The 71,293-nt window shown below is 43.3% G+C and overlaps 2 protein-coding genes across 2 annotated transcripts; both read left to right on the forward strand.

The window, feature by feature from the left end:
- The first annotated feature begins 4,167 nt into the window (after positions 1-4,167).
- On the forward strand, positions 4,168-12,869 carry SULT1C4 (sulfotransferase family 1C member 4). The gene is made up of 8 exons (XM_084277936.1): positions 4,168-4,239; positions 5,210-5,387; positions 7,063-7,200; positions 8,482-8,579; positions 8,893-9,019; positions 10,224-10,318; positions 11,590-11,770; positions 11,933-12,869. Exons 2-8 carry the CDS (start codon positions 5,216-5,218, stop codon positions 12,043-12,045), a joined length of 924 nt encoding a protein of 307 aa, XP_084134062.1. The 5' UTR covers positions 4,168-4,239; positions 5,210-5,215; the 3' UTR covers positions 12,046-12,869.
- A 6,801-nt stretch (positions 12,870-19,670) lies between these two features.
- Positions 19,671-46,786, forward strand: GCC2 (GRIP and coiled-coil domain containing 2; the record flags this gene model as incomplete). The annotated part of the gene is made up of 23 exons (XM_084270111.1): positions 19,671-19,772; positions 23,588-23,650; positions 24,246-24,330; positions 25,395-25,462; positions 26,273-26,377; positions 27,330-29,819; positions 30,509-30,578; positions 31,234-31,334; positions 31,451-31,549; positions 32,760-32,879; positions 34,254-34,418; positions 34,787-34,891; positions 35,404-35,566; positions 36,108-36,208; positions 36,340-36,417; positions 37,089-37,226; positions 38,180-38,301; positions 40,052-40,228; positions 41,649-41,866; positions 42,989-43,183; positions 43,956-44,095; positions 44,939-45,140; positions 46,277-46,786. The coding sequence occupies 23 exons, from the start codon at positions 19,671-19,673 to the stop codon at positions 46,345-46,347; spliced, it is 5,178 nt and encodes a 1,725-aa protein (XP_084126237.1). The 3' UTR covers positions 46,348-46,786.
- Positions 46,787-71,293: the final 24,507 nt, after the last annotated feature.

Raw genomic sequence — 71,293 nt, forward strand, 5'->3', positions numbered from 1 at the left:
GTCCCCACAGACCACTGAAAAGGGTCTGGCTGATTCCCCCTGTGTCCCACACTTCAGATATTTATAAACATTAATAAGATCCCCTCTCAGTCTTCTTTTCTCAAGGCTGAACAGTCCCAGTTCCCTCAACCTTTCCTCATAGGGGAGATGCTCCAGGCCCTTAATCATCTTTGTAGCCTTTCTCTGGACTCTCTCCAGGTGATCCCTGTCTTTTTTATACCAGGGATTCCAGAACTGGACACAATACTCCAGGTGGGGCTTGACCAGGGCAGAGTAGAGGGGGAGTATATGTATTCTATATAGTTTATATAAGTAGTTGTATTAAGGTCAAGAACAGGGTGGTACTGGTAGCACTGAAGCATAGTGGCAGTATGTATTAATGGGGTCCTGAATCCACCAAATACCTGAAGGTCCCCAGGACATAAACGCTTCTGTTTTCAGCTCCCAACAAAGATAAATGATTAAAAAACAGTAACAAATCTACACTACTGAAGAGAATTATGTTGGAAAGCAAACATGCCCTTATCCCTGAAACACTGATGACACTGTGCCAAAGGGAAGCTGTATCGTGATATGGACCAGAAAAGGATGCAAGCCAGGGCAGGCCAGTCCAGCAACTTGTTTACCTTGTGCAATAATTCTCTTGAACCTCTGTGTCACTGTTATAAACTGCTGTGTGCTGAAAAGCGAGTTTTACCTGAAACTAAAAGAGAGCCTCATTGAGAATTAACACACCATGATAAATGAAAACTTGTTAGCGTACCATGTGTAGATTTAAGGATGTGAAATGAAGATAAAAGTAAGATAAAGGTACCTTTACTCTCCCTTTGTGCTCCCTTTGCTGATCAGATGCAGATTTTACAACACCCTAGTGACTATGAAACCTAACTACCCCAACTCACAATGCTACACAGGAAGGATACTCCCAAGGACAGATAACCATATTCCTGACTTGCAGTTGCTTGTCTCCATGCTGTGAGCACCCACCAGTCTCTTTCCATTATTATTTCTTTTGAGTTGTTCGTAGCTTTCCATTCCAGGTAAAGATCTATGTGTTTTCAGCCAATAAAATAAAATAAAATAAAATAAGATAAAATAAAATAAGATAAAATAAAATAAAATAAAATAAAATAAAATAAAATAAAATAAAATAAAATAAAATACAATACAATAAAATAAAATAAAATAAAATCTGTGTGTTTTACATGAGGAAACACCTGCCAGCAGTATGCACTCAGGGAAAGGTGAATAGAAATCTGAAAGAATCTCTGCAGAGAGTCCCTGGTCTTGTTTTAGAGTTGCCCAGTAAACCATGATGCCAGCCCAAAAACCCAGTCCCTGAGCTGATCAGTTCACCTCTCACCTCCCTGTTTCACAACAGGAGAAATCCATTACCCGTTGCCTACTTTGAAAACAGTTTTAAAGCTGTGGGCAGTGTTTTTTGACCCCACTCCAGCTTATCTGGCAGAGTGCACGGTTCACAGGCTACTCAGATTCACAGCTGCAATAAAAGAGGGCCACTCGATAAGCAGCTCTTGGGTTTTTCTTTGTTGAGACTCACCAGCTGATGTGCTTCAGGGCCTGCTGCATTATCAGGAGGGTTGCGCAAGCGAATGGGAGGTGAATACCATTTCAAAACAGCAGATGAACTGCCAGGTGGAGGTGTGAGAAGGACAAACTAAATCAACACAGGCTTAAGACAGAGAAGAAAATGGCAAATGCTCCCATAACAGAACTTGAAAGTAATGGTCACATTAAAAAAACCCACAAAACTCAGAAACAGAAATATTTTACCTTAACCATGTATTGTCTGTTCTTAGTTATGGTGTTGCAAGCGTTCAGAAGAAAAACCTGGGGTCAGAGCCAGCAAAAGATCAAGTGGTTGGCTTGAAGCCAATCAAGCAGTCTTCTCAGTTTCTTGGTTTGTTTCCCAAGTCTTTGGAAACTTCCTGGAATCATACAAGGAATGCTGAATAAATTCACTGACTCCCACTGCCCTTCAACAGGGACCCACTACCTCTGCGCTGTGAGTTTTGTGAGGAAAGTCATTGCCTGTACATGGATCAAGGGGCAGAAGATGCTGATCACAGAATCGTAGTGGTCCAACCCCCCTGCCAAAGCAGGTTCCCTAGGACAGGTCACACAGGGAGGCGCCCAGATGGGTCTTGAATATCTCTAGAGAAGGAGACTCCACACCCCCCTGGGTAGTCTGTCCCAGGGCTCTGTCACCCTCACTGTGAAAAAGTTCTTCCGCACGTTGGTGCGGAACTTCCTGTGCTCCAACTTGCAGCCATTGCCCCCTGTCCTGTCCCCACAAACAAATGAAAGGAGGCTGGCTATTTCCCTCTGTCTCCCATACATTCTAACCCAGCGACCACTGTGCTTTGGGGAGTCAGAGATCCACATCACAGATAATCTGACCGGGTGCAGCCTGTGCTGTGCTGCACAGATCCCTCGGCTGCAGGATAAACTCAGCGTGTAACAGGAGCCTGCAGGCAGCTCCCACTCTGTACTGGTGGTCACGCCTCCTGCCTGGCCTTGTGTGTGTCTAAAAGGACAACAAGAACTTCTGTGAATATCATCCATGCACAGAGCTGTTTTCTTACATGAAAACTATAAAACAGCTCGAGTGGTACAATAGGAGGAGCTTCCCTCTGTGGACAGGTCCTGCTCAGCATGTCCTGGGAAGAACCCACCCAGGCTCCACCTGATGCTGCACAAACACCGGGTTCCCGGCATCTGAAGGGATGTAAGATTTACACGCTATCTATATTCATCTTTTCCTTTTGTCTTATTAAAGTGGTTATCTTACTAAGCAATTTCTTGTCTGGCCTTTCTCATTGCTATCCACAAGAGCCCCGGACTAGCTTACTTTCTCCTCAGCCCCACCTCCAGGGCAGAACATCCTCACTTTCCCACCAGTGCTTTAAAACATGAGTCTTTGCAACCTAAACATCTGTGCTCCTCCTACAGTCAATGGAGAGCTAATCCATACATTTCACAGACTGCAGAGCAAGCCACCTCCTGTTTGGTCAGCAGAAGCTCTCTAGACTCCACTGGCTATTTTGACTAGCCCATCATACGTGGGGAAGATTACTGCTATCCATCATGTGTATGCATGAAATGTCTTCTAAAAATGAGGTGACAGAAAGCCATTTGAAATGCAAACGTTTCCAGGCCATCCAAGGGATGACCAAATAGGACCTTGAGTATTCCTGGTGCTTGCATGCCTTCAGCAGAAGACAGAAACAATTCCTGATAGCAGTGCTGTTTCAAACTGCTTTTCCTTTATGAACAGCAACCCATTTGAGCTTGCTTTATTTCAGCTGCAGTGACCTACTTTTTTCTCAAGACCAGCTTTCCCTGATGCAACCAAATATTTCAGCATCACTGCAACAGCTGGGAACCAGATTTAAAGTGTCGCTGGCATCTTTTTAGCAGTCAGTGTTACTATCCTGTTTGTGTATGGTCCGGGGCATCCCATTATCTCGCCCACTATATCATCTTTAAAGACAGATAGGGACTTAAATCTTATCAAGAAACATTAACACACAGAGTGATCCCTAACCCTGTAATGCCAGGGTAATTACGAAGTGAACCTGAGTAGAAGGGGCTATAAAACATAAACAGTTGGGCTCAGCAACGAAACAGAACCTTAGACATCTATGGAGTGAGCATGGTGTGGGAAATGGTGAAAATGGAATCAAGTTACTTTTAATTCATTCAGTCCCATTGATCTTGGATATTAACAAATAATTACTATTATGCAGTTTAGATTAAACATTAATAAGGTAATTAATTATTCCAAGATTGTTGACAATGACAGAGACCAGTTAATCTTGCTGGAGCTACTGAGTGACATAAAACGCTGTTGCCAGTAAAGAATCATACTTCAGATGATAGATCATAAAATAGAACACAGAACAGCCTGGGTTGGAAGAGACCTTGAAGACCATCTAGTTCCAGCCTCCTCACCATGGGCAGGAACACCCTCCACTCGATGAGAATTCAAAGTGTTTTTCTTTCATGAGATTAAAAAGGTGTTCATAAACCAAGCCAGGAAAAGTGTTCAGCTATTGGCTGCTGCTGTACCTCCTCCTTTGCTCTCCTCATACTCATAGGAGGAATAGGAACTCCACACAAACTTGCACTCTGCTTCTGCCTGCAGATCTAAGTGGGTGCACAGACATCAATACAGACAAGGAGTGAAGACATTCAAGAAGCAGGAAAAATTCTCAGGCAAGTTTATTTTTTCTTTTTTAAAAAAAAATGTCTTGGGTCACTGCCCAGCCACCAACCCAACCTCTTGCTCTGCTCTACTGAATCTGTGTGAAATCTGGTGAGAGTAAACAAGGAAACGAAAGGAAAATTTAGGCAATGTTTGCTGTTGGGATTGAAATGTCTTTTCTCTTTTCTGGATGATATTTTAAATTGAGATTATTTGTGTAGCCTCCCTTTAAACAGAATTTTCCTCTGACCAGATTCTGGGGCTCTGAAGGTTGTGGCTAAGAAGGTGCCTCCTTGGGAGACATCCAGAAATCAGTAACTCGTTACTGTAAAACCGTACAATAGGCAGTAGACTTAACTTGATTGATTTAAATAATTAAACTCTAACGATCTTTCATTAATGATCTATCTAAGTTCAGGTTATTCACCTGCAACAAATTTCAATATACAGCAGAGGGCCCTAAGAGTGAAAAGCTCAGGAATGAAAGAGAGAAAAGTCTTGCCAATGTTGTTGTGAGTATTAGGGTGTTCACAGGCATTTCTGCTTATGCCCTTTAAGAAGGGTTGGGTCCTGTATGCCGACTTCAACGGGAGCTCTTGTGCCTTTGAGTCACACCTCTGATAACTTTCTCCTGCCTTTCAAAGGCAACATACTTAAGAGTCAGAATTCCACATTAATAAGTTTGGTAAAATGTTTAAAGATGGGAATAATGGTGCTTTTTTCCTCTTTATGTATCTGAGTAAACAGATGGATTTTTTTTTTTAAATGCTGAGAACCACCACCAGCAATATACCAAGCATCTCTGAAAATTAGATCCAGCTTCAAGGAGTCTATATATGGATACAGATAGGCCAAATTACAGCCAAAGAAATGAGAGGATGTGGAATTCAGTCAACAAAAGAGTTCTCAAGAATGGATGAGTAATTTTTGACTTTTTTCAGGGCAGCCATGTTAACTCCAAACCTTTCTCTCTTGATGCAGTGCTCAATGGCTCTGGAAAAAATGAAAGATTTGAGTCTGACACAGACAGTGCTCCGAGCTGAGCTATGTGAATTGGAAGGTATTCCCTTTACAAAAGATATATGCAGCACGTGGGACCAAGTGCGGAAATTCAAAGCCAGACCTGATGATCTGCTCATCGCAACCTATGCAAAAGCAGGTTGGTGTGGGTAGGAAACAGAAGAGAAAACTTGGGGATGGTATTGATTGTTGGAATTGAAAGTTATGCTTTTCTGTTGTGACTGATATTTGTCTAATCCCAAACCAGACATATTTCAAAGCTGTGAAGCTCTGTCAGCTATGACTAAAAACTTTGGACTTCTTTGGCAGAACTAACAAGCCATCTATTATAATTGATTTCAGATGGTCAAATTAGTTAACATTAGTTGAACAGTTGAACGTTTCCTTTGATTTGGACTATATGCACATATGTTAATGGCAACAACAGAATGGTAATGATACAACACAGCCTAGTGAAAGCTATCACGTCTAAGAAATAATATAAACAGACTGAACAACTACAGATTGTATTATGTATTTTAGGAATGACTTGATGTGTAAGCCAGTACTTATTTCTGGAAATGGGCTAATTGCTTTAATGCAATAACCAAATTCACTTAAAAATTTCAGGCAATAAAATAAAACACCCACCATTAATATTGGCATTTTATTCAGTGATTATTAATATCTGGCATTTTATTCAGTGATTGACCAATTAGCTCATTACTATTTCTCCTCCTGATCAGACCCTTTATACATACTACACAGGAAAACAATGAATAACAAGCACCAATATCAGTCCTGGCTGTATAAAAACATGTGCAGTTTAGGGGATTCAGGAAACAGGTTCATGAACATTTGATAATCCTAAAAATATAATGGCTTGAATTAGCAAAAACTTCAAAGGTTGGGTTGGGTTTTTTTTTTACTAGGGAAAAAAATATTACCAAAAATCCCCACCAAACCCCAAAACAAAAAGCTTTTTTTTTTTTTTAACTTTAAAGTTTTTTTTCTTTTATTTCCTGTATACTGTATAATGTTATTTTACCCAGTCTGGATTAGAATTCTCAGCCATTGAACTGAAAAGAACTACAAGTTAGGAATCCATTTGACATTACGTTGTATCTGCCAGAGATGCACAGTTCAAGAGTTTCCTGCCCACATTGCTTTCCACAAGTTATCCCTCAGCTTGTTCTCTAGCTGAGCGGCCACAGTACATTGGAGATGTGGTTAACTCAGTGATCATGGCTGCAAGGGAAGAAAGACCCAATACTGTAAGTCTTACAAGATGCTATGGTAGCTCAGGCAGATGAGATGTTATACTGAGCTTCATCAGAGCATTTCAAATGGAAATGTTGAAAACACCTCAATTTTTTCATTTTTTCAAACTGTGTGACAATTTTACTCACTCAAAGTTCAGATATTCATTTTTTCATTCAAATTCAGGGTGAAAACAAATGTTGAAATACCTGGATTATTATGAGGTATGAAAATTGGAAGGAAGAAATTCCATTCCTCTCTGCAATATTTGCAATCTCCAAATACTAGTGGGTTTATCCCAGAGCTTTTTTCATTGCTGATGTAGGGATGGAGGTTGTTTCTGCCAGCAAGAGGAAGCCTGTCTAAAATGGAATCCCTAAACTGTGCTTTGGGAACTACTTTTGTATCCCTAATTATGCTTTTTTTCTTCTATTATCCTCTCTTTTCACTTTGTCCATCATCTTCTGTACTGTTCCTTCCTCCTTTAATATGGAGTCCATCCTTTGGCTTTTAGTTCCCTGGCAGGAGACTCTTGGCTATCCCTGAGAGAAATGTCTAAACGCTGATGTTTTCAGGTACCACGTGGACACAGGAGATAGTGGATATGATTCAACAAGATGGAGATACTGAGAAGTGTAGACGCACCACTACTTACAGACGCCACCCTTTCCTTGAATGGTGTATCCAAGAGCCTCAAACTGAGAGTTACTCAGGTAAATATTATACAAATAGGTTTGCATTTTAGACAAAGTGAAGCAAAACAAACACCCAGTGCTGATGCCACAGTTTTCCTGGGAAATGTCCCACTTTGCCACAGAACTATGCACCGTGTTGGGTGTTAGGGGTAAATTACATTCCTTTAGTATAAATATCGAGTGCTATTCCAGCTGATGCAAGGCTGGCAGATGTGACTCAGGTGCAAACGAAGACCATGATGTCTTGGAGTGCCACCTGAAAGCTCTGTGTGGTACTCCATGGGACCTAAAAAAGCAGCAGTTACAGATAAAATGGCCATGCAGGGGCAGTTCAATCCCATTCTGAGATTAGGGGCTGTATGGAACAGAAACGTATGTCATGGATGTATTCCCAAAAGTGGATAATGTTTTCAGTGTTTTTGCTACTGGTTTGGGTAACTGCTGTTAAAATCCCTGGGTCTAGTTGTCTAAACAAGATATGGGTGTTTGGGTAACCAACAGGCCTGAATGTTCTGCAAAAAGTCTTCCCCAGCAAAGGCTGTTCCACACACATCCTTAAGCCAGACTCTCCTCACATTCAAAGCAAAAAAGCTTGAGTAACTCTGCAGCAAAAGTGCTACTTTTTATCTTGTAAACTAGACTGTGCTGACACAGAGAGACAAAGAAATGACAGAGGAAAAGACAGTATGATAAACAATGAGAGGAAAAAATAAAAGAGGTCTTGATAGATGTTTATATAAAAAGGAGGGGGGAGAGGGGACAGCACATCTCCCCTTATCACCCGATTTTCCCAAGTATTCCCACATATTCATAGCTGTTCATATTCATAGACTGTCCATCAGTCTCCTGGTTTACATGCTATCCAGAAAGTCTAGTCAGCCAGTCTATTGCTCTTCTGTCTGAGAAAGGAAAAAAAACTCAGTAATTCTTGCCTGCAAAGTGAAAGGAGATCACTAAATATGGTGAAGGAAAAACATTGGGTGGGTAAATATAAATTAGCATTCATCATTATCCCTTCGAATGCAGGCATTAGGCAAAGATCCAAGAAAACAAAAAGAAGATATGAATCAGTGTTCCCCTTTTCCTCCTCAAATAAATAAGTTAAACCTTCTCTAGAAACAATGAAGGTGCTTATGCAGTGTTGCATATGTTACATTGCTATGTAATTCGTTGATTTGGAGATGATCATAGCAAGGTGAACTGCTGAAAAGTCATAGTCAAAACCAAATATGAGAACAACAAAGAAGTGTTAGTGTAATTTAAAGAACAATTCACATCTCATAATGAAACATCCCACAGGCCTGAAGTTAGCTGAAGCTATGCCTTCACCACGAACAATAAAAACTCATCTCCCTGCACAGCTGGTGCCTCCCTCCTTCTGGGAACAAAACTGTAAGGTAAGGCTGAAGAGGTACAATTCTACTTTACTTGGAAATAAAGTGACAGAAACTAGGACAGAATGTGTTTTCCAGAATCTTTGTGATACCTAAATACAAAGGTATCCCCAGATATTTTTCTTTTAATGTGTAAGCCTGTGCAAAACTCAAGTCATGACTAAGTTAGCTGAGTTGCATTTCAGAAAATAGCAGCTTCAAAGCAAAATCTCTTAAGCCTCTGTGATCAGGCTCCAAGAGAAAACTCCAGAAGATTCTCAATATCTACATAAGCATGTGTAAGTTAATTTTTCTCTCTTTTTTCATATTGATATAGATAATCTATGTGGCAAGAAATGCAAAAGACAACCTGGTGTCATACTACCACTTCCACAGAATGAATAAAGCATTGCCTGACCCAGGAACCTGGGAGGAGTTCATTGAGAAATTCATGAATGGAAAAGGTGAAGAACTGCAATCAGTTCTATAAAAGATTTTGCTCATTTACAAAATGCATGACTTTGATTATCTATTTCAGCTGTGGTTTGAAATCCAGTGTTGGCAATCTATGGAAGGGTATCTACTGAAGGTGCTTCAGTAGTAATTTATATTCATTCATGCATTTTTGTTAGTACATAAAGGATTGATTCCATCTTGCCATTCCCATTTTGGAAAAAAAATGCTGCTCTGTTCTATTACCATTCAGAAACATACGTAACCATTTTCAGGCTGAATCTATTCTCCTAAGGTTAAAATAGGCCTATTTGGAAGCCAACTGAGAAGGACCAGTGATTTAATTGGTTTTACTCTAGCCTGATATATAAGAAACTAAGGTTTAATGTTGCGTAGAAATGTGTGGTGTGAATTTGAGTTAAGTCTTTTTACCTAAATTCATCTGTGTAAAAAACAAGCATGTGAACAAAACCAGTTATCTAGCTAAAGACAAGCAACCTCAGGAGCTGATTCTTCCCTTTCTAGAAGAGGTGATTGTATTCAGGGAAGAACACCTGCTCAGGTGGATGGCAGTCTGCATTTTCCATACCTCCTTAATATTTTTGCCAACACGCAGGCCTAAAAACACCACTGTCTGGACCAGCATGAGACTCTCATGTCTAAAGGATACTTTGTGTCTGGTGTTTGACCAGCTCAGCTTGGGTGCCATCTGTCCCACTGCAAACATCTATAACAGAGCTACCTCTGTCCAAGTTAATCATCTTGATACTTGCTGAAGAGAGACAGGCACTTTTGATAGTACAGAAAGTATTTAAACCAGTTAGAATCCTAGAATGATGCAAGTTGTAAGGGACCTTTGGTGTCCATGTGGTCCAAACCCCTGCTCAAAGCAGAGACAGTTAAGACCAGTGATGTCCAGCTGATTAGATAAATTACTCAAAATGCCTGGTTTTCTTGTGGATTTTTCATTCAGGGGTAAATATCTGCATTTGTTGCTCTCTGAAATTACACCACTCCTGCTCTAAGCATCCATATGCTTGAGGGATTAATAATATGAATGCTCTGATAAGCACAGAGCACAGCAGTCATGACCACAGGGACTCAAAGCCAGTTGGGAAGTGCCCAGATACTGGTTATGAAGGAAACACGAGTGCCACAGATACCTAAGGACAGTTCGGGTATTTATAGCTGTTGATGATGTTATTCCTTTTTTAGTGCTCTGGGGTTCCTGGTATGACCATGTAAAAGGATGGTGGAAGGCAAAAGACAAGCACCGCATTCTCTACCTCTTCTATGAAGATATGAAGGAGGTAAAAGGCTGAATCTATGTTTATAGAGCTCTGAAATCTGTCAGTCCAGTAGATAACTAACTACAACCAACAGTCTTCTGATGAGTGGACAGTGAGGTGGGTTGAGAACTGGCTGTTGGACCGAGCTCAGAGAGTTGTGATTCGAGGAGCAGAATCTGACTGGAGGCCTGTGACTAGCGGTGTTCCCCAGGGCTCGGTGTTGGGTCCAGTCCTGTTTAATATCTTCATTGACGACCTTGATGAGGGAATAGCATCCACCCTCAGCAAGTGCCGATGATACAAAGCTGGGAGGAGTGGCTGACACGCAGGAACACTGCGCTGCCATCCAGAGAGACCTGGACAGGCTGGAGCTGGGCAGGGAGAAACCAGAAGAGGTTCAACAAAAGCAAGTGTAGAGTCTTGCACCTGGGAAGGAACAACCATTTGTATCAGTACAGGCTGGGGGATGACCTGCTGGAGAAGAGCTCTGTGGAGAAGGACCTGGGGGTCCTGATTGATGACAGGTTGGCCATGGGCCAGCAGTGTGCCCTGGTGGCTAAGAGAGCCAATGGGATCCTGGGGTGCATCTGGAGGAGTATAGCCAGCAGGTCGAAGGAGTTGATCCTCCCCCTTTACTCTGCCCTGGTCAGGTCCCACCTGGAGTATTGTGTGCAGTTCTGGGCTCCCTGGTATAAAAAAGAGAGTCCAGAGGAGGGCTACAAAGATGATTAAGGGCCTGGAGCATCTCTCCTATGAGGAAAGGTTGAGAGAACTGGGACTGTTCAGCCTTGAGAAAAGAAGACTAAGGGGGGATGTTATAAATGTTTATAAATATCTTAAGTATGGGATGCAGGGGAAAATGGGCAGCCCCTTTTCAGTGGTCTGTGGGGACAGGACAAGGGGCAATGGCCTCAAGTTGGAGCACAGGAAGTTCCGCACCAACATGTGGAAGAACTTTTTCACAGTGAGGGTGACAGAGCCCTGGGACAGGCTGCCCAGGGGGGTGTGGAGTCTCCTTCTCTGGAGATACTCAAGACCCGTCTGGACGCCTATCTGTGCAATATGAGCTAGGGAGCTGCTTTGGCAGGGGTGTTGGACCCGATGATGTCTTGAGGTCCCTTCCAACCCCTACGATTCTGTGATTCTGTGATTCTATTATAGTGCCAGCTGTATCAGTGAATTTTCAGATAACCCGATCTTCTCACCCTGACAACGACTGCAACTTGAACACTACGTTTGATTTCTTTGCTTTTCTTGGCTCTGTATCTTATCACATGTTATTCTCTCTGCAGAATCCAAAGCAAGAAATTGAGAAGATTGCGAAGTTCCTGGAGAAGGAAGTGAATCAGGAACTTCTAAACAAGATCCTCCATAACACCTCATTTGAGATAATGAAAGCAAATCCCATGGCAAACTACACTAAAGAGTTTCAGGGAATAATGGATCATTCTGTTTCCCCATTCATGAGAAAAGGTACGGAGGTTTGTTACCGATGTCCACTCTGTCTTCCTGGTTGTCATGCTGTTTTGAAATCTGCCTTGGAAATACAAGAATCTAGTGAGTCATGGCTAATGGACTCCAGAAACTACTGGTAAATTAATCTTTTCTCTCTTTTTTTGCTTTACTGTTTCTTAGGGGTTGTTGGGGACTGGAAGAACTATTTCACTGTGGCACAGAATATGAAATTTGATGAAGATTATAAGAAGAAAATGGCTGATACTTCTCTTGTTTTTCGCACAGAATTGTGATTATTACCAATGGGAATTATTCTCTATGATCTTCAGCCTTTTCTGGTCTATATATTTTGCTTTTCCTTCACATAATGCCTGTGTTCCTAAGATTTCAATATCTCTCTTTCACACATCATTGATTTTTCATTATTGTGAGAGTGTCCAAACTATACAGACGTTTAGGTTGATCTCCCTAAAGAAAATAATCCCACTGGATACTTCTCATTCATCCCTCTCACAGTAGCTTTCAGCATTAACAAAAATATTTCAGATATGCTTTGTGGTTTTCTCTTTGTAAAGCTACAATTGATATTGCTGGCATTTTCAAATCAACTTCTGACAGAAATTAGGAACCAAGAAGGGGGGAAAAAAAGAGCACAATAGGTGTGGACATGTTATTCACATGTTGTACCAACTTTAATCAATAAATAACAATAAAAAAATTTAAAGGTGGTCAAGTACAAATAGAGCAACAGAAGTGCACAAAGTAGAATAATTTTCTTTTTCTCACATTTTAAGCTGGACAATATAAATGCCATTGAGATGAAAACAACATTCCCAAAACCACTGAACAGTCATTACATCCTTTGATAAAACTTGCTAAAGAGCAACATAGAAAAAGCTTTATTCACTGTTGCCTTTTGAAATGGATAGCATATTCTTCTGATAAAATTTGGAGAATTCTGAAAGTTGGTGTGTCCTATCAAGATTCAGTGCTGCATATAACATCTCTCTTTCCTCCACTGTTGTAAAAGATTTCATCAGCACATCACATAACTGCCGCCTCCTTTTCTTCACTCTTCTCTTGTTAACCAAACTTACAAGCATCCTGTTGAGGGCTCTTAGTTACAATAGGGCCAAGTCGGTATTATCAAAGACCAGTTCTACTTTAGCATTAGTACCAGCACTGTAGCCATGCACTGAGCTTGGGGGAAATTAACTGAAGCGATTCATAGCCCTCTTAATTATAGACAACCACTACCCATCCACTTCTTGTTTAAAAGTGCCACTGTTGAGCTTGGCATACAAAAGGCCCCAAACAGTTACCTGTTAACTAAGTTTGCACTCTGACTGACAGAGAGAAAACAACATAGGCTGCAGCAGCTGGAAGAAAATACTGTCCAAAGTCTTGTTTAGTTTAGTGTAACAGAGAAACTGCTGGAGGTATTTTCTCTTTCACCTGTGGAGAGTTCCGAGGATTTAGTAGTAGGAGCAGCTGTCAACATGCACAATCCATTTCAGGCCACCGGTTTAATCCAAGTATTTAAAATGAATGCAGCTTTCTGAGAGGCAGCAGTATCTTGAACCAAGTTTGGAAACAAGCAAAAAGGTTCCTGGTAAGTGGAGAAGTTACACTGTCAGTTCCTGGCCCATTGAATTCTCACCCAAAATGCAGGAAACAGTGGGACTAAAACCAGGCATTTGCTATGCTTACACAAATGTAGGCATTTGAAGAACTTTAGGTCAACAGAGATGCCTTCCCACAAATAAAGGATGTTTCAGTAAATTGACTACCTGAGAGAAGTGCTGCTGCAAGGCTAAATATCAGCCTGAGGAACTTTCTGCACCTGTTCAGCTTTTTGTTTTTATACTCGATTTGCTATCTTACTATCAGCAGTATGAGGAAAAGGCGTTGCCTGCTCTCTGACATATTTCCATTCTCTTGGGTCGCTCCATGAAACCACATGAGTCAGCTCACTTTGTCAATCTAACCCTTATTCGGTGCCATAAGAGCCATCAGTAAATGGAAAACACACTTAACTCGGTAGCTTAGCGACATTTTATGAGCAGTGCTGTACAAAAGGTCACACAGATTTCCTCCTTTAAATCCCTGAATTTATCTGAAGTGCAAAATGCTGACAGTGGCCTGGTCTGAAAGGGAGCTGTGCAACCACTGCAAGGATAGAGGCACCATATAATATGGGGCTGTCACCTTGGGAAAGTCACCTTTGCTCTCACTTCCTTAGGTAAACTCTTCCAGTTGCAATTCAGCGGCTCTGGAGAACAGATAAATAGTACCACAGGTCAGAGTGCAGTCCTAGAGAAAAAAAAAAAGGGTGAGGGAGGGGGAAGCACTGGATGTGTGCTTACATAAAAGCTATCTTTCCTTATCCTGCTGTTATTATTCTTACATATACTGAAAGACAGAAATGTTAACCTTTATAACAAAATATAACTGGCAGTGGGATAGAAAACTGCGTTATTTCTGCTTTTTATGCCCTCTCAAGCCACCATAGTTTAGACATTAACTTGTGGATTCAGTCATAATTTGCAAAATGTTTTTGATCACACCAGTATAAAATTACAGGGAACAGTGAATTGTTACCAGTGAGAATGGTTGGATCTGTAGTTACCAGGAAAGTTTGGGAAAGGGATAAGTAGGCTGTATGAATCCCCCAGTGGGTCTGGAGACCACCATGCTTTGGTGTCTATTGTAAGAGTATGCCCACAGAACTGTGCATGTGCTTCTGGGTGGAGGGTGCCTACATCTATAGCACCTTTAACTGACATACCATTAGGTTTGTCAGTTGCTATGCACAGAAGAGCTTTAAATGATGTGTTTGTATACAGAGCTTGTTTGCTAACACTGACATAAGTGGCAGGAGGTTAAATTTTCTTTTCCTTAAGATACTGTAAATCAAAGAGGACCCACAGAAGAAGGTTTTACATGTTCAGATGAATTATTTCAAATAAATTTAAACTACTGCCAAGCTTCTGGTGCAAATACCTCTGTTTACTATGGTGATAGAGCTCTATACAAAGCTTTATTAGACATACATCCTGAATAGACACCTGTGCTTTGCTTTCATCCAGTTACCTAGATGCGTGATTTTACTACCTTCTCACATAGGTACAACTGCTTCTCTGTCAGTTTAAAAAGGACTTGTCTCCATGGAATACAATCCCACAGCAGCTTCTCAGTGCTGCATGTCTCTTCTTTGGTAAGAAAACATACCTTGCAGAGTTTTAGTAGTGGAGAAGATTTGTTATTAGTCTCTCAAAAATGTTTGAAAATCTGTGTTGATTAATACATACTAACCATTCTCACAGTTCTGTTTGGTAGCTCTGCATTAACAACTACCAAAACAAATCCTCCCACGGGAATGACTGACAATTCCTGCTTTTTAACAGGAAGTGCTGCATTGATTTCCGGGTAGTCACAGTCACCCTTCAGTTTGACTGCTGACAGCAAGTAGGGGAGCAGCTTTACTCCCACACAGAATGCAACAGTTTATGAAATAGAATGGAAGAAGCACCAAGCTTCAAAAAGCTGAAGAACGGGACAGAGAAGGGAGCTGTTCCGTCTCCTTAGCTAGCACTCAAAGACAGAGGGAAACTCTTTTACTTTCCATTAATTTTACTGCAGAGGATCTGCTCCATGCTTGGGTCGAAAGTCACCATTTCTCCAGTTAGGAAACAGACCATGGACAGGATGCAATTTTTACTGAATTTGTCCTATCCATATAGGATATGGATAGCCTACCCTATACATACATTATACGGTTTTTATAATGATTTACGTCAACATGTCCACAAAGAACCTTATCTCTACAACAAGGTTAATGATTAATTCCAGAATCTGCCAGGGGTGCATTAACAGCACACTTTAAGCCTGGACTGAAGCTTCCATTGCCCTCATGTCCTCAGTGAGCAATGCAAGCCCTGTCTCAGTGCAGACAGAGGTGAGCCTAGAGGCACACTGAAAGAAAGTTAAGCCTTTCATACTCATAGGATGCAACCCAACTGTGTTGCCAGACGTAAAGCCACAGGCTTAGGCTGGGTAACAAGGCTCTGCCTGCCTTCCAGACCAAGCACAGACTTCGACACTGTGTAGGTGGACCAGGAATGTTGTCAAGCAGCAGCGTCCCATGGTTAATGTTGAAGCAGAAAATTAGTCATGGATTATTTTCTAGAAGGGCTTCAGCACAGCCTGCTGCAGAGACAGCTGGTATTTATCAGTAGTGTGAGCTCAGGCTGCCTTTAGGACTCTGTGAAGACTCAGTTGAACTACAGACATCTACCATGACCATGGAGAAATGGTTATGTCCAAAGCAAGTCATACTGGGTCCTGCTCTGGTACAGGCAATATAGATATAAGGTAGGTTCTTCATTTGGGGCATCTAAAAATGAAGGTAACTTTTTTGGGGTTTTTTTGTAATTGTGAAAATTGGGCCTCTTGATTAAAAGTAGCATTATCCCTCATTGATCTATAGTTGCTACAAGCTCTGTGTGCGCTTAAAAGGGCTTTCACATAATGTTAACCATGGAATAATCTTTTACAGCCAGACATAACCCTAAGAGCTCAAACAAAATGTTAGTTTCCTTGTTTCTGTTTCACACTAATCTTTCAACAAGCTTGGTGGGCTTCTCAGGTGAGTAATAGAATACAAACCGTCTCACCTTAAAGCTTCCTGTTGCAATTTAAGACCAGAATTAAGGACTATGCATACAATTTCTTTTCTTAATACCTAACCAAATCCTTCACACACAAAGCAGTATTGAGATGAATACAAAGGGTAGTACTGTCTTTGCATCTTATTTTACTCATAGAAACAATAGGATTAGCCTCCCCTTTTAAACTTTCTTAATTTTTTCACTGTACCTGCAAACCTTTACCTTCTCACTCTAGTGGGAACTTCCTAAACCTGAACCCAACACAACAAAATGGCTATAGTCAGCCAAAAAATGTATGGTTCATTTACATGGGGCAGGGAGGACACTTAAATTTTCCAAAGAAGAATAGTTAACATACTCTAAATTCATACTCTGCCTTCCTTCATACTAATTTGGAATGTAGAAAAGCCATAAAAGCAGTTCAAAGCAAGAATGCTGACTGGCCCAGCATGGTTCACAACCAAAAATGTTTATGATCTTCAGAACCTGTTGGAAAGGCAGATTCTACAGTGGCAAATATTTAAAGCATCAGCTCTTGTATGCTGGAAACACATTCCCCAGTTGCAAAATTACAGTAATTTTCTCATTCTGTGCTCTTCAGAAAATTCCTGCAGGTCAAATAATTCAAATGATAGTGAACGAGCATTTGTACCCTGCCTTGATGGAAGGGATAATCACAGCCCTGTGGGCCTCGGCTCTTCAACGAAAGTGGGATTTAAAGTTTGCTATGTATGCTCTGTCCTAACACATCTCATAAACATCTTGGTAATCTTGCTTTACGTTACCAATGCTCTTTAAAAAAGACTAATGAATTCTCCTTTACAAAGATAATAAATTTATAAAATACATATTGAGCATACAAATTATTCTTGTTTTTCTCACTTATCTTGTCCCAGATTAGCTCCATGCAATATATATCATTTTACCAGCTTCTTCCAGACAGGTAAGGTGTACTATTCATAAGCTGTTTAAGAAAATTATCTAAGAGTATTGCAGGTATGAATCACCATTTTTTTCCCCAACCAAATACAGAGCAACTTGTACTTTATTATACCAAGTTGAAACAATCAACACTCAAAATGCTGAATATTTTGTCTGCCAGTTATTCTAGAAACTATTCCCTAACCAGGATGTTTTGCAGTTGCTGTTGCAGTTCAGTGAAAAGACAGTAACAGACTCTCAAGACTAACTCATTTGTAAAATATATCTAAATTCTATTGCACAAAATGGAGAGGGGCAGGAGGGCAGAATTGTCTCTGTCAGCTACCTATCTCACCAAACAGGGAGCTCTATGGGGGACTGAGTGGTCCCTAGCCAGAATCAGTTAGTTTGAGAAAGTCTGCGTAGTAGTTCATTGTCTTTGGTACAAACACATCTGAAACCCCTTTGTGTGTTTGCCTTGGATGATCTTCCAAATCATTTCCCTCACAGGCTAAGTCATGAGATGACCCAAGAGGTGGATCACAATACATATTTTCCAGGGATAGAAGGAAAGAACAAATTTACATGAAACATTTTCTCTGGGATTTTTAAAATAAGAAGGTAAGCTTTCCTAGAGCATTCTCTCTATATGTCCACCTTCAATCAGAGATTCATCTAGGAGAGAGCAGTGCAGTATGGCATAGTTTAGGGTCAAAAGCTTTTGCCACAGGAGAATTTTTGAAGGATTGCCATCTAGTAATGCTCTTCTTGAAGTTGTGTGAAGCCCCCATGTTAGACCACAGCAGAACAGGTATAGGTATCCAGTTCAGAGTCACCCAAAGTAGATGTGGAAAGGAGGATTTCATCTGTTTGGTGCCCCGCAGGGCTTCCAAAAAGTATAATAATAGAAGTAATGAATAAAACCAGCTTCTTTCATTTTGGTTAGGGAGATCTGTTCCTTGCCAGCAACCTCTGTGAGCGCATGGAACCAGATGCTCCTGCTGCAGTTGTGTACTTGCATATATTACAATATACAGTAAATCATAGAACAGAATCATAAAATGCTTTGGGTTGGAAGGGACCTCAAAGCCTATCTAGTTCCAATCCCCTTTCGTGCGCAGGGACATCCTTCACTAAACCAGGTTGTCCAAAACCCCATCTAACCCGGCCTTAAATGCCTCCAGGGATGGAGCTTCCACAACCTCTCTGGGCGACCTGTTCCAGTGCCTCACCACCCTCATAGTAAAGAATTTCTTCCTAGCAACTAACCTAAACCAACCCTCTTTCAGCTTGAAGCCATTGCCTCTTGTCCTATCACTGCACTCCCTGGTGAACAGTCCCTCTCCCACTTTCCTGTAGGCCTCTTTCAGGTACTGGCAGACTGCAATTAGGTCGCCCGGGAGCCTTCTCCAGACTGAACAAGCCCAACTCTTGCAGTGTGTCTTCACAGAGAGGTGCTCCAGCCCCTTGATCATCTTTGTGAACGAACAGTGAATGCGCTGGGGGGCGGGAAAGGAAAGGAACTAATTTCTGAGCGAAGAACCTTTCTGCCTTTTGCCACCTGAATTTTAAAAGACGAAGGACAATACCTAACTTGGAAAAATGCATTTTGACTCAGTTGACTCTCTTTTTCACTAAAATACAGGTATTCTCTCACGACACCATAATTTATTCAGCGATATTCAATATTTAACTAGTAAACTGTAAATAGAATAATATGCCTAAAACGTTTCTCCCAGGCAGCTTCTCATTAAAAATCAATTACTTCTCACTAAATGTCAAAAATAATGCAGGCACTATCAAAATGCATGCATGACTGCAATAAAAAAAGTGTGCATTTTGAGGCAAGCATTGCTCCCCTCCAACCCAAACCGATGTAAAAATCTATCTGAATTAGAAAAAACCACAAAAAAACCCAGAGCTACAAGCCATAACACCTGGGTTCTACTGTTTGCTCTGGTACAGCCCTTCATATCTAATGTCTGAAAAGTAACCTAATCGCTTTGCGCTTCCATCAGGATACTAAAAACAGGGCGTCCGCTCCTTCAGTGGCTGCCTTGAGCGCACAGCTCGTTACCTCACACTCTCCTTGCGGTGACAGTGCGAGACACACTTGCCTAATAAGAGGGCTTCCCCCCCGTCCCCGCCCTGTGAGGAGCCCTTCAGGGGCAGGAAATGGCGGGGAGCAGTCGCCCGTCGCCCCCCCCTCCCAGCAAACTGAGGCGTTCAACCGCCGGCGCCACGCGACAGGGGGCGGAGCGCAGGTGATGGACCTTAGGCCAGACCGGCTGGGAGGCGGGGACGTGTTGCGTTGCCGGCGTGCGGGGATGACGGAGGCGGAAGTGGCTCGGGGAGGATGTAGCGGCGCTGACAGCGGCTGTGGCGGCGAGATCTCCCCGCCCCTGCAGTCAGCCGGTCCCGCCATGGAGGTAACGGGGCCGGCGGCGCGGCTGAAGGAAGAGGGGGGGCGGGGGGGAGATGAGGGGGGTTGCGTGACCTTGGGCTGCGGCAAAACGCGGGGGGGGGGGGGGGAGGGGGTGCGAGGTGGGGTGGTTCGCGCGCTCAGCCCCCTCCCCGGGTCTCGTGCCCCCATACCCCGTCGTGTAACCGCCTCTTCCGCGCGCAGCCAGCGGCCGCTGGCGGGCGGCTGTCAGCGCCCGGGGCCGCCGCTCGCCTCGGGGCCGGCCGCTGTCCGGGGCCGGCGTGGCGGGAGGGGTAGCCCGCGGGCCGCCGCGCGCGCCCCTTCGCCGCCTTCCCCCCGCCTGAGCCCCGGGGGGTGGTATCAGTCCAGCTGTGAGGGGGCGCGATGCGCGGCTCGCCGCGCTCCCGCCTGGGCCCGGCCGGGGCTGGCCCGGGGCTTGTGTGCCCTCGTCCTGCCCTGCGGCGCCGTGACCGCCGCTGCGGGGTTTGCTTTAGTGCTTCCTGCTGGGAGGTGGGAATGTCATCCTGCTGGCGCGGGCTGGGGGGGAGGGGATCAGCCGGTGCTGGCTGAAGGGGAGAAACGCTCAGCTGACATAGAGTGACCGCGGTGAGCGGTCACCCTGTGAAAGCACCGGCGGGTGAACAGGCACCTCTTCTCTGCTCAGATGGGCCGGTGTGGTAACAGTATGCAAATTGTGAAGCACCTGCCAAGGCAGCCAAGGAAGAAAGGCTCTGATGTACCTACTGGTGCGTTCACAAGCGCCAAAGCCTATCCAAAGGCAACATTGAAGAGTTCAGAATTCATATGTGAAGGTGACTCCCCTGGTAGTTCCCGAGTTGCACACGTTCTCATAGGGGTTTGATGTCTCCACTGAAGGGGTCACAGCTTCAAGTCTGTTTTGGTGTGACGGTGTGGTTAGAGTTGGTGTTGTATGAAAGTTGCACGCTGTTTAGGAAACTGCTGTTCCTAATGGCAGTTGATGCCGCAGTTCACATAGAAGTCTTATGTACTGCATTTATGCATTGGTTAGGCTTTCTGAGGGTATATTAAGCTACTGCAAAAAGGTTTGGTAGCAAGATCTTTTAAATTGCTAAACTATGGCTTGGAACCACCTTAGTGTAGTTAAAGTAGGCTTTAAATTAAAAAAATATATACATATAGGTAAAGTGTGGAAGCAAACGCTGGTTTTGGAATGGTAGAATAGAAACTGAAGACTCCTCACAGGATTCAGTGCTGTGCTTAGCAGCGTCCTTACTACCTGCTGGCTCACAGCTCCATTGCACCTAATCAGTAGGAAGTTTAGGGTTTTTTATTAACTCAGCTTCCTCGTTCTTCTAATTCAAATGGGTGAAGCCCTCTACACAAGCTGCTTCTGGTTTCTGCTACCGGAGCAGCGAAACTGGATGCGTTGTCTTACATGATACATGGTTGTGTGTCTGTGCATATTAGCTTAAAGGAAATTAAAAAAGAACTTGTAGATTCATCTGATCCTACTGTACTGTGGCGAGACATCTGCTGTCATTTTCTAAACAGTACATACAATTTGTTGTACTTAATTATACCATGTAAGCATGCTGCTTGTAGTGAAGGTATTTTGATAATTGCCCTGCTGAAATACTAAGGATGTAAACGTTGACAAAGTTTTGTACACCAAGAAAACCTGAAACTGAAACTTTATAGTTTGGGGTTTAGTTTGGTTTTGTAATGCTGTATTCATTTTTTATAGACACATTGTTTTCCTCTTTTGCCATCTCAAAAATCCTCTAGCCCATGTGATACAGAGAGAGTTATCTGTAACTGCCTTTGTCCTTGGTCTGTACTTGAACTCGTATTTCTAATGATGACCTTTCTTTTTATCCGTATCAGCTGTTGTCTTTAAATTGTGGTTGTCTGTTCTTGCAGTGCTTGGATCCAGTTTGGTTTTGTTCCTTAGTTTCTATTACAAAAGGGTTTTGTCAGAGTAGAGAGTAGCAAAATAAAAGTGAAGTCGTGTGTGTATACACACACACACAAAGGTAGATATATAAAATACAAATGTTTATATATACACTCCTTCACTTTTATACACATACACACACACACACGTGATAATATGAAGGAAAAAGCAGGGTAATGATCAAGCCTTGGAAATTATACCTTAATATGTGTGTCTCATCCGTTTTCCTTGTCCTGTCTTAGTTACGTATGTTTCCTCAAGATCTTGAGTATAGGTAAGCATAGCTCATGTAAACCCCTGTAGAGAAACAGTTTCTCCCAGACTAGATCTGTGAAAGTTTAGAAGAGAAGGCATTATGCATGTATGTTAGGAATATGGAGCCTGGAATTTGCAGAGCCTTTTCAAATACACTGGTCAGGCCAGCACTTCTTGAGCTAAACAGAGTGGGTTTTGGTTTTTTTAAAAAGGAAAAAGGGGGGGTGGAGGGGATGGGTAGAAGAGTGTTATTTTTTTTTTAAGAGCCCTGGCTTTGCAGTGTCTTTTCAAATACAATCATAGAGTCTTTAAGGTTGGAAAAGACCTCTAAGGTCATCAAGTCCAACTGTCAGTCAAGTACCACCATGTCAACTAAATTGTGTCCTGGAGTGACACATCAACAAGTGTTTTGAACACCTCCAGCATGGTGACTCCACCACTTCTCTGGGCAGCTTGTACCAATGCCTGACTGCTCTTTCAGTGAAAAGTTTGAGGTTGTTTTCCTAAAATTGAATCTAAACCTTCCCTGATGCAACTTGAGGTCCCTTCCTCTTGTCCTGTTGCTAGTTATTTGGGAGAAGACACCAACCCTCACCTCGCTACAACCTCCTTTCAGATAGTTATAGATACCAATAGGGTCTCTCCTGAGCCTCCTCTTCTCCAGGCTAAACAACTCCAGTTCCTTTAGCCACTCCTCATAAGACTCGTGCTCTAGACCCATCACCAACTTCATAGAATTAAAACTCTATCATTTCCTGGTCACTGACCCCAAGATCACCTCCAGCTTCTACATCTCCCGCCAGCTCTTCTTACCTTTGTAAACAGCAGGTCAAGCAAGGCACACCCCCTGGTAGGCTCACTTACCAGCTGTGTCAGGAAGTTATCTTCCACACACTCTAGGAACCTTCTAGACTGTTTCCATACTGTTGTGTTGTATTTCCAGGAGAGGCCACCCCACTGCCTCTCCTTCCATGTCTGTCCCTTCTGAAGAGCTTGTAGCCATCCATCGCAGCACTCCAGTCATGAGAGTTGTCCCACCACGTTTCTGTAATGGTGACTAAGTCACAGCTATCCTGCTGCACGGTGGCTTCCATTGTCTTGCCCATGCTGCATGCATTAGTGTAAATGCAAATATATTTGTTAGGCCAACAATGTTATCAATAATCAATATGTTTAAGAAAGAAAGAAAAAAAAACAACTTGAGGCATATGATGTTCAGAAGTTCTCAAAGCTTAATTTAACTGCCATTCCTCTACAGGTTTTTTGTTAATTCCTTTTTTAATATCTTTTAAGAACGAGATTGTGAATCACACCTCTGTAGCTTCTTGTAAATAAAACGTTTTTTTTAGTATTGTATCAACTCTAGATGCCAATTCAGTAATGAGAATAGTAAGATCATACTGGTTTGGAAATCAGATTTCTATTCTACTGTTGAATTGTACCAATCACGATTGATCTCTATCAAGTTTTTTTCTGTTCTCCTTCTGACTAGTCCTATAAATATATTTTTTTTTTCTTGAGCTCTCACTATATTCAGTTACTCTCAGTGTTTACAGACTTTCAGTTAGTTCCAGTGGTAGACTTATATCAAAAAGTTCAGTTACCACAGCTTATGCTTTATTTTTTTGTAGGTTCAAGATGCTGGGCAAGAGATGGTGGCATCTTCTGTCACACCAGGATCAGGCAAATCAAAGGTAATTGGTCCTCACAAATTTTATTTATTTGGATAGCAGTAATTGAAAGGGTTACACTTAGCATGCAAGCTGTGACTAATGGGAAGGCATAAAGGTATTTTTAAACAGTTTCCTGTCTTCTGGACTTACTAAAAAACTGGTGTTCTTTAAAACATGAGGGGAAAAAGTCTCTTACTGATATGTTTACTTCCTGTTGTAATATTTCATAAAATATTAGTAGTATCCAGTTTTGGCATTGATCTGTTTCATAATGTACACAGATTTCTTTGCATATGTTGGAAGTAAATTTAAACAATGTCAGTGTTAGGTCAGCATGCTATTTTCAACACAGTTGTTCAAAATTAGTTGTAACCCTTCCCAACTGAGCTTTCCTGTCTGACTGCTACTGCTTAGTTACGTGCTCTGGAATGGTTTTGGAAAAGTACAGCATTAGGAGTAGTCTCTATTATTGCATCTGAAGTAACAGAATAGCATTAACTTGGACTGTTATTGTTCTTGCAAATGTGTGGTAAGAAAGTTTCTTACCCTAAAATTTAACTTCTTGGGACCTGGGTGCTAAATGACCTGTTTTCTGATTGCATACTTTTTTTTACAGCTGGACACATTGCCCAAAGAAGATCTCATCAAGTTTGCAAAAAAGCAAGTGATGCTTATACAGAAAGTGAAGTCAAGATGTACAGGTACCTTACTGGAAAAAGGGACGAGTTCTGCTTTAATGCTTGTTACTGTGTGACCTTTCCTAGTATCACTGCATATTTTTGCTAGGTAGATTAACTTCTAGGCAAATGTCCTATATTTTTTTCTTTTTTTCTGCAATTGCACTATTTTTTTGTGAGAGGATAAGGACTGAAGTCCTTTGACCAAGGAAAGGAAGAAAAAGAAGCGTTGCTTTTGTCAGGGATTAAATTAAATTTTGTCTGGCAGTATGGCACGATGAAAGAGTGTAACTTGTACAAGAGTTGAAGTAGGGCTTGCCTTCCCTATGGGTTGCAGGGGTACCTGTTGCTTTTTAGGAAGCAGATGGGAGAGGCAGTGTCTCTGATTGATAGGTTTTTGCATGATTAGTACTGTTATAAAGTACAAAGGCTTATTTAAAATAGTTAGGTACTTTGTATTTGTCCATTTCCTCCTTTAACAGGTAATTGTAAAGATACGAAACAAAATTTGGTTTTAACCACTATCCTGTGTAAATCTGTGATCTCATGTGCTTTCTGTCCTTCTCCTCTCTGCTGTCCCTCTTCTTCCAGTGGCCCACTACTTGGACTGGCGTCTCTTCCCCTTGTCTGGTGTCACAGTTACGCTGGCCGCTGGTAGCTGCCAGGCAAAAGAATAAGGATAGGGATGGGCTATACTAGGCTCTTCCTCAGTGGGGTTATTCATATGGTCTTGTTCTTCTACTTGCTGCCTACATTTGGAGGAAATGACTGTCTGACTACTGACCAGTAGGAAATGACTGTCTTTCCTCTGGCTGAAATTGATCATGAAATAGAAAGACAACCATCAAAAGCATTTTTAACTGTTGTCCCTCTAATCAGACAAGGAAGATTTGCTTACTTGGTAAAGGAGAAGTAGTACTGAATGTTTGTTCTCAGCCCTTTTTATTGCTCAGTAACAAACAAAAATTGATTGAGTAAAAGACATCTCTGATTTGAATGGGAGTGTTGTTAGGCACTGGATTTACTAGTAATTTGCTACTGTGATACAGCATCGATTCATGCTGGGAAATTTCTGTACTTTTTTTAAGAACTGGAGAAAGAGATTGAAGAACTCAGATCTAAAGCAGCTACTGGAGGAGCTGATGATATTATTCAGGTAGGAATACATAATGGCTTTCTAATGTATTACATAATTTTAGCTAAAATAAATACACAGAAATAATTTGGTAAATCATAAATAGCTTTAAAACTGTTAGTCAAATTGAATGTGAGCAGTTTTCAGGAATTCAAGACTTCCTAAAACCTCTTTTTTTTTCTTCCTCTCCTCACATCCTTATGCCACTTCTCAAAAAACACTCTCAGTTCTGTGAGGAATAGTACAATTCCCTCGGCAAGACTTATTCCTTGTGTAGCTGGTTAGACAGGCTTTTCTTTTTAGAATGATCACTGTGGAAAGACTTCAGCCATTTAGAAAACTTCTGAGGCAGTCATTTGATGAGATCAAAACTGCATAATTAAAAGTTGCATGTCATAAGAAATACAGGAAAGCAACAGGAATTGTTTTAAGTGGCAAAACCATCTGTTTTTCTCAAAGTAAGAGTCGTAGACAGCATATGGAAGTGAAAATTGGTAGGAATTTATCAACTGGAAAATTGGTTTTAATAATTTGGATGATTTCTTTTCTTTATGAATGAGGAGCTCCCACAGCACCACCACCATGTAGTGATAAAAAATTAGCTGATCAGAAATATGATTTTTTAACAAAACCTATTACTTGACACCATTTTAGTCTACATATTCCACAGCTGTTGGATTTGCACTGCAAGTCCCTTTTAAAATCAGACTGATCTGTTTAATTGACAAAAGAAGATATGACCAATATGTGATATCCTAGGGTTTGTACAAATCATTCAGGCTTCCTTTGTTAAGAAACCCTTTTTGAGTGTTTTTCCTCCTTTGATATTAGGCTCTCACAGAAAGACTGGATGTTGTACTTCTGGAAAAAGCTGAATGTCAGCAGCAGTGCGTAGCTCTGAAAAAAGAAAGTGCTCAAAGGACGCAAGAAGCAGAGGTACCAAAATGAACAACAGAACATCACTAAAATATTTCAGATTTATGTTTATTTTGTAGTTTTGCTTGTTGTGTATTTTACTCTTATCTTAACCTTTTTCTTCACTTACCTGTGTTCTATTTTACCTTTAAAAAAAATCTAAAGGCTTCAAACAATAAAGCATATTTTATCTGCACCCTCTAGTTTATAGTTTTTATAGGACTGACAATAAATACAAAATTCTTACAGGCGCTGGCTAGATCTACACAGTTCAAAAAGAATACAGTCTGTGCATTAGTACTGTGCATCGCATATGTGATGGCTTCAGTCAGTCAGCTCTGTCATTCCATGGGGGATAGGAGGCTTACATTCACTTATTCATAGGAAGGAGCCTGTCAGCCAAGGCATCTATATTATGTCAGTAAGCTCAAATAATGTTAAAGAGTGGAACGGGTTGCCCAGGGAGGTGGTGGAGTCACCGTCCATCAGGGTGTTCAAGGAAAGGTTGGATGAGGTACTTGGGGACATGGCTTAGTCAGTAATACTTGTGGTACGGGCATGGTTGGACTAGATGATCTTGGGGGTCTTTTCTAACCTTAATGATTCTGTGAATGGCCTGCAAATGATGAACACTGTAATATTCCAGATACTTGAGTCTGATACACTAAAAGTAATTTGGACTTTAATACGTTATCAGAACAGTTGCTAAAGCTGAAGTCTGTCATGACCATTTTGTGCAATTATGCTGGTAAACATGACTTAAGACTTAGTTTTTCTTTTAATTCTGCAAATGCTTTTCTAGTCCCTGCAGTATCTTCTGAATTGAGTTGCCCTAATATAGATATGTATTTTAAAATTAGAGCAATTTTTAAAACTGAGGACTCATACAACTTCTAATTCATTATTGTAAAAAGTTATTTGGAAAGTCTGTGTGCTAAATTACCAGTGTTTAATAACTTGCATGTTTGTTTAGGCTGCAGTGGCTAAGACAGAAGAACTGCAGAAGCAACTAGAGGAATCGAGACTTGACTCCCTGAAAGAAATAGAAGCTCTGAAGAACGAATTAGCAAATGCCCAGTGCAGACACAATGAGGACTTAACAAAGCTGAAAATGGAATTAGAGGAACAAGTGAAGAAACAAATGGGGCTGATGGAAGAGATTGAATGTCACAGTGATAGTCAAAAAGAAGTTAACAGATTACAAGATGATATCCAAAGAATTAAATCAGCTTATGAGGAGCAGATTTTGTGTCTGAGCAAGCAGTTGGAAAGGCTGAATGAAGACAAAAACAAAGAAGTGGCAAATCTGCAAGAAACTATTAAAAGCAACTCCCAGTGTTACCACAATGAAATAAAAAATCTGCATGAAGAGCTTAACAAGTTAAAAATGGCTCATCAGGAAGAGGTGTCAGAGTTGATGCATCAGATTGAAATATCATCTAAAGAAAATGAAGAGAAACAGAGTCAGATAAATCAGTTACAGCACAGCCTGGCAGAGAAGAGCTTCATAAAGGAGAAAAATGTGAAGGACAAAATGTGTGCTGGTACTGACCAGCATGAACACGACTTGGCACAGCCAAGAGAAGTCCTAAATAAAAATGTGGAAAACAGGGTAGACGGTGTAGATACACAAGAAAAACCTTGTGTAGATGCAATAATGGAAGAAAAGGTTAGGCACCTGGAACATAGTTTACAAGAGCTCCAGTCCCAACATAGCATATTAAAAGATGAGTTAACTTACATGAGTAATGTTAAACTAAAACTGGAAGAGGAAATCCATCGCATAAGGGATGAGTACTTTCATGAGCGGGAAGACTTGGACTTTAAGATAAATGAATTGCAGCTTACTAAAGAAGATTATTGTTGTGTAATTGAAAAACTAAAATTGGAGCTTCAAGCAGCAAGACAGCACTGTGAAACTGCTGTAAACCAGCATAAGTTAGAGACTCAGACTCTGAAAGAGCAACATAAGAGAGAAATTTCTGAACTAAATGAAACTTTATTGTCTGGTTCTGAAAAAGAAAAGATGGCATTGGTCTTTGAAATACAGGAACTTAGAGAACAACTTGAAAAGCTAACTCAGGAGAAAGAAGAAGCAGTGTCCAATTACAACAGCCTGAGAGAAACAATGGAAACTCTACAGACCGAGCTAGGGGAATCTGCTGGAAAGATCAGCCAGGAGCTCGAAACAATGAGACAACAGCAGGCCTCCGATGTCAGTGAACTGCAACAGAAACTCCGTGCTGCTTTCAACGAGAAGGATGTTCTTCTTGAAACTGTGAACCGTCTCCAGGAAGAAACAGAGAAATTGTCAGCTAACCAGATAGAGATAGAAGAACTCAAATGTAAAATTGTTAGTCTTCAGGAGGAGAATAACACCGTAACAAGCTCCCTTGACCAGAAAGAGAGTTCTATAAAAGAACTGGAAGAGAAGATCATTGCTCTTACTGATCAAAACAAGGATATTTTAAATGAAGTGAAATGCTTGGGTGAAGAGAAAGAAACCCTTCAGGAAAGGTGTAAGCAAGAACAAGTTAAAATTCAGGACCTTCAGCAAGAAGTAGATACTGCTAATCAGTACAATAGTGACCTGAATAAAAAGGTGGAGGATTTAACGGAGAAACTGAATGAAACTTTAAGTAGGAAGAGTGAAAATGCTCACGTGCTAGAACAACTGGAAAACCAGATTGAATTTCTAGTGCGTGAAAGGGAGACCCTTTCATCTGAAGCATGTGCTCTTCATGAGGAAAACAAGAAAATCATTCAGGAAAAAGCCAAGTTAAGTGAAGAGCTGGAAAAGATTGTATCTGAACGAGATGGTTGGTCACTGTTGAAAGAGCAGTCTGAAGACTTAGAAAAGAAACTACAAGTGATGGCTGAAGAGAAAACTCATCTATCAACATTACTTGAAAGTGAACAAGTGCACAGATCCCTTGTAAGAAATCAGCTGTGCCACTTGCTTGAGCAAGTGGGGTCCAGTGTGTCAGACTCAAATGAGGAATATGATTCTCTTAACTTGTTAGAAATTGCAAATGAATTATTGTTAGAAATGAGAGAGGAGCGGCGCCTTGCTGTACAGAACAAGGAGGAAGTTCTTCATTTGCAACGGGAGGTTGAGAGGCTGGAGGAAGAAAATGCAGCTCAGTATGCAGAGCATCGAGCCCTGATTCAGGATTTTGAAAAAGAAAAGCATCTCCTGAGAGAAGAATTGGAAGGAGTGTTATCTGAAAAAGCAGCACTTCAACGTGATATCCAGGAGCTGAGGAATGCCAGTGAAAAAACAAGGATTGAAAATCAAGATCTTTTAGCTAATGTTGAAGAGATCACTCAAAAACTTGCTTTTTATGAAAGTCAAATCCAGGAACAGCAACAGGGATCAGAAAAACAAGGCGACTTAAATTTCATTCTGGAACAAAAGGAAACTGAACTTAGAAATGTGAAAGACGAACTGAGTTCTCTAAAGGTTATATTTTGTTATTGAAGTATACAGACTAAACCTCTAAAGTCTTCAGAATTAAGGTTCAAAAAATACTTTCTATTTTCTTTTGTTTTTCCTTGGCCTGAAAGTGAGTTTCCCTTCTAGAAAGCACATGTTTCTGAGTTTCCTCAAAATCCCCTCCCTTCCTCTCCTCCCTCCTCCACCCCCCACACCCCAGGAAAAAAAACTATGAAACAAAACCAATCATAATGCTATTTTGACAAAAGTTGCTGTACCTCTCTTCTTATCAGTACCCCCTCAAAGTGATCGTTTAACTAGATGGACTAACTGACCTCATCATCTTTCACCTCTAACTTTCTATGGCTCCATCTCAAACAAAACTCTTGCTTGATCTGCATTAGCTACTCCCAACCTCAGGTCCTGGGAATTGATGGTTATGTAAATCTGACAGCTGCAGAATTAATGGTCTCCCGTTTTTCTTGTCCTTGGACAGGATGGAAAGCAGCTGGTAAAAGGTTGGAATGTTTTCCTTTCAACATAAGTATGCTTTTCAGTTAGCAAGCTGATATGAAATTGCACATAAAGACTTGCTTGGCAGTAAGAACACAGACACAGTCCAGCTGTAGCTGAAACTTCTGGTGGTTTGTTAGGGGGAAAACAGATACCACGAAGAATTGTTTGTAATACTTGTTATATCTTTGTTTATAATACAGAATTTAATGGAGACAGTGACTGAGACAACTGATCAACAGGCCTCAGTAGCAGAGTTTCAAGAAAAAATTGGTATCTTTCTTGCTCTTCTCTTTTATGTAAAAAGCTTGGGGGTTTGGATTGTTAGTTTCTCTTTCCTCTGCACCATTGTGCTGTATTTCCCATAAGCCAGGGCAAAGTAGACATCAGTGCAACTTCCTACAATAGGCCTTCCATTAAGGATTTAAAAGACTGTTAGCAATCTTGAGTCAGTTACCATTTTATACTTCTGAAGGTTTTTTCTTCCTGTGTATATTTGGCTATAAACAGCATAGTGCATTTTACCTTTATTTTTTAAATATGGGAAATAAATGTGTCAGTAGTCCCTAAGGCTGCCAAGAGGAGAGGAAAACCACACTTTCCCAAAGCTACTGTTGCTCCACTGCAGTTGTCCCAACACATTAGAAATAAATTTTTTTTCAAGTTGTTAGAATTGTATGTACAGGAATATGGCTTTTAATGTTGACTGTGATGGAAGCTTCTGAAACAAAGATTCTCCCTAAGCTGTCTGTGCAGCACAATGTTTTAGCTAGAAATTAAATGCTTAATGAAATATTTGAACATATTCCTCTGCTTTATATTTTGTTTTGTTTTAAAGTCATGCCAAGATTTGTGTTCTAATTGAATTTAACTTCATTTGAGGGGGGAAAGGAGAGGTCTATTTTTTCACTTTCTTCTTTATTTTCAGAAAGACTGGAAAGAGAATCTGCAGAAAAAGGAGAGAAGCTAAATAAAATTAAGGTTGTTGCTGTGAAAGCAAAGAAAGAATTAGATGCCAGTCGAAAAGAGGTAGGTACCCTGACTGCTGCTTAATAGGAACAACGTTCTCCATGTGGAGTTCTGCCTTGATGACATACATTTTTTGTTTGTTTTTTTTTATTTGTTTTGTTTTTTTTTTAATTAAGATGCAGGCCCTGAGGGAAGAATTGGAGTTGGTTCGATCAGAAAAAGATCAGTTGTCTGCTTCAATGAAAGATGTCATTCAAGGAGCTGAAAGCTATAAGGTAAGAAGAGTACTATATTTACTGAAGACAGCTAACTGTCAGAAAATAATTTACTTTTGAAGTCTAGGCTGGGCTAGTAGGTTGAGGGTAATCATTATCTCAGCACTCCCATGAAGGGTCTAGAGAACAAGTCTTACGAGTAGCAGCTGAGGGAATTGGGGTTGTTTAGCCTGGAGAAAAAGAGTCTTGAGACCTTATTGCTCTGTACAACTACCTGAAAGAAGGTTGTGGCAAGATGGGTGATGGTGGGTTTTTTTTTTCCCAAGTAACAAGTGATAAGCCTCAAGTTGTACCAGGGGAGGTTTAGTTTGGGTATCAGAAAATTTTTTTCCACCAAAAGGGTTGCAAAGCACTGGACCAGGCTGCCCAGGGAAGTGGTTGAGTCTCCATCCTTGGAGGTATTTAAAAGACGTGTAGATGTGGTGCTTAGGGATGTGGTTTAGTGGTGGACTTGTTACTGTTGGGTTTACAGTAGGAGTCAATGATCTTACAGGTCTTTTCCAACCCAAGTGATTCAATGACATCACTGGGAGTATTGCAGTCAGTCTTGCCCTTCTTTCTCCCCTGAAATACAAGACAGACATGGATAACCTGAAGTGATTTCAGTGGAGTGTGACCAGGATGGTCATGGGATATATGATGTGCAAGTCTGAGAAGACTTCTAAAGGACCTACTAGCAGCCTTCCAGCACCTACAAAGGCATTATCAAGGAAATAGGGTCAGGTTATTAGTGGCAGTGCAAGATGAGAGACAGTAGAACTAAACTGAAAGGAGACATTCCAAGTGGATGTATGGGTAAACATTTTTTTAACCCTATGAAGACGGCAGAGCTTTGGAACAGGTTGCCCAGAGGTGTAGTGTCATCTCCATCTTTGGAGGCAAGTCTTTATAAAGACCTGATGGGAAAAAGCTCTGAACAGCCTGCTCTGATCTCATTGCTGACCCTGCTTTAATGTATGTATGTAATGAATGTAGACCTGAAATCTCATCTAGCATGAATTGTTCTAGAATTTCAGGAACTGAAAAGGGTTTCTCCTGGAGCCTGTAATGCAGCAATAGCTTTAATTTCACTTGGATATTTCTGATGTTGCAGTAAGACCACTCACATGCTGAAAGATTAGGAAGATAAGTAAAAGTCTGAGATATGGAACATGCTTATGCAATGTATATTGTAAAAAAAAATGATGGGTTTGTGTTTGTATGTGTTAAGAATCTTCTGATGGAATATGATAAGCAAGGAGAACAGCTGGATTCTGAAAAAGAAAGAGCACATAATCTTGAACGTCAGATAGATGACCTCATAAGACAGCTTCAAGTGTCATCCCAGCAGGTGAGTTCTCTGTATGTGTCTAATCTATTGATAATTACAGTAAAAGTATTTTACCTATTGGGTGTAAGTTTTATTCATGTGATGTTACGAAACTATATGTAGTAACAAAGTGCATTTTGGAGAGTAAATTGGAATTCAGGGTTGGGGCTGGTTTTTTTCAGTATCTGGGCCATGACAAAGTTAAATATATCTAGAATATCTGGCTTTTTCAGTAAAAGGGGTTTAATTTACCCCAGCTCGACTCGCAGCAAAGAGCAAGTGATCAGCACTGGCTTTGGTCGAACATAACAGCTCTGATGGGTGTACCAGATACAAAAAAACCTATCAAACTTGCCCTGTTTCTCTGATTTCACACCTACACTGCTCAGGAAGTGCAGTAACCTTAAAGTGTTGACATTTTTCTTCTGTTTCTTTGACAAAATGTAGTTTTGTTGTTTAATCAACAGTGTTTAAACATACTAAATTAATTATGGGTTTTTTCATTTTTCTCAAAGATGAGACTTTAGGATGCATTGTGGACCACTGTAGTGGCATTCAGATGAGTCTAAGATGGTAATTAAATAGCTGTGAGACACATTTTTGGACAGCTAGCTGAAATGTATTTGGGATTTGGGATATAAAACTCCCAGGCCCCATACATGATTACACTGAAGATCCACATAGGCCATCATTCCCTTATAAACAGAAGCTAGCAGTGAATAGTGCAGGAAGTAAAGGATGAATAGTAGCATATATTCCACTGATGATACAGGCATTGTATTTTTCAAGTTTGTTAGGAAGCATTTTGTAAATGAAAACACTGTTTAGGCAATTGACAGCTTCTTTCACTCACACTTCATTGTTAATTTGCATAATAGAGACTGAGATAAAATGCTGAGGATGCCAAATGTGATAAAGTCATTGCAAAAGTAGCCCAGATAGAGGAGGCGTTCTTAGTATGTATCAATATGATCTCATTGAAGGCTTGGGGGTGCTGCAGTTCAGTCTTTTCTAGGAATTAATAGTATGACACGTGTACAGCAGGTGTATTCAAAGTGGGGCAACAAGTACTTGAACTTTGTGCATTATTGTGGGAAGAAGGTGATTCTTGTAGAATAAATGTTGGGGTTTTCTGGTTGTTTCTCATAATTCTAGCCATCTTATGGAAAGCTGGGCAAGTGAATAAAATAATCAAATCGACCTAGTGACTTTAATTTAGCCTATTTCTTAACCTGCTTTGAAACAAAGATGGACAGGGCTCATTTGTAAGAGTGCTGTTTGTAAGGGAGTTGGATAGAAATCAGTGTTTGTTTTTTAAATATAGGCAATATCTTACCTGTCAGTCACTGGCAAACTCAGCTTATGTTTTTTTTTTTTCCACTGTGATCATTTCAGCATGATCAGTTACACTCTGCTAACGAAGACCTCCTGGCTCGCGTTGAAACACTGCAACATAACGCTAAGCTGCTGGAAGCTCAGATACTGGAGATACAAAAAGCAAAGGCAAAGGCTGACAAAGAACTAGAAGCTGAAAAGCTTCTAAAAGAACAGAAAATAAAGGTAGTACTCTGTAGAGATGGCAAATAGGCCAAAACATTACTTTCACTGGATGTGACTTGTGTTAGATCTTTGTAAACTGTGCTTTTACAGAAAAGGGGCCATACTTTCTTTTCTCATTACCTGGTCTTTTTGGAAGGCTGGAGAGTTTATTGAAAGAACTTTGAAAATTGTCACTTAGATTGGGGGTTGTCACAGAATCTGAAAAATGTCAGTCTTCTGGGTTTTTCTTTGGTTCTGTGACTTCCTAAGAGACACACACACACAATCTTACCTTGGTACAGCCTAACTCTGTGTGTGCATAAGTGTAAATAGATACTGATACCTGTTTTGAAGTTGGGCTGGATAATTGAGAAGTATTTAAATTTCAGGAACACACTGGTACTCTCCGAGAAATGGAGGAGCTTCAGATGCAAATTCAAAAGGAAAAGAAACACCTGCAGAAAACTATGCAAGAACTGGAGCTGGCCAGAAAGGTAGAGCTGCCATTCATGGTAGTGCCTAGCGGACTACCAAAGGTTTTGGCCCGTCTTGCTGTACTTGGATGCCTTCCTTTATGTTCTGGGGATTGCAAAAGGGAGAACATGAAGGGATTTACTGCTGGTTTTGTGCTTGGAGAACTGCTGTATATATTTGGGGTTGGGTTTTGGGGGGCTTTTTTCTTTGGTTTTAGCTTGGGCTGTGTGGCCTGTCACGAGTAGAAGCAGGGACAGAATTCAGATGTTTGGAGTACTTAGGTAATGTGTTATTGAGAAGTCATCCTTGTTAGGACCGAAGGTGATAGAAACTGGTATCTGCAAAATACCTACTGGGTAGGTATTTGAACCTGCTCCCAGTTTTCACTTTGAACTCAAGTTCAAAGCTTCTGGTTTTGTTTGAAAACAGTTTATTTACTGAGGAGGCGAAAACGTGATGAATGGGTGCTGCTTATGGGTATGGGTAGTTACAAAGTTTTGTGAGCTCTATCTTCTTTGTGTGTAACTTGCAGGATGCTCAAAAGAGTACACTGATGGATATGGAAATAGCTGATTATGAAAGGCTAGTAAAAGAACTTAATCAGAAGATAACTGATAAAGACAGCAGAATAGAAGATCTCGAGCAAGAGACAGGGATTCAGAAACAGAAGCAAGAGACACTACAGGAAGAAATAAGTGAGTAAACTATAAGCAGCAAGAGTCTCTGTGGTGTAGTTAACAAGGGTAAAAATACAATTCACAAACGAATCAATAAGTGAGAGTAAGGTTTGCAGGGAATATTAAACAGCTACAGAGTCAAAGTTACATTTCTGTAAAAGAAACTGTATTAGATCGTCAGTTCCTTGCTCTTATATTTAGGAAATAAAAGACAAATTGCCTGCCTGATAAACTTGTTTTTCTTACCGAATTAAGTTAATCATAAGTTCTGAAAGCCAGTGACCGATGGGCTTTCAATCTGACATACCACACAGAAAACTTTATTAGTTAGTATGGGGTTAAATATTTCACTTCTTATCCTTAAGTGTAAGGCTTAAAACAATTTTACTTATTAGACTATCTTCATGATACTTGGAAATCAGATCCTAAATTTACTATAAGCTACTTGTTAGCAGGTCATAAGAAGTCTGTGAGAATTTGCTCAACTATTTTCTACTGCTTTGAAGGAAATATAGGAGGGGAATTTCCTTTTGCACATAACTGCTATTTTCTGCATTAGAGTCACTTCAGTCAACTCTGCAACAGGATGAGGAAAGAAATGCCAAGATAAAACAACTCCTGGTGAAAACAAAAAAAGAACTGGCTGATTCAAAACAAGCTGTAAGTCCAGATGTCAGTGACTCTATATTCCATTTTAAACCTGCCTTTCAAAAAACTGATCAGCTGATCACTGAACTATTCAGCTGCTGAGGTTTGGAGTTCTTTAATAACCAGATAATTTTATCATGCAGGAAAATGACCATCTAATGTCACAGGCATCATTAAAAGGGGAACTGGAAGCCAGCCAGCAACAAGTGGAAGCCTATAAGGCAAGAAACTTCACTTCTTTCTTAGTATAAGGTTTCTTATTTAAGTAATAAGGATGTGATTTGTATTGGGCAGATATAGAACATAGGGTGAAGAATAAAGAGGTGTTATTTTTATTGTTTGAGTACTTACTCTTTTTCTTGAATGAGTTTTCTGTTTGCTACTTTCCCCAAATATTTCCCTTCTGATATTGTTTAAACATCTTTGCTCTTGCTTGCTCTTCTTTCCTTTCCCTTTCCACTAAAAGAGGACTTTGTAAGTTGAAGCTTGTAACTTCAATATGTTCTGGAATATTTAAAAATGGAAGTTGCTCAGATTAAAAAATGCAACAACATCATCATTATTAGAAACCTCAAGGGTTGTCCATCTGTGTAAATTTTGTTGGTTGGACTGAATAGGAATTTACTGTAATGAAAGGTGTAGCAGAGAGGACAAGGAAGAGGGGCTGGCTTTTCTAAATGCTGCCACCCCACAACTGTAACTTTCTTTTTTTAAAATTTTATATATTCTATACATTGTAACTCATGACTATTTTTTAATGGATTCTAATTTTAGATTCACCACTTCTGTGCAGGAAGTACTATAGTAGAATCCTTTGTGCTCTGTGGTATGTCCTTGTGGAGAGGGAAGAAGAAAATGTTTTCATAGTGAAGTTTTCAACTGACTTTTTCAGATTCAAGTGGCTGTACTAACATCAGAAAAGCATAAAGCTCAAGAACACCTGAGAACAACTTCAGAGCAACACCAGCGCATGTTGAGTGCCTACCAGCAAAAAATTGCAACCTTGCAAGAAGAGTTCAAAGCAGCTCAGGTATTATAGAGGAATAAGTGGTGCCAGAGACGTTAGAAGGGAGATTTACTGCACTCGCTGTCTGCTTCTCTAACAGTATTTTGTGGATCTTTCACTCTTGTAGAGAGTGAAAGAGAGAAGGATCAATTTAAAGGAAATGTTCACAAATTTTACAGACTCCAGAAAAGCTGGAGCAGTGGCTAATCAGGGTCAGCACTGTGGAATTTGACTCACCAGTTCAGCTGAAAGGAAACTTTCCAAATCCTCCTGTTGGAAATTAAAGCATTTTAGTATTTCAAGGATGACTGATGAATCTGTGAGCAGGTCCTAAGATCCAAGAACAAAAACCTGCATCTATGTTTCCTTAGAGGAATATACAATGTCAGTTCTTGAAGGATGGGAATAATTCCTGCTGTATAATGTACAGTCAAGGATGGAGCCACTATGTTGTGACGTAACCTTCTGTATGTCTGCAGAAACTCAGCTGCCTTTAGAGGAGAAGACAGACCAAACACCTTTAGGATCAACTGGAATATTTTGTTTTGTGCTGTGTATTACCATTACAAGACTGATTTAACTTCTTAAAGTTGTGCATAACTGTAAGGCATGTTAGGTTTTTGTCACCTGGGTAGTATAAAAGGAAAACAGAATTACCCCTTTTTTTCCTTCATTGATAGAACCTCTTGTTTCTGAATCTGTTGAATGCAGTGTTTTCATTTGCAAGCATGTTTTGCCTTTAATACTGGTATGTTGAAAATCAGTGTCTCTGAAGTGTCACATTTTATGATACTTAATAATTAAGACTGAAAAACATGATCCATCATGGTATTCACTAGTTTCATTATCTATTTAAGAGTCATCTGTTGCATTTTGTCTTTATTTTTTTTCAGTGTAAGATTCATTTAATTTTAGAGAAATAAGGGAGGGATAGTTACTAGCATAACACTAAGGGTTTCCTTTTTTCTGTGTGACAGGCTGAACAAGCATCTGTTACATCTGAATTTGAGAGCTACAAAGTCCGTGTTCATAATGTTCTGAAACAGCAAAAGAGTAAATCTGCTTCTCAGACAGAATCTGAGGGAGCCAAGCAAGAAAGGTAAAACCCAAACTTTTTACATGCATACAGAAAAATACTGATACTTGAGTTATTGAGCTTGCCTTTGCTAATTGCTGAACAAGGGAGTATCATTATTTAACTCTGCTTCATTAAGGAAAATACCAGAAGGGAGGCGGTTTGCTTCCTCAGTTACTTTGGTTTATAAAATCCCCAACCAAACAAAACCCTCAGACTTTATTTTTGTAAACTTTATCTGAGCTGTAAGCTAACTGTATGTCTGCCTATCTGAACAGAAGAAAGATCATGAACTTGCACCATGGTGATACTATGTTAGTTTCCAACTCCTTGATTTGTGTATATCACCTGTTGTTACAGTGAGAGGTAAGAAAGGTGTCACGAAGATTCTTAGGATGCTTATGAGCAGAAATTAGCCAGCCTCTTCTGTGTAGAGTTGTCACATCATTGTCTCTGGCATAAAGTACTGCAACTAACTGCCATTTCCAGCTAAGAGGAAAAGAGCAGATGGGTATCGTTCAGCTGAGATCACTTTGAGCTTTGTCAGGAAGGGATGGTTCAGTGTAGATAAAGCTCAGGCTGCCAATGCACTCATCAGTTCCAGCAGGCTTGTGAAATGCTTATCGGCTGTTACACGAGGAAAGACGTGATGGGGGAGAAAGTTGCACTGCCAAAAGTTCTGTGAAAATCATTTCAGTGTAGTTGTGAAACAAACGTTCGGGTGTACTTCAGAAAGTACCTGAACCCACTGTAAAGGTTCCTGCAAGTTGTTTTTACAAGTTACTGATAGCTGTCCTTGGTATCAGACTGGGCATTTGTGTGAGATGTCAAAAGTCATTTCTGACACAGGTCTTAACACTGAGTGCAGTTGCTGCTGGAAATCCACGAGAGGGAGACTGGTGTTTTATTAGAGGACTTTCGTGTTATGGTTTGTTTATGTTTTTCAATACATGGATCTCTTATTTTCTTTGAAGCAAGCAAAGTTCAAGAGTTGCATTTCATTGTCTCTCCTTTTTGCAGAATTTTCAGAAGTTATGGTATTGTTAGTTTTTTGTGGAAAAGGGTCATCTTGGAAACAAAGTGGATGAGCAATCAAGCAATAAAGAGATGAGAAATAGTTTTCAAACAAATTATTTACAAGTGTCAACATGAAGGCTTAATGAGATAAACAGTTCATGAGATAATAGAAATGTCCATGTATCTAAATGCAGAAAGCATAAAAGGATAATGCATGTGACTTAAAACTTTTTGCACTGGAATATCTGATTTTGACTTATTTCTGACCAACAGTTTATCTGTTTTTATGGACTAATGATGCTTTCTAGACTTTGGCTCAAAATCCTCTCCCACTATTTGTCTCCTGTATTCAGTCTCATTGAACTAATGTGCATTTACTAAACAGAAAAACCTCCACCGCTTTTCAGCCAAAACTGTTTCTCCCATCTGCATCCCATGTATTATTCTCCTTCTGTCTTGTTCCTCCAAACCCCCTTGAGATGGAAAGTGATAGTCACACTCTGTACCCCAGTAGTTGTATTCCCAGCATTTCAGATGGGATCTGATAAATCTGTTACTGTATTGAAAAACAATCAGAACTTTACTAATTGTTCCTGCTGCAGTCACATTCTATGATACTGTTTCTCTGCCTTTGTTGTATTGATTTAATTAATAAATAGACAATTGGGATCAGCTATCTATATGGAGTGGATATAATACAGATTCTGAAATAACATGCACTTAAAGAATTATATTGTTTCTTTTTTCCTCCTTGCAGGGAACGTTTGGAAACGGTGATAGATCAACTTAAAGTTAAGCTGCAAGATACTCAGCATAATTTACAGGCAAATGTGTCTGAACTCCAGACCTTGCAGTCTGAACACGACACCCTGCTGGAAAGACACAATAAGATGCTGCAAGAGACTGTTGCAAAAGAGGCAGAACTCCGTGAAAAGTACGGTCCGATGATGAATAGATACTTTATTGTGTGTGAACTTCTAGTGCTGAGCATGCAGTGGCCTGTAACTGCTTCCCAAAGAAAGGGCATAACTGTTGAGAAGGTTAAAGGAATTTTCAAAATGATTGTTTGCTATTTTTCATCAGCCTTCAGAAGTTTCTGTTATGAAAATGAAGTAGTAGCTGATCAAGGAATGTGAGATTGCTGCAAGTTTTCTACCTGTTAACCCTTAGATTTTAAAATTAGCATTTCTTACTTTCTTGACTTTTGAAGTCCAATGCTCAGCACTATGTTTGTGTTGGACTGCTCAACTAAATTTTATGCATGTTTCCAATTAAAAAATAAAGTAGTAAAATGCAGAGCAAACATTTTCACTAGCAAAATACCCAGTCCTGGGGCCTTTCTCACAGAAAGTACAGGGTTGTTGGTTTGGGGCTTTTTTTAAGTCCATTCTTGCCACAATGTTAATATGCTCTTTCTTTTAGAATAAAAGAAAACAGCTTCATCTGTACCACTATTTGAAAAATCATGAGTACCTAATACTTGAGCCCTTGAAAAGGGGTCTGGTCTTGCCTTTTCTTCTCTGTTTAGGGCACAAAGGAGTTCACATGAAATATTCATTAGAAATTACATCTTAGTATTAGGAAACATTGACTTGTCTCCCCCTTTTTCTACTGTTTTATCTGTTTCTGATAGTCACAAGGTGGTTCACAGTAATCAGTTAAACTGTGTCCTCCTGTGTTTTTCTGGAAACAAGCTGTAGGACAGCAGGCTCCCTCTGTACCCAGAGAGACGAGCTTTTTGCTACATTTTAAGTCCGTATGCTTAGAAGGGTAAGTCTTAAGCTTTGTCTTTCCACACATGCACTTGTTAATTGCTTGTGAAAGTTGTGTCTTGCTTCTGGAGTGCCTCCAAAGCAAGTACAACTGATATGTTACTGATGTTTTTCTTGCTAACACTCTTCTGCATTCTTTTGTACTGAAAGTCGAAGCTTGAAGAAAATTTAACTTAGCTTCTTAGAAACTTACATTTTTTGCAACTCCTGCAGAAGTGTTTGGTAAATGAATGTTAAAGGAAGTGGAGCATAAAGTAAGTGGCATCCCCTGTGTGACACTACAAATAGTCATGATGCAATTGTAGAATTTAAGAATGTTTAGACCACTGTATCTCTAATAGCTTCATTTTTCTACCAAAGATGTCTGTTTTTTGTGGTCTGAAATAGAGAAATCAAGAGTTTATATAGTGCAGTGCGCTCATGATAGGCAGTAAGTGTAACTTCACTTTTAAACTTTCCCTGAAAAAAGAGGCCATTCTAAGATAATGAAAACTGAAAGCTATTTGATACTCTAAAACTGAAAGGTATGCATGGGTCACGTGTTTTGCTGGTTCTTAAGCTTTGTGTATATGCCATTTTCAGGCTCTGCACAATACAGTCTGAGAATATGGTCATGAAAACGGAGCATGCCCAGACTTTGAGTCAGCTAACAGCCCAGAACGAAGCTCTCCGGAACAATTTCAGAGATCAAGTCAGGAACCTGCAAGAAGAGCACAGGAAGACAGTAGAGACGCTTCAGCAGCAGCTCTCCAGAGTAGAAGCTCAGCTCTTCCAACTCAAGAGTGAACCAAGCACTAGAGGTAACTTTCTTCAGTCACGGTATCAGGTTTTCTTGTGTTAGATGCAGTGTTGTGCACTTGAGCCTGAATCTAAAGCATGCTGACACTGTGTGGTTCTGTAATACACCAGTCATCCTGGGTAATTTGCAGCATGCCATAGCAATCCACTCACAGCAAGTAAGGAACTACTGTTACTGCTGCCCCTTCAGAATCTTAAGGTACTTGAGTGCATCCAGAAGAATGCAGGAGGGGCTGGGAGGAATGTCCTGTAAGGAGTGGCAGAGGACTTCAGGGTTGTCTAGTTTGGAGAGGAGGCTAAGGGGGTGACCTTAATGCTCTCTTACAGCTTCCTGATGAGAGGAAGTGGAGAGGGAAGTGCTGTTCTCTTCTCTCTGGGATGCAGTGATAGAATGCGTGGGAATGGCTCAAAGCTGTGCCAGGGGAGCAAATACTGTAAATATTTGGTGCTCTTCCTATAAGTTTGTCTCAGATCTTGGAGCATACTGGACTTCTGCCCCCAGTATGAGGGGTAAAGCTAAAGAAAAGTGTACTGAAAGCTGTTCTAACAATGTTTGTTGTTAGTTCCCATTTGACCTCTCTTCTAATTTAAGATTTTACTGTATTCGAGCTCAAGTTCTATTTTTATAACTGTAAAGTTACTAATTGGGATGTAGTTGAACGTTTGCCAAGCAGCAGGAACAGTTGAAGAAGTTACTCTTTGTGTATGTTACTGAAGCAGCAAGATAGTGCACACCAAAAGTAGTATTAAACCAAAACAATTTGCACCTCCCACAGGACTGGTTGAAAGTAAAGCTAATGCTGTTTTGTGTTTTAAGCATTTGACTCTCTTGTCATAGCTACAGCACATCTGCAGAGAGAGCTGCATGAGAGTTTCACAGTCACTGAAATAGAAATTCCCAGTCAAGTGTGGGTTTGGAAATAGGCTTTGATTGGAGGGGTCAGTTGGGAGGTGAAAGGCTGTAGTTGCTGTTAGAAATGTTTACGTGCCTATCTGGCTTTCTCACTTTTCTTTGCCTTTTTGAAGACTGTTTTATGAACTGCTCTCTAATCTGAGACGTTCAAGCTTCTGAAATAGCTCTGCTAATTCCATTCTGGTGACAAACCTCAGTAAATGTCTTTCAGGCCCAGCTGTTTCAAATCCAGCAACGAAGAACTTGAGAGAACGGCGAAACACCGACCTTCCTGTTCTCGATGTGCACACGGTAGCTAGGGAAGAGGGAGAAGGTATGGAAACAACTGACACAGAGTCTGTCTCTTCAGCCAGCACCTATGTACCCTCCTTGGAACAACTCCTGAACTCCCCGGAAGGAAAACTGGGTAGGTAGAACATGCGGCGTTTTGAAGCACTGGCTGCCCTAAGTCGCAGTATTTTGTGCCCTCAAAATATCTGAGAATGTTGTGGTTCATGCTTCTAGATGCAAGACAGCCTGAATTTCTGCAGGAGCTTTTGTCCTTGAGGAAGGACTAATAATAAAATACTGCTACATCTTTCATTCCTTTAAAGATGTCACATTTGTAACTTTCTAAAGGGAAATTACTGGATGAGCGAGTCAGTATGTAGTTATAGAACGTTTTGTGTTCTGGACTAGCCTCTGCTAGAGGCAACTAAGTGCTGATTTAACTCATTAATGAAATGTCTGTTCATCTTTATGCAGTTTATTACAACAGGAATTTATTCATAGGGTTTTTTCCCTAGGAAAATAAAAGTCAGCATGAAGAACAATGTTCTGAGAGTCCCACAAAAAGTAGGAAAAAAGTAAATGGTAGCACCAAATCATGTCTGGAAAGTCTACTGAACACTCTCTGAAAAACTGTGGAAAATCTCTGGCTGTGGGTAGCAAACAAGGGCGAAACTCAACCTGTGTATTTTGACACAGTTAGGACTGATTTGCCAATCCCCTTCTAATATATGAAATACACGAAAAGGAATCACAGAACAGGCATGCGGACAGGCTTGCAGCAGCAGCAACGATGCAGGGGGATTTTGCAATCTGAGAAACTACATCAATCAAGTCCTGATGGCAAGTTAGTACAAAGTAGATTGAAGTGTTTTTTCCTTCTCTCAGTTTTCTTTTCCAATTAATTGCAGAACCATCTCAGTGGCAAACAGAACTCAGCAGGGACGAGCTGATCCAGAAACTAAACATGACAGCGAAGAGTGCGGATCACTTGAATGAATTACTTCGTGAATCGGAAGCAACCAACGCCATCCTCATGGAGCAGATAAAGGTTTGCAGAAAGGCAGGAGGCGTAGGAACAGCTCTTGTTCCTTTGGTCTGCTTCTTAGACAAAATGTATAACACCAAACATGTTTCAGAAAATCCTAATCCATAAAAAATGTGGTGATGTAAAACTTAATTCTGGAAGGATTTTTATTCCATAGTCAAAATCAGGTTTTTGTGTGTTTTCTCCCCAGAGTTTCTAGTCATGGGGAGGGGCAGGGAGGAGGATGGAGGGTGCACTAAAAGCTATTACAACAAAAAAAAACAAACTTCAGGAGTTTGGAATTTTAATGTTTAGTAAAGTGCCTTTACTGTTTTCATTTCAATAATGTGTAAACCCCCAGCATTCTCTGGTTTCTTTTCCTGTAACCCCTTTTAGCTGTCTTAAGTTAAAAGAAGGTCCATCTTTAGAGATGCACTAATGAAGTTTGGTTTGAGTTGATTGCACCTCCCCGAGTTTTCAGGAAACATTCCTAAAGTTAGCATATTCTCTTAAATGTGCTCAGCTTTCTTTTATAAAACATTAAATAAGTAATATGGATTAAAGATTTAACTGTTCAGCTCATACTCTTTACCACTGAAATTGAACAGTTAGTGCTGTATATCATTATAACTACTGCACAGGTTTTTTGAAAAAAGGCTACTTTTGATCAATAAGAGGTTCTTTCAGGACAACATTATTACATGTTCAAGTTTCACTCCACGCTGTGTCCTAAATGTAGCTGTGCACACGTTAGTCTTTCCAAAGCAAGCTGCATAATTCACTTTTTAACTCTTGAACAGATTTTTGTTCAATTGCTCATTATATGAAGCAAAGAATATTGCATGGGTTTTTTCCCTTCATCTGCAGCTGCTTAAGAATGAAATAAGAAGACTGGAAAGAAATCAAGAGAGAGAGAAGTCTGTGGCTAATCTAGAATACTTGAAGAATGTTCTACTGCAGTTCATATTTCTAAAATCAGGAAGTGAGAAGGAAAGGCTGCTCCCAGTAATCGACACCATGCTGCAGCTCAGCCCTGAGGAGAAGGGGAAGCTGGTTGCAATTGCCCAAGGTAGGTGAGGGTCAAGACTGTCATAAAAAAAGCCAGAAGGGGACATAAAGGCAAATGGAGTTCTGTGTTTTCGTCTGCATAGGCCTTTGAGGAAAAACAAAGCCTAGAAGCATAATGCCAGTGAGCTAGCAATAAAACCAGTTTTCTCTGCTGAGAAGTTAACTACACTATTTTCAGAAAACATAATGAATACCCCAACATATAAATAAAACTGTGGTAAAATATTGTGGTAAAATTTCTTAGGAAACATACACACTTCAGGAAGATGATACTAAGTTGTAAAAATTTAATGTGTTTGTGTTTTGAGTTAAGATTTCTATGAAAATGACCTTAAAATCAAGGTTACTGTAAACAAATTACTGTCTTGGCAGATGTTCTAAAAGGACAATTAAAGTGGTCCTCTCAAGGCAGTACTGCAGACCTAATGCTAGTTTCAATACATTAACTTCCAAAATCTCTTGAAGAAAATATGCTGTTTGTTAAGAAATAAAGAGACTAGGGAAGGAAGGACAAAGAGTTAAGCCTTTCCAAGAAATTGCCCAAGAGCTGGCTATAATCACATTCTGGCTCCACTTGAAGTACTCAGAGTGTTTGTCCCCTCAAATCGTCTGAGTGTTTTTAAGGTACTATTTGTCACTGCTCAGTACAGCGTGTGGCTGCTTGTATCTCACTAGCAACTGACCTGACCTTTATTTTAAAATCGATACCTAGTCAGTGCCGTGTGTACACACCAGCACTTAGACCTCTGAACAGAGTCACGTGAATAAGGAAAGTGGCAAAGTCCTGCCTTCCATGATAGGCCTGGCATTTGGAAAGGTGAGATGGAAGTTAAGTCCATAGCATTTTGATGCTGTTCTGGCACTCTAATGAACACTGATGGGATTTTTCTGGAGAGGGCTTTTGGGTTTCTTTGTAAAGCCTCTTTCAAACATCCTTCAGTACTCAAAGTAAAGCGGGCTTGGTGATAAAATTCATGAGTGTATCTATGGCAGCCCAAGAATGAGTATTGAATGTTACTTAAGTTTATGAGGACAGCATTTAACAAGTACAGAGAAAGGGGGGAAATAAGGTCATGTAACCAAATGATGCAATGTCTTACTCATTAGGTCTAAATGATGTTTTTCTTCCTCCTTCAGGTGAGGAAGAGGGTACCTCGCAGCCCTCTGGGTGGGCTTCATACCTCCACAGCTGGTCAGGACTTCGATGAGGGGGTGGAAACGCTGAATCTTTAAACACATTCCACAGTTGCAACAAGAAATCTCAGTGTAGAACAACCTGTTGGTGGTGTGGCATTGAACTACAGGGTTTTATTTCTCTGTGTTGTTTTCAGCTTTTTAAGCTCTTCTAAGAAAGAAGCCCTCAGTATCTCTGAAAGACTGGCCTATGTTATGTTTTGAGAGCAGCCAGCTGTTCCTCTGGTAAATGTTCAAGCTGATGATCAGAAGTATAATGAGAAGTGACGAATTAATTCAAAATTGCTTGGAAACAGAATGTGACAAACCTGTGATGGCTCCTTTGACAGTGATATAAAAACTTGATCTAATATAGTAACTGGAATAACTAATCAGACTTAGAGCATTTTGAGGTGTTTACAGTTTCTTTCACGTATTTTTGTCTGCTTGCTAATCTACATGTTTAGTGTTACTGTCTGCACATTGAAGGAATTAAACAATAGCTATTTCCTCTCTGGTGATGCTTACAAAAGGTAACATCATTAAGAAACAGAAATGGCATTTTCTGCTTTGACTTGACTCATCTTTTAGTCTTGGTTATTTTATCTTTTTTCTTCCCATAAGCTGGATTGAAAACATGGAGACAGTAGTAATGTACAGAAAATGTAGAGGGTGCCTAAATCAATATGAAATAGAATGCTTGGCATATCTGGGCAGTACTGTGGTTGAGATTAATGGCATCTATCTAAGTCTTGGGATAGTAACCCAAGAATCAGAGGTCATGAGTGACCTGAAGCCTTGGGAGAAAAGAGCTTAAGCTATGGCTTTTTACCCTGAAATTGGAAGTTTGTGTTCAAGACCAGGAAGAAATGTTTCTTTACTGTAGTGCTGTCTGTACTTAGATGAAAAGACTACTCATACTGACTTAGGCATAGTGAAAACACTAAAGGAAGAATCTGAGTCCATAGTTCCGATTCCTAATAACTTCTGAGAGAAAAGGACAGAGCTTTTGTCAATTCATGCATCTTTTAAATGTTCTAATGTTTGAAGATGTTACACCCTTCTCTCACTTCTCAGTGTTTGCACTGGTCATTTGCACAGATTAATAACCTGAAACAGATTATTTCAATGGAATGCTTGGTCTTCTTCAAGAAAAATAAATCTTTGCCATAGAATTACTAGTTCTGTTACCAACACAGCACCTTTTTGTAGCTTCAGTCATCTTTTCCCCTTTACAGCCTATGCTGCCTTTCACCATCTTAATTTATTTGTAAGTTATTAAAATGCATACACATCTTGTAACCCTGCTTACCTTTTAAACAGAGTCTTTCCATCTTTTTCACTCCTATTTTCATGCTCTCTGTGCTGCTTTGCAGAGAATTACTGTTATACTAATAGTATTCTTCCTTTCCTGTCTTACTTGAGGCCCCGAGGAAATGATGCCCATTCCTTTACTATTGCCTTATTTGGGGCTGAGATTAATCTGAACATAAGACCAGCAGAAAGGCAGCACATGTTGAAAATAAACTGTCTAGTAACTGCTTTCAGGTTACTTTTTTTCCTTTCTGTATATATTTCAGTACATAATGAACAAAACCAACAGGCTTTATCTACATATTTTAATGCCTTTCCACAGACTTAAGCACCCTTTTCCCCCCCTCCTCTTTTTTTCCCTTCCAGTGAGTGTGTTAATTGGAATCCTTATGGTTTGTGCTACCAGTGAAAACATTCTCTGTGGACTTTGAACTGATACATGGTAGTGTGGGGATAAGTCTTTTAGTCATCTGTAGCTTTGAAATTTAGACAGCCTAAGCACAGCCTCATGTTTGCTTTCTTGCCTTTGCTTTTGAAACAACTGCCATATCTTCAGCATTTATGACTTGCTCCACATCCCAGATGTTGAATCCTAGCTCCTTATTCACAGCTGGATTTGGTTAACGCCACTCAAAAGAATGCCAGCACAGAGGGACAGGAGAGATTTGAAACACACTCCAAAGTAAGTGCAAGTCATTCTCCTGCTGTGCTTTGAACAATGGGAGCCCAGGAGTGGAAGGGTACGACTTTGTCTGGCTTAGTTCAGACTCAGCAGCTGACCTGATTTAGTCTCCCCTGCACAAAGACCGCTCAGCTGCCGCTGAAGAGCCGTGAGGAGTTCCTGCTGAAATGCACATATCTCAGAACTGTAGATTATTTAACACTGTAAGCTGTGAATAGATGCATGCAGGTAACACATATCACTGGCTCTGTGACATACCAGTTGTTTATTGACTTCTTTCAAGTCTGAGTTGCATGCTCACTGTTCTTAGTAAACCTCAAGTATTGTACTTATGAATGTAGAGGTGGACAACTTGCATAACTGTTATTTTTTTTACAATGGAAAATTAAGATCTTAATGTAAAAAAATATTTGAGGAACTGCTACTAAACTGTGTTCTGTTGCTAAGATTGCCAGAACTTACCCTTGTGGCAATAAACCGTCTGTAAGCAAATATATCAAAGTTTAATATACACTTGCAGTAAATGGCATAGAAGAATGTAGACTGGAAGCAGGATTATTTTGCATAGAAAACTTTTTATATGTCATATATTTGCATTTGTAATGTACAGCATTGTAGCTGTGATTTGCTTTCAAAAAGCAATTTAAAGTTTTAACTTGTATTGCTGCTTCTTGATATGATGTGGCACTCTTTTTGGGAAGAGCGCCGTGCCGACTTTGCTTTCTGGTTGGTTGGTTGGTTGGTTTGTCTCCTTTACAGTGCCATATTTGTGAGGATGTTTTTTTTTTTTCCCAGAAAATACAACCCCTGCCCAAAGAGATTATAAGCTTAGGACCAAATTTTACTCTTCTATCAGCCTGCCTTCAGCCCAAGCCTAAGGGGGGCATAATAAAATAAATTAAAAAAAGAGAGAGAGATCTTGCTGTCACTATGCAGAGTATATATGCATTTTAAAAAGCAAAACTGGAAGTTATTCAGAGTTCCCAGGCCTGTATGTGCACTGTGGCTGAATTTCTAACTACCTGTGCTGACTGAGAAACGGGTTATATGCCTTTCATGTTCCTCTTGTGTAGAAGGGAAACTCATCTGTGCAAGTGAAATGTGTTCCAGTTGAGAGATGGAAAGACCAGAACTTGTCAAGCTGTAGTGTAGAAGTGGCCAGTTGGATTTGGGGTTCAGGGTGGCCAACCCCTGTTAGAAGCAATATTTGTGAGAGTATAGAGTTGTTTATATCTTTTGGGACCCTCCAGCCCCAAAGCATAAGGGAGGGATTACATTGTTAGATTATTTTCTAAATTTAAATCTTCCTTTGGCTATCGCCCTCCATCCTTTTGCTTTGATATTGGACGACGTATCCTGCAATTGTGGAGGAATATTTGAGAACTTCTGCAGTTTTGAAGACAGCCTAACCACCTGAGCTCCTTCATTTGGCTCATGTTTTGGCTTCACCTGGTGCACCAATACTTTGTCAACTACCTGACAGTTCTGCTATTACTGGTACTGTGAAAATACCTCCCTTAGGAGCCTCGCCAATAGCAGTTACCACCCACAAGCTGAGAAACCAAATGTGTGAAGAGGGAAAAATATATTTGTTGTAGTCATTTCAGAGTTGCTAGTCTGAATAGAGAAATGTTTTGGTTGGAAATATGTCTTTTGGCCTTTTCATGTGGCCATCACTTCAATAAAATTCACCTTTACCCAACAGAGTGTCTTTCTTTTTTCCCTAAATGCCTGTTTTTACCTGAGAAAAAGCTACTCATATGCAAGGTAAAAATCAAGGGGGTGGTTACTGTAGTTTTAAAGTGAAGATTTTATGGAGCTGGTATAGTCGCTGCAGTCTTTGCTTAGGAACACAGTAAAGGTGAATGGATATTTCTGGATGAACTGAAGAGGTAAAGAATTTGTTTTGGGGTGTTTAAAAAAAAAATTAAAAATCAAGTTTTCAACATGTGTTACCAGATAGGTCAGATTGCTGGTGCCATAGCTGACAAGGAGAGATGCAGAAGATATTGCTGTGCTTGTTAGAAAGATTGCATTTGGTGTTTTTTAAGAACCAGACACCTTGTAAAACAGCATCCCTCTGAGTAACACCTTGAAGTGGGTGTAAGGACCTCATTCCCCATGGTGACTTCCCTCTATCTGCACGGCCGTCCTAGTGCAAAGGCTGGATGTTCTATGGATGAGGAGCTGGTTGGGTGGTTTGGTCTGAGTGAGAGCTTGCTGTGTTTGTTCTTGCCACCTGATTTTTTGTTAGGCTGTGCAGGGTCAGGGAGGGGGCTGTAAGGTACAAAAAGAAGTTGATGTAACAAATAGATACAAAGCAGTTAAAAAAGAAAGCCTGATATTTAGAGTCAGCTTCTATCTGCTTTCACATAAATGTGTGGATATGCTGGAGGGGAAGGGAAGTAACAGTCCAAGTACTCTGCAACCTGAACCTGATCTAGAATGTACTGTATTTTCTTGCAAAGGTGAGTCTTAGCTTCCAGAGCTTACTTCCTGGCCCGTTCCTCAGGCTCACCAAGGATCAAGGCTGGGCTGAAAAATGAAGCCCAAGGATAGCTAAAACAAAACAAAGATGGAAAAATGTACTTCAGCTACTGCTCCCACCCCGAAATCCACTTTGGTGTTAGTGAGTGATGCATTTCCCCAGCTGCCAGTCGGATGCTTGGAGGCTTCTTCAGAATGGAAAGCAATCAGGGTAAAAAGCAACGTGGTATTTTGGGCTTGGGTGCAGTCCCAGTCCTCTTCTACTTGGAGAGTGTTGTGAATTGATAGACGCTGGCCAGCAGCTGTATATGAGTATGGGATTTAAGGGCTTTGTTGTTTGGGGTTTTTTAATTGTTGCATCTGGAAGCTTAATTGCCTGAAAATCGAAGCTTGTTCCGAGAACACGCAGACCGCTTCCGGAGCGGAGGTACGTACTTGTTCTGGGATCTCTTGCCCTTTGCAGCATGCAGAACATCTCAGAAGTAAAACCCATGGAAACAATTACAGAACTCCAGAAAAGGGCTTTTACCTAAGTACTGTTTCACTGTCATCGTTCCCCTCTGCAGAGTTAAGCTGCTGATGCTCAGCATATCTCTTGCCAAGGGAGAAGGCCAATCACATTGCTCTGGCTTTTAGCATCCAAATATTTATACAGACTAGTTAATGTTCCTCTTGAGAGCAGTCAGGCATGTAATTAAAGCTGCAGCAACCTAAGTGAAGCTGCCAGCCTTTGCAGAACGGGAGATGTGTAGTCACTCCACAGGCAGAGGGCTGCAGCTTCTGGGAGAGTGGGGACAGGAGCAGCTGGAGGCAATAAAAACTCAAACATCTCTTGATGGGGGTGTCTGTGACTAACTCTCCCCACCAGATTTTCTCTTGGAAACTGATTAAAAAACAGTTTGCAGAGTGGTAGAGTGTGTGTCATACTTCTCATGCAGGAGGAGGATTTCCAGAAAAGCTTGCAATTGGGTTTGTAACATTCCACGAAGGACGGAAATAGCAGCGAGAAAAGGCTTAGAACAGAAAAATGATGGACTTAAACTACTTTGGTTTGGGTTGGAACTTGATTGTTTCCCCTAGTTTATGCCACAGTAACTTCTGTGCTACTTGACTTGAGCTATGTTTCCTCCCTTTGGAGGACCTCAGAATACCAGAGTTAGCAGAAATGTCCAAACAACATACAAAACAAGGAACAGGTAATTCTTCCTGCTTGCATCAAGTTTTTGTCATCAAGCAATGGCTTTCTTTTTTTTACTTTTTTTCTTTAGCCAGCGGTGATACCTCTGATCTTGCAGTAGCTAGGGGTGCTCATGCTGAAATGTGGTGGTCTGTATGCAGTAGAGAAGAACAGGGTTTGCTCCCTATGTTCTGCAGGTGAACAGTGATGGTTTTGAAATTTAAACTATTTCTGATGGCTGTGTCACGAGTTTGGGGTGGCTCAGGGAGTGGTTTGGGTGTTTTTTAAGTGAGGCATGATGAGAATACTGTCAGAAACAGAAAGGATGACTGTATTGAATTAACACTTCATGGCTTTACTGATGTAAAAAATAAGCTTTCAGCTTTCATCTTTTTTAAAAGACATCCCTAACAATAAACACATCGCACTCTGTACTCCTGTTATATGCAAGTGGCACACAAGCTGAAATAAAAATGTGAGCCTAGTGCCCTGATAGCCAAAAGACATTGTTACTTTTTAAAGCACCTGCTTTGTGGTGCCGCCATAAGCTCCCTGTTTAGCTGTTAAGTGTGTCAGCCTAATTACTGACCCTGTCATGAAGCAGAAATGTATGCTGCTAAATATAGAATCTCAGTGATCAGTTTTGCAGGGTTCTGAGATTGATACACAAAAGTTACGTCCCTGCTCTTGCACAAAAAAAGTGAAGCCCAGGCACACCTGAAATGCATGAAACGGAGACCAGACTGGGCTTTTATAAGCTGAAACAAGCCTGTGAGTATCCTGGATAGCCTACATACTATTTTTAAAACTAGCAATGATTTTTATGGAGGTAAAATGGAGTATTGTATCCAGTTCTGATACAATGGAGTATTCTATCCGGTTCTGGGCTCCCTGCTACAAAAAAGACAGGGATCTCTTGGAGAGAGTCCGGCGGAGGGACACAAAGATGACTAAAGGCCTGGAGCATCTCCCCTGTGAGTAAAGGCTGAATGAACTGGGGATGTGCAGCCTTGAGAGAAGAAGGTTAGGAGGGGATCTGATCAGTGTTTATAAATATCTCAAGTGTGGGACACAGCAGGAAACAGCCAGCCCCTTTTCAGTGGTCTGTGGGGACAGGACAAGGGGCAATGGCCTCAAGTTGGAGCACAGGAAGTTCCGCACCAACATGTGGAGGAACTTTTTCACAGTGAGGGTGACAGAGCCCTGGGACAGGCTGCCCAGGGGGGTGTGGAGTCTCCCTCTCTGGAGATATTCAAGACCTGTCTGGATGCCTCCCTGTGCGACCTGTCCTAGGGAACCTGCTCTGGCAGGGGGGTTGGGCCCGATGATCTCTGGAGGTCCCTTCCAACCCCAATGATTCTGTGACATAGTGGTCAAAATTTCTTTCTAGTATTGAGCTGTGAAGTGACTATTGATGAGCAAGAATGTGAAACCTAAATACTTTCTTTCTTATGGATTCGTTAATAGTTTTGCTGGGACTGTTCAGCTGGGACAGCTTGTGTTCAAAAGTTCAATTCAAAAATTCACACTTAAGTGTTTTCTTTTGCTGTTGCTTTAACTTCATAGCTTTGAAAGTATGGCATGAAAAACTGACAGAGTTTACAGCTGAAATTCATTGATTATATTAAGGTAAACAACCTCGGGGCTGCTGTGTTATCAGGCACTCTTAGTAACAATCTGAGGAAGAACACACCAGCTGCAGTTGCATGAAGGTCTGGGAGAAAGCGAAAGCTAGTGCAAATACTACAGGTAAAAGTCACTTATTTAAGTCTCTTCATATAATTATGGCAAAGCTGTATAAAAAAAAAAATACTGGAAATTAAAAAGAACCTGGTGAAAAGATGCTGATATTTGTGATTATGGAGACAGGCAGTCAAATTCTTTCACCTTTTTCTCTCCCCAATAACCCTTCCTTTCTTGCTCCTTCCCCAGGCCTCCAATAATGGTCTTGTTTGGCCTCAGTAAAGCTTACAATGTGTATAGCTCTGAGTAGGTAAAGGTGCTCTGCTGTCTCTTCTCCCACTGCCAGCCAACTGTGGGGCTGTGTGCTGGCATTTCAGTGATGGGAACGCTTAAAAGCGTGTGTCTGCTTAAAACTGCTTTTCACCCTAGTTTAGCTGGGAGAGGTGGGAGGGGGAAAAAAAATACCCGACATTAATTTTGTGATTAATATGCTGGTCTGGAGACAGGGAGTCCAAAGTCCCTGCTTTGCCACGTGCTTCCTCTGAATTTAATTTAAATTTCTCTGTCTCTGTTTCCTCACTTGTCTGCTGGGGATAATGGCACTTCTCCTGATGCCAAGTACATCAGCAGTAGAACACTTAACTTCCTGATGGGTTTGTAAGCAGAAATAAGTAGGCAGATTACTGTAGTTTTAAAAAACTCCATAGGAAGAAAATGGCCATAGCTCTTCATTATACTGGACTGGAAGGAGCCACTCTTTGCTCTTTTGAGTTTGTGGTGTGTGTCTGTGAATCCTATTAAATTATTCGCCCGATTTTACAAGTTAATTGCAATGCCAGCATACTCTAATAATAATCTGTAATGGAGAAGCAAGAGCAATTAAGGCTTGTATTTTCTGTTATACGGCAAAGACAGAAATAGAATTCAAATCAGGCCCCAAAGCCAGGGCACAAACTTGCTGCGAAGCGCACAGAGCCCGGGGAGGCAACCTGTGAGACTCGGCTCCCGGCGTTCCTTGGTGCGGCGCTCCCAAAAGCCGCTAGCACTTAGTGCTTGGCATAGGCTAGCGCCTGGTGGGGGCTTTCCCGCTCAGTGTGAAGGCCTTTGCTGCTTGGAGACTAAATATTGCTAGCTTGGCTCTCGGGATGTCATCCTTAAAAGCACTGGGAAACCGCTCGTGGTGCAATCCGCTTGCCATTAACTCTATTAACGTGCTCTGTAAGGGAAGGAGCGCAAGGGCTGCGCTGGCTGGCTGGCTCTGCCTGTTAATTATTTCCAGAGTTTGCTGTTTCGGAGTTTGCTGCCCTGGTAGTGGCACGTATGCCTCAGCCACCTCCTCCCCCTGTTGCAGGCTGTGCTGGTCAGAGGTGCTGCTCTCTGGCTGGGCTCAGCAGACAGGGGCAACTGCTCCGTGCAGCTCCCCGGGAGGATGGGTAAGGGGGAGAGACGCCAAAATCATTGCAGACAGATGGAGGTTAATTAAAGACATCCATGAAGCTGCCTAGGAGTAATGGCAGACTGACCAAAGTTGCATAGAAAAAACCCCAGAAGAGTACTGTTACCTTCTACCAGCACAGAATGAGAACTTTTGATAAAAGGAAACTGCTGACAGGCTCATTAAAATAAGTGGGTGTTTTGGTTTGGGGTGTTTTGGCTTTGGTGGGTTTTTTTTTTTTGGGGGGGGTGGGTGAGGGAGGAGTCTCGGTGTGTTTTATTTTGGTTTTTTATCAGCATCATGGAATGGCTGAGATTGGCAGGCACCTCTGAAGGTCATCTTATCCAACCCCCTGCCCAAGCAGGGCCACCTTGAGCAAGTTTCCCAGGACTGTGTCTGGTTGGCTTTTGAATGTCTCCAAGGCTGGAGACTTCAGAACCTCCCTGGGCAACCTGTGCCAGTGCTGGGTCCTCCTCTCAGGGAAAAAGGGAACCTCCTGTTTTAGACTGTACCTGTTGCCTGTGGTCCAGTCACTGGGCACCACAGAAAAGAGCCTGGCTCCATCCTTTTTCTATCCCCCTGCTTCAGACATTTATCACAGAATCACAAGGTTGGAAGAGACCTTTGAAGATCATCGAGTCCAACCATTCCCATCCTATGCTAAACCATATCCCTAAGTACCTCATCTACCCTTCTTTTGAACACATCCAGGGATGGTGACTCAACCCCCTCCCTGGGTGGTTAATTTCTAAGATCCCTCTGAGCCTTCTTTTCTCCAGGCTGAACAGTCACAGCTCTCTCAGCCTCTCCTCATAACAGAGCTGCTCCAGTCCTTCAGTTGTTTCAGTGTCCAGTCGTTGCCCTCTCTCCAGTCCTGCCATGTGTCTTGTACTGGGGAGCCTGGACCTGGACTCCAGGTATGGCCTCACCACTACTGAGTAGAGGGGGAGGACCCTTTCCCCCTCTTCTGGCGCACCATCCCTCCCCTTTCCCAGCCATATACTTTATTTCCCTCTCTGTACAGAAACGTGTTCCCTGCGATGCTCAGATTTTGCTGTGCTTGGATTTCTTCATGTGGGCAAGCAAAACCAAACTGTGCCAAGGAGCAGCCAAACAGCCAACAGCCTGATGTGCCTGTGTGTGTACACTCCAGAACCGTGTGTGGGGCATGTTAATTATCTTTTGTGAGTCACATTCCTGAAAACTGCTGCTCTTTTCCCGGTCCTTATGGGTTCAGGAGCAGGGATACCCCAGGTACACACAGTGTGAACTGCTTTCTGGTGCGCACACACTTCTACCTGCCGGTGCTGATTGGACTGGCTTGATGTATAAGCCAGCTTAACATAACCTGGGAAGGAACAACCGTTTGTATCAGTACAGGCTGGGGGATGACCTGCTGGAGAAGAGCTCTGTGGAGAAGGACCTGGGGGTCCTGGTTGATGACAGGTTGGCCATGAGCCAGCAGTGTGCCCTGGTGGCTAAGAGAGCCAATGGGATCCTGGGGTGCATCAGGAGGAGTGTGGCCAGCAGGTCAAAGGAGGTGATCCTCCCCCTCTACTCTGCCCTGGACAGGCCCCACCTGGAGTATTGTGTCCAGTTCTGGGCTCTCTGGTATAAAAAGGACAGGGGTCTCCTGGAGAGAGTCCAGCAGAGGGCTATGAAGATGATTAAGGGCCTGGAGCATCTCCCCTGTGAGGATAGGCTGAGTAAGTGTTCAGCCTTGAGAAGAATAAGGGGGGACCTAATTAAAGTTTATAATTATCTGAAGCAGGGGATGCAGGGGGAATCAGCCAGCCCCTTTTCAGTGGTCTGTGGGGACAGGACAAGGGGCAATGGCCTCAAGTTGGAGCACAGGACGTTCCGCACCAACATGCGGAAGAACTTTTTCACAGTGAGGGTGACAGAGCCCTGGGACAGGCTGCCCAGGGGGGTGTGGAGTCTCCTTCTCTGGAGATATTCAAGACCTGTCTGGACGCCTATCTGAGTGATATGTCCTAGGGAGCTGCTTTGGCAGGGGGGTTGGACCCAATGATCTCTCGAGGTCCCTTCCAACCCCAATGATTCTGTGATTCTGTGATTCCCTGAGCACACTGGTGTCTCGGAGAGGCAGCGAGACCCCCTTGCCCCTGGCAGGCACTTTGTTCATTTCGCCGTGCTGCTTCCTTGCTCCGATACCGGGGGTGATGCAGACTGCCTGGTCACCCCAAATCCTGGGTGCCGCTCTTCCCGTTCCCCCCAGAGTCTCGGGAACTTGCCCGGCTTGCACGCGAGGGTTGCGAACGCAGGGCCCCGACCTCCCGGGCCGGCAGCCCTGGCGCCCAGGGGTACCGACTCGGATTGACTTCCCAGGGAAGGCGGCTGAGGCCGAGCGAGGCGCTGGCCTTCTCCCACGCCGGTCCCTGGCCGTGCGTTCCCTGAAAGCGGCCTCTCCTCCCCGCGGCTGCCCCCGACAGCGATTTTCTGTCGGAGGGAAGAAAAACAAGCCCCGGACGGGGCGCTCCCTCCCGCGCCCGCCTCGCGCACCCGCGGGCGCTCCCTCCGGCCCCGCGCGCGGCCCGCAGCCAGCGCGGGCAAAAGGTGCGGGGAACCGGCTTCCTCTCCCGCGCCCGCCGGGAAGCGACCGAGCGCAGCGGCGGCGGCGGCGGGGCCCGCGCCCCCAGCGCTTGGCGGGGACTTCCCTCCCCTCCCCGGGCGGGGCGCCGAGGGCGATGGGGGCCGGCCCGGGCCGCCCTTCCCAAGCGGGGCAGCAGCCGCTCGCGCTGCCCGCGCGGGGCGGGGCCTGCCTGCGGCTGGCGGCGCCGGGACCGGCAGCGGCGGCGGCGGCGGCGCGGGCGGGCGGCGCGCGCCCCCCGGCGGCGGCGGCGGGCAGGTGCCGGCGCGGCGGCCGCCCAGCGCCATTACCGCCCGCCCGGCCTGGCTCCTCCCGGCGGCGGCGGCGGCGGCAGGAGCTCCGCGGGAGCGGCTGGCAGCGGCCGCCGGCGGGATGCTGGGGGTGGCGGCCGCGGCGGCGGCGGGGATGACCTGTAACAGGTAGGAGAGGCGCGGGGCCGCCCGCCCCGTCTCGTCCCGTCCCGTCCCGCCTCCCGCGGCGGGCGGCTGCGGAGGGCGGCGCTTTGTCTCGGCGCGGCGGGGCCGCTGTCACCGGGCAGTTTCTGGCGTGCTTGAACCCCCCTCCGCGGTGCCCCGGGACCGGCGCCCCCCCCGCCCTTCCCGCTGCGCTCCGCCGGGGGCGCGGCCGGCGGCGGGGCCGCGCCGTGCGGGGCGGCTGCGGCGGCGTCCGGCGGGGGGTGGGAAAGGCGCCGGGACGGTCCCGTGGGCGGGCTGGCGGAGGGGATGGGGGCCCGGCGGAGAGGTGGGGGACCCCCCCGAGGGGTTTTCTCTCGCGCAGGTGTTGCCTCCGCCTCGCCCCGTGAAGTTTCCGCTCGGCGGGGGAACTTTTCCCCTTCCCTGCGGCAGCCCCGCCGGCGTGCGGAGCCGCGGGCGGCGGCAGCGGGCACGGTGCAGAGCCCCGCTCCCGTGTGCCGCCCCGCTCCCGTGTGCCGCCCCGCCGGGGTCACGCTCCCTCCCGGGGCCGCGGCGGGTCCGTCTGGCACCAAGCCGGGAATAACGCGCGGAACTGGAGCGCAGCGCGTCCCGAAGGGAGCGAGGGCTCGGCGTCGTGCCCTCCGCCTTTAGCGGGTGTCCTCTCCCGCGGGGAGCGGTCGTTTAAGAGCGGGGTGCTGAGCGGCCTCGGCGGTGAGATCTGCGTCGGTTTATGGGTATCCCGTTACCCCTGAGTGGTGGCACCGCGGGGAAAGGTGCGTGGGGACGGGCAGTGGAAAGCACCACCCATCACCCAGCGCTTAAAAGAGCCCCCCCTTGGCGTTGCTCCTTGGGAAGAAATGCCCCACGTTACAGCACCCGGCAAAGCGATGCGCAAATACGCCGAGACCGGGGGTTGAGGGAAGGGAAGAGAGCGGTTTTGTGCCTGGCTTGGGCTGCAGGCTCGGGACGGACGCTGAGTTTAGCCTGGCTGAAGGCTGCCTCGTCTTTCCCGCCCCTCATTTCCACCGTAAATTCCTGCAGCCCCGCACCAGGCCTTGGGAGCGAGGCTGCCGCAGCAGCGCGGTCAAGCGGAGTTGGGGCTACTGTGATGGGGCTACTGTGATGGCACCAGGTGCTGGCGTGTGGCAAGGTGGGATGCTGAGCCAGCTCCGCTCCCCACGGTCAGCGCACCGATGAGGTTGTGGGGAGGCTGCAGGATCTTGCCAGCCTTGACCAGCTTTAGCTCTCGCTGCTGTGCAGCCACATGCTGAGAAAAAGATGGCAACGTGATTCGTATGTCCATGTGCATGGAGAGAGCTGTTTTTTCTTCAGTCACTCAGAAAGCTGCTTGCTCGGCTGGTGACGGCTGTTTCCAGGCCAGGCTCCACTCTGCGTTGCCAAAATGGAGCCGAGCTCGCAGTATCCGTGCTGGGAGCGTCGGTCTCTCCTGACCATGAGGATCTGCTCATTGCTCAGCCATGCACAGGTGCTTCAGCTCCAGCGTGGAGCCTGCTTCTCTGGGTAAATAGAGCAATTACGTATTTGGCGTCTGTTCTGCTGAAGTTGTCGGGGAGCGGGCCAGCTGCCCTGCTGGTACACGCTCCCTGGGATACGGAACAGGCTACACCCCTGGCACAGCGAGAAGTTTTGGGACAAAGTCAGGCTAGAGCCCACGCTTGCAGAAACTTGCTGAGATGAAGAAGGCAGAGAGCTCTGGTGGGAGCCCACCTACTCAAAGCTCTCTTGGAGGGAAGCTTCTTCAGCGCAGAACACGGGCGGTGCATCCGGCAGCGGGCAACCGGGTGACCGGCACATCCAGGAGACCAGCAGCAGCAGAGCACCCATCCTGGGGTACGACCGGTGGTTGGAGCATCCTTCTCTGGAAGTGGGGACCAGCCCTGCGACCTCCCAGCCCAGCAAATCCTCCCACTGCTGAGAGAGTCAACCTGGTGTCCTGCTGATGCGCTCTGAATACGAACTGCTCAGCTGGCAAGGGCTTGACGTGGGGACCCCGGTCTGAATTGCCCACTGTCTTCTTCCCAATTTTTGGGGAGTGAATCATCATACCGAGGTGGAGGGGCTGTGCTGTGGTTAAGGAGGTGAAGATGCTGTGCGGTCGATGCTCGCGGCAGCGTGGCTGGAGGGAGCTGCTGGCTGGGGTGGGGAGCAGAGCGTTGCTCGCCTTGGCAGGGCAGCATGGCGGGGAGAGGCTGCAGGGTCAGCTCTGTCGGGAGGGAGCTGGTTGCAGGGCTTCTGTCTGAGGGGCTTTTAGATGATTCCAGTCCACTGAGGGCAAAAAAATTCAAAAGGGCAAAGATACATTTCCATTTGGTAAAAAGGAAGGGGAGGAGATTAAAAATCGGTGTGTTTTCTTGTTTTGGTTCTTTGGGGGGAAAAAAAAATTTAAAATTCCAATGTTTCATTCAAAACCACTTTTTAATGAAATTTAAGGTTCTCAAAAGGTTCTGCAGGATGAAACTCTTCATAGATTTTGGATCTTGGCATCTTGCTCTGATTTAGGGAGTTAAAATAATCTAAGTGGGTTTTTTTTTGGGGTGGAAACACTAAATGAGGAAAGAGTGACTTGGGGTGTCTCTCCAGATTTGGTCAATGGAAGAGGAGCAGACAGACATTTGATCATCAGGTACACACACGGGCTTTGTTAATGTTCTCAGGAATACTTTTTTTTTCCCTTTTTCCCCCACTCTTTAGAGCCTTTTCTGAACTCCAGTTGCTGCCGTGGCTTTTGTTTTGCAATGAAAGGAACTTGTGGGCTGGCACTGCAACCTGAATGCCCATTGGCCACAGGCTGGGGCATGGCCATCGCGCTTGGCATCACACTCCAGAGGTCAGACTCTGCCCCAGAGTAGAAGGCTTTGGTCAGGGAGGGATGTGCCATTCTCCCAGGAGCTGGGACAATGCTGGGGAGCAGTTTGGATCTCAATGTTTGGGTTGAGAGTGCATGAGTTGGGGTTTTTTTTTGGGGGGGTGGAGTTGGGAGAGGGGATTGCAGACTGGGTTTCACAGGCAGCTTTTCCAGCTGACTGTGCTGAATAGGATGTGTTATCTTTGGAGTAAGTTTCTTCTTACGTGGTTCAGAGAAAAGCATTAGCTTGCAGTTCAGAACCATTGTTAGCTTAAGCTGTCATAGTTTCCTCAGCCCGAACTAAGTTTTCATTTGTAGCAGTTGATACAGGCCAACATGCAATACAATACAACAGTAAGAGTAAGAATAAGAAGAATAAGGAGAATAAGAATAAGCAAGCTGCTCTTCATTTAAAACAGCATAGACTCATCAGCTTTACAGCTCTTGCTGTGCTGCAGACTGCGAAGCTGAAAGCTGTGGGCACGTCATAGCGTTCCTGGCTTTGATAAAGGGCTCCAGAAATAGGCAGGTAAATGTGATGCTGCAGTTAAATCTCAGCTGTAACCCACAGCTCTTTTCGTTAGAACTGGCTCCGTGCAGTTACTGCAGGGGACCTGTTAATGGCCTGTAATGTGCAGGGGATGGTTTGCATAGTTAACAAATTGTTTTTCAAGTCATAATGAAATATTAATTATCGGAGCACTTAAGGCAGGCTTTTCGGCTCCTGGAATTGCAGCTTTGTGCTAAGTGTGTTAGGTTAGGCATCCTCATCTCTCCTCTTTTATTCTCCTCAGCAGCCTGGTTTAAAGCTGGGGTTTCTTTTACTCCATCACGTAATGCAGTCTTTTATGACTTTTCACTACAGGGATGCTTTAACTATTAGCTCTGAGAAAAGCAGCTTGGTAGTTGATGGGTGAAGGACCTCATGTCAGGTCTTTATATGACAGTGGGTGCTAACGATGAGGAAAATCAGACTGACAAGCACGTTTTGCTAGCCAAAGCCTTCCCTTGTATAGGCTGCCATGGAGGTGGCCTGCTGTCATCGTTGTGGGGATGTGTCACAGTGCACGTCACCCTTATGACTTGCACAGAAGCACTGGTGTTGTGGCAGAAAGGGTGAAAGGATGGGAACAGCCTAATTCAGTCTGACAATTAGAGAAAACATAGCAGGGGACTGTGCCCTGGGGTTACTAATTTTCTTCAAATTAGGACGCTCCTTTGCAATTACTTCAGCATTTCCCTTCCTCTGGTGTCTGTAAGTTGTTATGAAAATGCTTACTTGCAGTTTTTAAAGCAGATAAAAAAGAAAAAAGAAAGCAAAACCCAGAAGTCAAGATACTGTCATTTCCTTGGCTGGTTTTGTGTGCCCTGATAACCCTGTATGCCAAACAGTTTGATGAATCTGTCTCAGCGCCTGGAGACCGTCAGGAAGGTCCAGGGAGCAGAAGCTGATGGGCTGCCCAGTGACAAACCGTGGGCCAAGCCGACCTCTTGCCTGCAATCTTAAACCACGCTCCTGCGCAGAATGGCAAGGTCTGGCATATCCTGGGGTGTTTGAAAACCAGTGTTACAACAAGGCCAGCATCCAGGATGAGGTTTTATGCTCTCTATTTTTTATATTAGTCCCTTTTCCATATATTTTAAATAAGTCCTTGAATTCCAGCTCTGATCATCCTTTTTCTCATCACGTTTTTAACTCATTAAAAATAGCCACCAGCCACTTTTGGAGAACTTGAGGAGGAGGTGACTCCTAACTCACCTCGTACATTTAGGGTTGTTTCAATCACTGCTTGCATTTACTAGTTTGAAGAACTGAGAACACGCTGGTGGGTGGGCTTTTGATTGAGTAAAACCTAAACTGGTGGGAAGAGCAGGGGATAAACCCTGGGGGTTTATTGCTTATATCATGGGTGGGGAGTCAGTGTGAATAATCTGAGAATTTGAGGCAGTGTGATGATCTTATGAATGTGTCCTGGGTGGCCTGAGGAGCATGGGGAATATGCTCCACTCAGTGTTGTGAGGGTTTTCCTGTATTAATACATTGTTTGAGTGTGGTTGGGGGCGCTGGGAAAGACCACAGCAAAGCGATGCAGTAATGCCAGCAAGTATTTGGGAGGCAGCAACATGGCAGAGTGGCTCCCATCCAGACCCCACGCTGATGTGCAACAGCTGTGGGATTGATGTGGGGAGAGAAAACCACGTGGAGAAATAGTTTCAGATCCACCCTGGGAGGGGGAACAGGGGCCTCGATGCTTTGTAAGAACTCTTTGCTGAGGCTCGGCCATCCTCCCTGGGGCTGAGGGACCGGGGGCGAGGGACCGGCTGTCAGCCTCTCGCCTTCCGGAGCCGGAGCAGCATCCCCAAGTCCTCCCTCGGTGTCTCCTGGCACGCTCCACCTCCGACTGGGGAATGAAATATAAACCTTGGCAGGCGGGGCGGCTCGGCCTGCCAGCCGGAGCTGTCAGGGGACGGCAGCTCCCGTGGATTCAGGGCTGAATCAGCACAGCAGCCTCCCTCTGCCTGCAAACCCCTCTGGTTTCGGTGAACCCTCCGTCGTGGGGAAACGCTTGTGAAGAGGCGTGTATCTCGGTCTGTGGCTTTGCAGAGGAATGCTGCGTGCTCCTGACCAGCGCTGGTAGCAGGGCAGGGTCCTGCCTTGCAGCAGAGAGACCGATGTTTGTGCTGCATGGACTCATTTATTTTTTTGCCAGTGTCTGCTGGTAAGTGGGCTGAGATTCACCCGGCAGCGATCATCTCCCAAACCCAGCTCTGGATGGTGTCACGAAGCTCTGGACAGACTATCTCTGGGCTGTGCCAGGGCAGCTGCTCTTCCTGCAAGCGGCAATTACAGAGACATTTTAATTAAGCATGCGGTTGTGCTGCAGCTGACCGGGGTGACCCACAAGCCTCCGTCCTCCAACATCTCTTGTGCCGGCACCAGGGACCTCAGCCAGCTGAAAAACAGCGGTGAGAGAGAGAGAAAGAGTTTTTAAGCTGAGTTTTTCTTGATCTGGAGCGATTTCCTTGATCTTGTGAGTGGCAGGGATGTCGGTAGGGGTGGAGGGAAGGGACATGGGAAAGGTGGGAACACCTGTTTTGGCAAAAGCATGGATTTGTGCTTGGGTCAGGTAGCTGTGGCCCGGAGAGTGATGTTACTTACAGGTGGGGTCCTGCGAGGAGGTGCTGGGGATCTGAAGGAGGAGGGAGCTGTGTTTGTTGGTGGCCTGGGTTGGCGCTGGGGGCTGTTCGTGGCCATCCCAGGTACGTCTTTGCTCTGTTGCACTGGAAGAGGGATGCTCTGCTTGCAGGTTGTTGAAGGAGGATCTCCTGGGCGTGTTTGAGTGTGTTCTCTCTGCAGCTGCTTGTCCCCTCCCACAGCCGTACCTGAAAGGAAAACCACCCTGGCAGTGGTTTTGTTGTGCTTGACACAGAATTAGTTTGCAGAAATTCATCTTCAGAGGATTTGGAAGAAGGAGACCCTATGTCCCACCCCGGTGACATGTCAGTTATGGGTAGAAAGGGCATGGAGAATAGCAACAAAGTGATGCTTGTTTAAATCTACCTAATGTTTGTTGGCGTGACACGGCTTTGTGATCCGAAGGTGCCTGGGGGCTTCCCTCACCTGTTTCTTTTGGGTCCCAGAGGAACTGGATGCTGTTTGTACCCTGTTATACTGTTGAGAGAGAAAAAAAGGAGCAAGAACTGTGCCCATGAGGTCTGGCAGGCTGAGTCCCACCACGCAGAGACACGACGTGGGATGGCTTGCTTGTTTGTCTCAAGTGCTGTACCGTGGAGAGAAGGCGAGCTCCCATGGGGAAGGGGTGATGACTGGAGCTGTTGGTGAGCTTCAGCAGGGCTGGAGGGAGACAGGCAGGAACCTCTGAAGTGTGACACTTCTGCAGTGCTTTAAGCATCTCAGAAGCGATGTGGGTTTTTCTCCCTTCTGTGTTTCCTCCTGTGAGTATATTGCAAGAGAGAGGCGGTACGCTGATGGCATGAAAAAGGGATCGAAGTGGATCATTTTAAAGCTGCTGCTGTTCAGAAAAAGCTGACTGCCCAAATCTTTGTTCCTCCATTCACATTTTTTTCCCCTTTTTGTTAGCTAGCCTCAGGAAATGAGAACATTCTTTTGGCTTTCCATGCCTGAGTCACATCTTATATATATATATATATATCAGTCTCTATATAAAAATATGTATAAACATCTGGAGATGTTTGTTTCTGAGGGGTTCTTGTTTTGCATTAGGGTATTCGAGCTTTCAACGTTTGTACACGGATGTTTACAGAGTTTCCCATACTTCTCTGGTTACCAGGACATGTGTATTGCTGTCAGAAAGGCCTAGGGAAATGTGCTGATAACGTAGGAAGGTTATAAACAACTAAAAGTAGAGCCTTTAAAGAGAGTGCCATTTCGTTTTTCAAAAATTAAACTACTGAAGAGGTTGTTTAATGTTGAGTTGCATACAAATATGTCACTGTTTAATGTTTGCCAAGTGTGCTTTTTAAAAAAAATAGAAGTGTTAGGAGGAAGATGGGAAAATCCCAATAGGTCTTTTCTTGTTCTTTACAAAGGAAAAAGAAAAAAAAAAAAGGAAAAGGAAGTAATTAAAAGCTCATTATACCCATCTCTGCTGTTCAGTGAGCTGACACTGGCTGGGCTCTGGCAGCACAGCAGGGTCTCCCTGCCTCCCTCTGTCCTCCCACCGGGGTCACGGGGGGATCGTGAGACTTGGCTTTAAAAGGAAAAAAAAAAAAAAAAGAAAAAACCCATCCATTTAGTTTAACCCAAGGCCAAATATTTAACTTTGGCGGGGGAAGTGGTGGGATTTAGAAGAACGAATACAATTTCCACCCTCGGTTGTTTAGTGTAAAATGATGGGAGACCGAGGATGACGGGTGCTGGTGGTGTCCCATGCAGGGAGGGACGGAGGTGTGGCAGTGGGACACGAGGGGAAGGCTCCCCTGAGGGGCTCCATCCACTTCACAGCAGGTTCTTCTCCCACAGCTCCCACTGATATGCCCTCCAGTGTATGGCTCAGATCAGAAACCTTCCGCTGATCAAATATTTTGATTGCACCCTGGCCTGCCTGTTAGTCTCTTTGATCTTTTATTGTCAGCGGTCTTTCAAAAGTCTTGCTTGTTGAAATAGTTGTATAAATATGGTCGTCAGGGTGGGTGTTATTTAGAAAAGTACTTATCTCCCAGGGAGAAACAAAAAATCTACCTCCTTTTGGCCCTCCAGCACCCTCGTTTGCCATCGTGCGTCAGAGAAGTGCCATTTCTATAATTATACCAGAGAACAGCAGCTTATTGTTAATTGTTTGAAAGAACCGAAAGGCTGGTGGGGCTTACTCTGTTGGCTGATTTCCTGCTCATTCAGACACTAAAGAACTGTTTCAGGTTTGCATTTAAAAAAAAAAAAAAGTATGTATAAAAGAGACCTGTAGAGCCAGGACAGTCTCTGGGGGAAGCTGATGGGCTCGCAGCCCTGGGACAAATCTCCTTCTGTTAGAATTTCTCTCTTCTCAAAGGGAAAAGGCTCCCCTCTTCCCTGGGCATCCTGCTCGTGTGATGTCTCCTGTGAAATGGCGTCACTCAACCTGGCTTGATGCCACAGTGGGAGCTGGGGTGTCTTCAGGCGGTGGCACAAAGCTGCCTGCTCTCCAGGCTGAGTTTGGTTGTGGAGTGTGGCGGGGGAATGAGTTGTGCCATGGCTTTGCAGTCAGGTGAAGAGAGGGAAGAGACATAAAATATGCTGGTGGCTACATGCGGTGTGAGCCCAAAGGCCAGAGTTTCCAATCCTTGTCTGCGACTTCAAGCCACATTTCCCCTATGCTTAGTCGTGTCCAGCTTGGGAACAATTGTCCAGACCTCTCTGATGGGACCTGGAGAGGGTCCGAGGTTTTCCAGTGGAGGGGGGATACAGATCCCAGCTCTGTTCCCAAGGGAAGGCAGGATGCTCCTCCGTGTCTGCTAGCATCTGTGCAGACCTCACCCAGCTGCTCTTCAGACCCGTCCCTGCCCCAGCCTGCATTAAATCTCTGGCAGGACCAGGGATTCGTTGTGAAAAGTACAGAGAAAATGAAGTGCTGCTCGAGGTGTCGTGTATTAACAGTGCTGCTTCCTTGGGACACAGGTGAAGAAGCTCTTTGTGCTTGTGGCTGCTTAGCTGATACACTGCAAGGGGGAAACAGGTCAGATTTCTCCTGTCGGATGGCATCCGAGTGGCGAATGTGGAAATCAATATTTCTATTATTACCATGCAGAGATGGGTAAACAGTACAGCTAGGAGGATCCTTGACATTACCTTTGGGAAAATTACTCGAACATGATAAAGTGGCAGAGGATCCAGGAACTGTAATATTGCATCACTGCTCAGGTTTCACCAGAAAGCTTTCTGCCCAGCTTGAGCTATTTGCTCATTTATAAATAGCTTTGCGAACCTGTATTTAAGGAGTCCAGTGCTGTTGCATGGTGTCAGTGTCTTCCCAGAGCTCTTTATGCACGGACAGATTCCCAGGGTAAGCAGAATTACAAACCCAGCATTTTGTGTCGTAGAATCATAGAATCACAGAATGGCATAGGTTGGAAGGGACCTCAAGAATCATACAGTTCCAACCCCTCTGCCACAGGCAGGGCCACCAACCTCCAGGTCTGGATCTACACAAGGTTGCCCAGGGCCCCATCCAGCCTGGCCTTGAACACCTCCAGGGACGGGGCATCCACCACCTCTCTGGGGATGTCCAAACATAAGGCAGGGGATCAGCACCTCTGGGCAGCCCGTTCCGGAACCTCACCACTCTCTCTGTAAAGAGCTTCCCACTAACACCTAATCTAAACCTTCCCTCCTTCAGCTGTAATCCATTCCCCCTTGTCCTGCCATTGTGAAATTGGTTTACTCATTTTCACCTGATGGATTTTGATAACATGTGGCTGAGAACCAGTGTAGTGGTTTGACTGACATAATGGGTTTTCTGCTAAGTCCATAAACACGTGGCTTAAAATGTGCAGCAGGTGGTACTTCCATGCACGTACAAAAGTAAGTGCCAGTGTCAGCAGAAGGGAAGCGATGGGGCCAATGCTGGGATTTAAGTCTCTGCATCCCCAGCAGAGTCACTCTGGCCATCGCTGGGACGGTTTGGGTGGTGGCAACGTGGTGTCAGGCTGTCTTCTGGATTTAGAAGGTCTCAGTCCTCCCTAAGGGGGGGACCATGCTGTTGAACTTCTTGCATCCAACCCATGTCGGCATGAAGGATGTTGATGGTACTAATGACAAGTGGGGGATTTTTCTCTCACAGCTTGAGCAGTGCTCCTTGTTTGGTTTGCATTACAGATATTTACCGGTTCCCCCATCCCCCCCTGCCACAGTGCCGGAAGAATATAATGAAAAACTGCTGAGTCCAGATTTTCTGGCACATCATTAATCCCATTTCATCAAAGTGTGTGCAGAATGAGCAGGGCCTTAGTTCCAGACCAAAACACTTTCCATCAAACTTGGAAAAACAGTTACCCACTCTGTGCTCATGGTTTAAATAACAATGTTCTTGTAGCTGTCTTGGGATGCAAGAGAGGTGGGATCCACCTGAATTAATTAGAAGGACATTCATAGTTTGTCACACTAAAAATGCATTTATCTGCATACCATGGAAATACCTAAAGTTCATCTAAAGTTTGTGTTAATCTCAAGTTTAATAAGCCAAAAGTGTTTGTGCTGTCAGATTGTGGTGCTGAATTAGTGGTTGAGTGGAAATGTTTTGTGTTATGAATTAGCAGAATTCAGGGAGGACAAGGAGCTGATAATATTTGACTCAAATTTTCTTGTCTTTAAGTGAACCCCAAAAATTTACAGAAAGGATATACTTGTTTGGGTTTTTTTTTAATTTATAAATACTGAAATGTATCTAAGTAAAAATAATCAGATTAATTTATTTAGTCTGGAGACAATATCAACCCAATCACACAGTTAAATTTGTGACTTCACCGTGCTGAGCTAGGAGCTTAAATTGTCATTTCCTTGTGGGCCAGGAGCTCAAGTGCATGGAGCTGGCATATTACATGTCCCCTGTCATCTGTGCTACTGTATTCTTTTTATAAACTTTCTTACCAGATACTTATGTCATAGCACATGAAGCACTTCAAACAACCAAACAGGTAAAAGAGTGGCAGGAGAAAATGCCAATTTCATTTTATTTTAAAGTGATTCTGCCGTAAATTATTTCATAACCACGTTCATTGTGTACAAGCAGGTGTTGCAATAGGATGTTGTCTCCCAAACATCTCGAGCAATTCCCTGGTCAGGTATATAAACAAACACAGGATGCCTCCGCTGAAGTCTTCCTTCCGAAGCAAGAAATGCATCAAGAAGAGCTGCTGATGTTTGAAAACCACAGTAGAAGGTGGTACGGCATCAACAGCACCCTGGCAAGGGGTGCTTGGGTTCCTCTGTTGCCTTCATGAATTGTCATCGCTGTCATTTATCTCCTCGGACACTGGGAAGTACCCAGTACTGTGCGTGTACCCCAGGAGGAGGTGACACGGCACAGCTCGGGGAGGTGTGAGAAGGGCCTGTGCGGTGAGCGATGGAAGTTACATCTGTGGCTTCCGGGCCTTCCCTCCAGGCTTATCCCCATGGGCCTTGCGTGCTGAAACGCAGAGTCTGCTCTCTGTAAGAAAGGAAGGAGTTGGGAGAAACAGTGGCAGCATCTGGGGGTGTCCAAACATAAGGCAGGGGATCAGCAGGCAGCAGGTTGGTTGGGGGTGTGGGTACCGTCCTGGCAACCTTGCCAGGTGGTGATGCCAGCTCTCCTGTTTCCTCTCAGCACCAGAAGAATTCTTTTCCTCATGGACCTTATCATCTTTTATTGCCATATCATGGCATGCTAGGATGTTTATTTTTCTAACCGCTCAGGTGTATCCTGTTGCTTTGGTTCTGGAGATACTCACTCTCCACACTAACAAACATCTGCTGTTACAGGGGGTGTCTCCAGTGCTTCCTCAGTTCGAGCCGTAGCAGTGCCTTTCCCTTCCTCTTCAGCACGAGGCCATGCTGTGTAGATGTGGCGCTCAGGGACGTGGATTGGTGTTGGACTTGGCAGTGTTAGGTTTACAGTTGAACTTAGTAGTCTTAAAGGTCTTTTCCAGTGATTCTGTGAAGATAATAACTTACATCCAGGGAGGAAGAAGAGAGAAAAGCGCAGCTGAAATGAGGAACTGTTTGCTAATTCATTAGTGACGCAGAGACAGGCTGATTTCATTCCTAGCTAGCTGGCCAATATGCATGTAACGACAGGACAAGGGGTAACAGCCTTAAGCTGAAGGAGGGCAGGTTTAGATAGGAGATCAGGAAGAAATTCCTCCCTGTGAGGGTGGTGAGGCCCTGGCACAGGCTGCCCAGAGAAGCTGTGGCTGCCCCCTCCCTGGCAGTGCTCAAGGCCAGGCTGGATGGGGCTTTGGGCAACCTGGGCTAGTGAAGGGTGTCCCTGTCCATGGCAGGGGGTAGAACTAGATGGGCTTTGAGGTCCCTTCCAACCCAGCACAGCCTGTGGTTCTGTGCTTCTAATTGCTCCTCCTTAGCCTTCTCTGCAGAGCTGCTGTCAGTATCACCCGTCTGGTTTGTGTGTATCACCTCCCTTTGGGAGGTGAGGCCAGCAACCTGGGGAAGATGAAGACTAAATTGCCCAACCTTTTTTTTTTTCCAGAAATACATGAGTGTTTCTAAGAATACAGAAGTGTCTTCTACAGGGGAAGAAATCTGTCCACCTCTCAGAATTGGAGAGTGTGATTCAAAGGGGGTTTTTTTGCATTTCTATGTCAACAGGGAAAAGAGATGAACCACCAGCTGCATTTAGTATTTTTTTAACAGAGCAGCTTTTGCTGAGGTGTTTTTAAATGTGGAGGTTACTTAATTTTTTGCTGCTTGATAGTGATATTAAAATACCTGAGGAAAAGGCTTTAAGAACGTCTCCCTTCCCACCCACCCACACCCCTTTGGGTTTTTTTTCCTTTTTTTAACTCTAAAAATGTCAGTTTTTTCTTCCACGACTCCTATATCTGGACAGATATCAAGTTGTCCCAGTACAGAACCATCTATGAACAAGCCCTAAGGTCAGATATTTGTCAGATACTGGAACAGACTGCCCAGGGAGGTGGTAGAGTCACCATCCCTGGAGATGTTTAAAAGAAGAGTAGATGTTGTACTTGGTGACATGGTCTAGTGTTGGACTTAGTAGGGCTGGATAGATGGTTGGAGCTGATGATCTTGAAGATCTTTTCCAACCAAAACCACTCTATGATTTTTAGGTTTTACTGTAACA

This window comes from Gallinula chloropus (assembly GCF_964237585.1).
Source record: "Gallinula chloropus genome assembly, chromosome: 1".
Taxonomy (NCBI): domain Eukaryota; kingdom Metazoa; phylum Chordata; class Aves; order Gruiformes; family Rallidae; genus Gallinula; species Gallinula chloropus.

Excerpts from the sequence above, each read along its gene's own strand:
- SULT1C4 (XM_084277936.1), top strand. The coding sequence starts at position 5,216 with ATGGCTCTGGAAAAAATGAAAGATTTGAGTCTGACACAGACAGTGCTC. Across the intron at positions 7,201-8,481 it reads TCAAACTGAGAGTTACTCAG|GCCTGAAGTTAGCTGAAGCT; the intron begins GTAAATATTATA and ends AACATCCCACAG. Across the intron at positions 10,319-11,589 it reads TCTATGAAGATATGAAGGAG|AATCCAAAGCAAGAAATTGA; the intron begins GTAAAAGGCTGA and ends TTCTCTCTGCAG.